The 72089-nt window shown below is 44.4% G+C and overlaps 1 protein-coding gene and 1 pseudogene across 1 annotated transcript; both read left to right on the plus strand.

Annotated features, from left to right (window-relative positions):
* Nucleotides 1-29091: 29091 nt before the first annotated feature.
* LOC124705505 (very-long-chain aldehyde decarbonylase GL1-5) lies at nucleotides 29092-33766 on the plus strand. The gene is made up of 10 exons (XM_047237211.1): nucleotides 29092-29238; nucleotides 29327-29550; nucleotides 29658-29890; nucleotides 31490-31709; nucleotides 31877-32252; nucleotides 32352-32459; nucleotides 32653-32853; nucleotides 32939-33037; nucleotides 33136-33312; nucleotides 33393-33766. Exons 1-10 carry the CDS (start codon nucleotides 29179-29181, stop codon nucleotides 33552-33554), a joined length of 1860 nt encoding a protein of 619 aa, XP_047093167.1. The 5' UTR covers nucleotides 29092-29178; the 3' UTR covers nucleotides 33555-33766.
* A 3081-nt stretch (nucleotides 33767-36847) lies between these two features.
* LOC124647471 lies at nucleotides 36848-50694 on the plus strand (annotated as a pseudogene).
* Nucleotides 50695-72089: the final 21395 nt, after the last annotated feature.

Here is a 72089-nt window from a genome sequence, read left to right on the forward strand (position 1 = left end):
GTCATTCATGACTTTTCTTGGAAACTGTCAAAGAAATCCGAAAGATATCACTTCTCAAGTCTTGGCATGGACTCGCTAGTATTAGATGAATATATTCTTAAAAGGCAATGAATGGATAGTAAAGTGTTTGGATAGCCTTGATCGATTGATGTGAGCGTAATTAAGATACTTCATTGCTTATACCTCTTTTGACATGAATTCTCATACTTAATTTGATGATAATAAACTTCCAGTGTTATTTGGCAAACTGAGAGTTAACCACTTAAGCTAGAGTGATTGTTTCCACAACTAGCTATTCATACTTATAATCTTTATTGTGATTGTCTCGAGTTACCAATGCGTGTATTATATTCTTGGCACTTCTCTAATTATGCTAAGCTTTCAAATGGAAGAAGTGATGGACTCATATGGCTACCACATGTAAGTGACTTGTCTTTCTCGTTGTTTTGGTTTAAACACCAAGTTCCTTATGGTTCTTTGTTTCTTGCTCGAGGACGATTAAGTTTAAGCTTGGGGAAGTTGATGGCTGTGAAATACGCCATATTTTCTCGTGTTTAAACACTTAGCTAAGTCAAGAAATTGACTAAGTTTACCTCTTAACTTGACACTAATGACTAAATAATGCAAAGACGTCCAATGTCTTCCATTTTTGGATGTTGTGCAGGAAATCATGTCATAATGACAAATGGACCTGCAATTACTGAAGAAAATTGGGCCAGGAGCATGGCAAAGTTGACTACGCTCGAAAAGACGGTTCCAGGTGTTTTAATGGGCATCGTTACGGGCAAGCCTTGCCTGTACCGTGTACCGCTGCATTCCCGAGGTCAAACCCTATAAGTTCCATTAAGGGACCGACGCTGAAAAGAGAGCCATTCGTCGCCAAACAGAGCCGCCATCCACTAGATCCATCTGCACCACACTGAAGGAGATCCACCACCATAATTCATCCATCCCATCTCCCATCTCCTCCATAGCCATAGCCATCACCATTGTAATAAAGATCTCCTTGAGAATTGGCGGCCATTGTAAGAATATTGTGATTTCAATCTAAGTATTTTGCACAATGATTTCTATCTTTGTATTTGACCTTGATATTATGTGTGAGTAGTCCTCACGGGCTGCGGGTTGGGGTGAATCCTCACAACATTCATGTGCATCTAGACTTATTATATGTGTAAGGATTGAATGGGAGTTTTGCAATCTTGTATCCTTATCTCTTTTCCTCGTCTAGGTGATCTGCATGTACCCATATCATTCGATTCGATCAAGGGAAGAGGTGGGATGAGTGGAGAACGGCGTGCTACCGCGAAACCTCAGTGACAGAAAGGGGAAAGTAATGGTACATGTTTAGTGATTCATTTGGGATCATGGCGCAATGATGAGGACATCCCTATTACACTACTACCTCCGTCATTGCAAGATGAAGACGATGCTGCTGTGAAGCTCAAGTCCAATGAAGTCAGGATTCGACCCATTACAAAGGCTCGTGCGAAGATACTCAAACAACATGTGAACTTGTTCCTAAATGAGACTTTGATCGATGAGAACTTTATACTTCCTAAGTTCTTTTACTTATGCATGACCAGGTACGAAGAGGGAGCAAGCATCGCACGAGGAGGAGAGGAGCAGCTAGACGTGAAGCTGGACATGGAGCTGGACATGAAACTGGACAGGAAGCTGGACATGAAACTGGACAGGAAGCTGGACATGAAGACAACCCATGGACGCGCGAGGGACGAGCGGGAGGCATGTGCGAGGGAGGAAGAAGAAGCTGTCCAGGCCGGTACCAGGCCCGGTCCGACCGGCCGCCACGCTGGCCGACCCGGTCACAGGCCCGGTCCAACCGGCCCCCACACCGGGTGAGACCGGTTCCGACCGGCTCCTGCACTAGTGCCAACCGGGGGGTGTACTGTATGTCACCTCAGCGCCCCAGTCATGACCTGGTCCCAGGCCCGGTCCAAACCAGACCGGCCGGTCTCAGGCCCGGTCGACCGCCCCCACGTCGGCCGAGTCCGAGTCTGTCTCGACCAGATTCAATATGGGTCGGTTTTCTATGTACCTTTTCGACTCCATGTCGTCCTGAACCCCTATATAAGTGCCCAGGACGCCCCCAAACTAGGTGTAGACCACGTTTAAGGTAAACCCTAGTTCATAGTTGATTGCTTTGCAACTCTATTGAATCTCTACACCAATCCACATCGATTCGGTGTTTTACTACTGAAAGTCTTGTGTGATCTGTTGTTCCATTGGGAATTAGACGGTTGCAACTTACCGCTTCGTGGTCGGCGGCTACGTGCGCAAGTGTGTGGAGTTGCGAATATCTTGCAGGGATGAGAGCTGTTGCATTGGTGACAGGGATTGAACGAGAGACTTCGTTGGTGTCATACAAGTTATCTCCACCTCCTCATCGTGTTGTTGTGTTCATTGTGTGTTCGTCACCACCACCGTTGCTTACTCTGAAGATCGGGCCACCCCTTATCATCTTGGTATCAGATTTCAGCGTTTCCTCGGTAAGCCATCCACAATTCACCCCATAGTTGAGTTGTGAGTGTTTAAAAAGCCATAAAAAGTTAGGGTTAGGGTTTGCCATAGCCTTAGATTGCACTAATTTCGAGTTTTAGTTGCTTTTCGTAGTTGTTTTGCGTATCTTTTTCTTCCTTCTAGTAGATTGTCTAGGGTTTGTGTTTCGATATCATCTAGTTTCCAGTTTTTGTTGCTCCGAGTACACATATCATACAGTTTGCTTGTTCCCAACCATAGCCATAGCCTTTCGATATAAGTGACTAGGAACTTCCCCAGAAGAGACTAGTTTTACCGCTCGATAGGCTGCTCATGAGGGTTTTGGTGCTTTGCATTATCTGTTGGCCGTATTACAAGGAGTTGTGTCATAAAATCAGAAAAAAATAGAAAAGAAGCAAAAAGAGCTACAACTGCTGCGTGTGATAAAAAGAAATTCTAAAAAGAAAAGTGAAGTGCTAGTAGAATCAAGTGAAGGCCTAAGTTTTCTTTACTGCACCTGTAGTTGAGCAATCTTGTACCTGTTCCGTTGAGATTTGCTAGCGTCTCTCGAGTGCATTGCAACCTTTTCATCCATATAGTTGCATTGCCACATTTATCGCCTTGTGTGAATATCATTGGTTGCTACGGTTAGCGCTAGAGCTTGTTATTGGTGCAAATAGGTAGCCTACCTACAGCCCCACATATATCCTGCTTTGTCATGTGATTGTTCTTATACCCTTGATATTCGCTTTGCTACATCCGTGCACTAGTTGTCACTACAAGTGGTAAGCAACACTAATTCACTTTGGAGCAGTAAGACTACCTTTTCTTATCAGTTTTGAGTGAGTTGTGAGAGTACCACCATATATTTTGTTTTAGTGCACTAACCTACTAACCATGTCTTCTAGTGATGAGAAAATTGTTAACCGGAAAAACAAGGATGCCGCTGATGTGATGACATGGAGGGAACATGAAACTCTTCGTAATGAGATGCGACGTGAATTCTGCACTCAGGACGATGAAATTAAGGGGACTGTTCAGGAGATCTCCCAGAAGCTGGATACTACTAATGAGGCCATCAATGCTATGCAAGATCAAATGACGGATATTCAGCGCAATATTCAAGCTTTGACTCTAGTTGTGGATAATTTGACCCAACAACAACAACACCATGAGGATGAAGATGCTGAGCTTCAAGATGAAGCGTGTGGTGCTGCTCGTGGTGTTGGACGTGGTAATCGTGGTCGTGGCTTTGTTGAACTCGGAGCTCGCCGTGTTCCTCCACAACGGCAAGACGATGGATTAGGTAAGCCAAAGTTCTCAATACCCAAATTTGAAGGAGGTGCTGATGTTGAAGAATACCTCACTTGGGAGCTGAAAATTGAGAAGTTATGGCGCTTACATGACTACACTGATGATAGGAAGGTTAAGCTTGCTTCCTCAGAATTTGATGGTTATGCATTGCGTTGATGGGATGGAGTTACACGTGTTCATCAGGAAGATAATGAATTGCCAATTCTTACATGGCGCGAGATGAAGGCCATTATGCAAGCTCGTTTCGTTCCCATTAATTATTTGCGATCTATATATGATAAGTTGACCCTCTTGAGACAAGGTGTTATGACAGTTGATGCTTATTACATGGAGATGGAGATGCTTATGCAGCGTGGCCGTGTCCGTGAGTCACTTGAGATGAAAATGCAACATTTCCTACATGGTTTGAAGTATAATGTCAAAGGCATTGTTCGTTATCAAAGTTACACTACTATGAATCAGTTGTTACATCATGCAAGAGAAGCTGAAGCACGGTTGGCTGATGAGACGCAAGTCAAAGGACGTGCTACCGAAGCTGGGCGCTACACGCCTAGGGCGCCCTCATCTACGGCGCCGACACCATCTTCGTGCCCTGCACCTTTTCCTACTGCATCTAGCAAGCCGGTCTCCAATGTGTCCAACACAAAGAAGCCCGAACCTGCTGCAAGTACAAGTGGTTCTAGCATGTCTACGGCGCGCAATCGCGATATGAATTGCCATACGTGTGGAGACAAGGGTCACTTCAAGAGAGATCGTCCTAACCGGAAGGTGATGATCATTCATGACCATCATGAGTATGAGACTGGAGATGATGCTGATCCATATGCTCCAGAAGATGATGATTATGATAGTGATGGTGTAGATGCTTTTTCGTCTAAAGCTCGCACTATTGTTGTGTACTCTTGTCCCTTTCAAACTTAATAGATTAGAGGATTCTAGCGATCCAAGCGGGTAAAATGAAGCAGGGGAAATAAATAGTCACACTTGATTGAATTTGATCTGCTTCCTCGAGGGGTCTCCTTAGGCTTTCCACCTAAGGTGGTTGGGGTGCCTGCCGAGGAGACTTGTCATTACAAGAACTTTGAATTACTGCTTTTTGCAAAACCCAAACACCTCAGAGATAGATATAGAGGTAGGAATTTGTTGAACGAACCACACTCCAAATAGAAAAAATTCAATCATTTCGATTTGTTCGAGGGGATAAAAAACGGGTACTATCTATCCCTAAATAGTACTCTTAAATTATCCACGAATCTCAATAGCGTGCTTTTAATGTGCAGCCGAGTGAATCTACTCAACGCTGCAATTTATTCCAAACAAAGGCACTAGTTGGTCCTGATAAAGCTTGCAAAGTCATTATTGATGGCGGGAGTTGTCGCAATCTAGCAAGCAAGGAGTTGTGTGCCAAGCTGAAACTGAAGTATCTATTGCACCCGCATCCATATTATATTCAGTGATTGAGCGATAATGGTGAGATGAAGGTAAACCACATGGTGCGTGTTGATTTGAGATTGGACCGTATAAGGATTCCATTGATTTTGATGTGGTTCCTATGACGGTGTGTCACCTACTATTGGGTCGGCCATGGCTCTATGACCGTTCTGTGCAACACAATGGTCGTGCCAATACATATCACTTGGAGTTCAAGGGCAAGAAAATCAACTTACAGCCTATGTCACCACAACAAATTGTCAATGAATCTCGTCAGAAAGCTGAAGTAAACTTGGAGGATGCACCTATAGATAGGCGAGAGAATTGTAATGACATGATTGATATAACGAAAAGTGAGCGAGTGAATTCCTTAGTGCTATTAGCCACCAAAGACGATATGAGAGAATTTAGTGAGGATCCAACAGCCATGCCTCTTGTGCTCATGTACAAGGGTGAGGTTTTGGTTTCTAACGACATGGCCCCTTTTTCTCTTGGTGTTTCTAATATTTTGCAGGAATTCAGCGACGTGTTTCCGGAGGAGGTTCCCGCAGGATTGCCACCATTGCGTGGTATTGAGCATCAAATATACTTGATTCCCGGCGCCTCGTTGCCCAATAGGGCGCCATATAGGACGAACCTCGAAGAGATGAAGGAGATACAGGGGCAAGTACAAGCGCTACTCGATAAAGGTTATATCCGCATAAACCTTAGTCCTTGTGTTGTTCCTGTTATTCTAGTTCCTAAGAAATATGGTACTTGGCGCATGTGTGTAGATTGTAGAGCGATAAACAACATTACTATTCGATATCGTCATCCTATTCCCCGCTTAGAGGATATGTTAGATGAATTGAGTTGTGCTGCTGTTTTCTCTAAAATTGATTTGCGTAGTGGTTATCATCAAATTAGGATGAAAGAGGGGGATGAATGGAAAACAGCCTTTAAAACAAAATTTGATTTATATGAGTGGTTAGTAATGTCTTTTGGTTTGACTAATGAACCTAGCACTTTCATGAGAGTGATGAACCATGTTTTGCGTGATTTTATTGGCAAATTTGTGGTTGTGTACTTTAATGACATATTAATCTACAGCCGCGATGAATCTGATCATACTATACAGATTCGACATGTTTTGCAAGTGATGCGTGATAATAAACTCTATGGTAATCTTGAGAAGTGCACATTTTGCAAAGATAAGGTCATATTTCTGGGTTATGTTGTCTCTAAGCATGGAGTAGAAGTAGATGTGTCTAAAATTGAAGCAATTCAAAATTGGCCTACTCCCATGAATGTGAGTCAAGTAAGAAGTTTTCATGGTCTTGCTGGGTTTTATCGATGTTTTGTGCCCAATTTTAGTACTATTGCTGCACCTTTGAATGAATTGACTAAAAAGGGTGTTGTTTTTGAGTGGAGCGTCGCCCAAGATCATGCTTTTGATGAACTGAAAAGATTGTTAACTTCTGCACCGTTGCTTGCAATTCCTGATTTCAATAAGCAATTTGAGATTGAATGTGATGCTAGTGGTATTGGAATTGGTGGTGTGTTGATGCAAGAGGGTCGCCCAATTGCATATTTTTCTGAGAAACTTTCTGGTGCTAAGTTGAACTATCATATCTATGATAAAGAATTGTATGCTTTAATTAGAGTTCTTGAGGTTTGGCAACATTATTTGTGGCCAAAAGAATTTATCATACATTTTGATCATGAAACTTTGAAATATCTGAAAGCTCAATCTACATTGTATAAGCGTCTTGCTAAGTGGGTTGAGTTCATTGAGTCTTTTACATACATTATTAAGCATAAGAAGGGAAAAGATAATGTTGTTGCTGATGCTCTATCTAGGAAGAATATGCTATTAACTCAACTTGATGTTAAAGTTCCTGGATTAGAAGTAATATGTGATTTGTATGCTACTGATCATGATTTTGCTGAACCATATCGCTTGTGTTCTATTGGTAAAGCATGGGAGAAATATCACACACATGATGGGTTCTTGTTTAGAGCTAACAAACTGTGTTCCAGAATCGTTTGTGCGTTTGCTCTTATTGCAGGAATCACATGTTGGAGGTCTGATGGGTCACTTTGGGCGTGAGAAGACGCTACTCATGCTCGCTGATCACTAAAAGAGGCAACAAGTCCAAGTCCAAGCTGAAGCCTCACGGTTTGTATACTCCTTTACCGGCACCTACTACACCATGGGAAGACATTAGTATGGATTTTGTGTTGGATTTTCCGCGTACTAAAAGAGGCCATGATTCTATATTTGTGGTAGTGGATAGATTTTCTAAGATGTCACACTTTATTGCCTGCCACAAGAGCGATGATGTGTCGCATATTGCTAACCTTTTTTTCAGGGAGATTGTACGTCTACATGGAGTCCCGAAGACTATTGTTTCTGATCGTGACGTGAAGTTTATGAGCTACTTCTGGAAGACACTTTGGGAAAAGCTGGGGACAAAGCTACTTTTCAGTACTACTTGTCATCACCAAAATGATGGTCAAACTGAGGCGGTGAATAGAACATTGTCACAACTGTTGAGATCCATGAGCAAGAAGAACTTGAAGGAGTGGGAAGATTGTTTGCCGCATGTGGAGTTTGCTTACAACAGGGCGGTACATTCTACCACAGAGTTGTGTCCCTTTGAGGTGGTGTATGGCTTCAAACCCATTACTCCACTTGACTTATTGCCTTTGCCCATACATGAGAGAGTCAATATGGAGGCATCAAAGAGGGCAGATTTTGTACGGAAGATACATGTGAAGACTAAAGAGTTGATAGAGAAGAAAGGCAAGAGCAATGCTGCAAGAGTGAACAAGAAGCGTAAGGAGATGTTGTTCGCCTGGTGATATGGTCTGGGTACATTTTCGCAAGGATAGGTTCCCGAAGCTGCGGAAGTCCAAGTTGCTTCCTCGTGGTGCTGGTCCTTACAAAGTGCTTGCCAAGATCAATGATAATGCATACTCTATAGAACTTCCAATTGATTAGTTTGGTCTCAGTAATTCTTTCAATGTGGCAGATTTGACACCATATGACGGAGAAGACCTTGGAGCGTCGAGGTCGACGCCTTTTGAAGGGGGGAGATGATGAGGACATCCCTATTGCACTACTACCTTCGTCATTGCAAGATGAAGACGATGCTGCTGTGAAGCTCAAGTCCAATGAAGTCAGGATTGGACCCATTACAGGGCTCGTGCGAGGCTACTCAAACAACAGGTGAACTTGTTCCTAAATGATACTTTGATCGATGAGAACTTTATGCCTAATTCCTTTTACTTATGCATGATCGGGTACGAAGAGGGAGCAAGTATCACACGAGGAGGAGAGGAGCAGCTAGACGTGAAGCTGGACATGAAGCTGGACATGAAGACAACCCATGGACGTGCGAGGGAGGAGCGGGAGGCATGCGCGAGAGAGGAAGAAGAAGTTGTCCAGGCCGGTACCAGGCCCGGTCTGACCGGCCGCCACGCCGGCCGACCCGGTCACAGGCCCGGTCCAACTAGCCCCCACGCCGGGTGAGCCCGGTTCCGAGTGGTTCCTGCACTGGTGCCAAATGGGGGGGTGTACTGTATGTCACCTCGGTGCCCCGGTCATGACCCGGTCCTAGGCCCGGTCCAAACCGGACCGGCCAGTCTCAGGCCCGGTCGACCGGCCCCCACGCCGGCCGAGTCCGAGTCTGTCTCGACCAGATTCAATCTGGGTCGGTTTTCTATGTATCTTTTCGACTCCTGGTCGTCCTGAGCCCCTATATAAGTGCCCAGGACGCCCCCAAATTAGGTTTAGACCACGTTTAATATAAACCCTAGTCCATAGTTGATTGCTTTGCAACTCTATTGAATCTCTACACCAATCCGCATCGATTCGGTGTTTTGCTACTGAAAGTCTTGTGTGATCTGTTGTTCCATTGGGAATTAAACGGTTGCAACTTACCGTTTCGTGGTCGGCGGCTACGTGCGCAAGTGTGTGGAGTTGCGAATATCTTGTAGGGTTGAGAGCTGTTGCATTGGCGACAGGGATTGATCGAGAGACTTCATCGGCGTCATACAAGTTATCTCCACCTCCTCATCGTGTTATATCCGATCTGTTCATCGTGTGTTCATCACCACCACCGTTGCTTACTGAGAAGATCGGGCCACCCCTTATCACACAATCATCTAGCTTAAGCCTTTGGTATGTATTCATTTACTTAATAACTATTGTTGCTTGCGGCTGTAAGGGCAGTGGTTAGACCATTAGGATCTCTTCACCTCTAGCTTTAGGAGCAAGAGTATTTACATGTGCTACTCACAAATCTCTTCTCTATTATATTTGTTATACATATGTGCTTCAATTATATATATGTATGTATAGCTGCAGGTGAATCCTTAATCCTGGCCTATTTCCATCATTGAACACAACTCCTTTAAAGTAAACTAGATAGGTTCGGTAACTGAAGATAAACTACACTAGCAAGTCTTGTAGATGTTTCCTTTGCACCATTTAGCAGTGCCTCCCAAGGTTCGATTAATCCAGATCGAAGATATCAGGTAGGTAGAGTTGTGTGAGGGGTGGATGCGCCAATGCCCTATTTTATACGATAGAGCCAGCCGAGGAGGCGGTGGCGCGCATTAAAACCATCACACATGGCTAGGCCTGGGTAACCTGCATCGCTTCTCGGCCATTAATTTCTTTGGCGGAAAGCGGAAGAGACGTCGCCCCGCCACTAGTGTCACGCGTGCAGAAGACGAAGGAACGAGGTCGTTGCCAAGAGGGCCTGAGACAGAAGGGAGTGGTCACGCATAGCGTCCGCCGAGACAAATGCGTCTCAGCGGACAGCCCGGTCATTATCTGTCAGAGGTATGCCTATTTTCTATTTGCGAAGATGCAAATAAATGATTTTGTTCCGTTTATGTTAGACCGCTGGCGATGGCCGGTCGGGCTGCGTCTCACATGAGGTGGCGCAGTGTTATAAATGAGGTGCCATGACAAAGAATGCGAGGAAAACACTCTTGTTCTGGAATCCTTTATCTTTGATTTGTGAAATCCTTGGGTTTAGACATTACTTCGGGAATTTCTATTCTTTTTTCTTTCAAAAGAGTAGCAACATACCCTCTTTTTCTTATTTCCTTCGATAAAGCATATCCCTCTTATATAGAAATCAAATAAGCCGGATTAATTCTGATATACTTTTAATTGAAAGAGTTTTCCCTATCTTCAAAAAGAGGACTTTCTTCTTATTTTAACCTTTCTATTTTTATATTAAGGATAGACTGACAAAGTTGGCCTAATTTATTAGTTTTCACTAACCCTAGATTATTTCCCCTGATAAAACTCAATTCTATTCCATTCATAATTATCTCGCATCCTGTGTGTAGTTGGCCAAATATCCGAAAGAAATCACAACTTTTTTAGCTTAAGCACAAAATTCTCTTTGACGACACCTAATTAATTCCCTTTCGAAAAAAATGGTGCATCTACGCTCGATCCTTCGCACTAGCTTAGAGCATCTCTAACAGAGCCCGTAAATCCCGCCGGAACTGAACTTTTCCGGCGGATTTACGGGTTCGGGCAGAAACGCGCGCAGATCAGCGCCTGAATACATGGGCCGGCCCGTAAACAAAGTTCAGGCGCCCGAGAAATCGAGCGGACGCCCCGTATTAAAAGAGTTCGCGGAGGGGAGTTCGGTTCGCAAACCCTACTCCCCTCCGCCGTTCCTCTCCCTCCGCCGCCGCTAGTCGCCAGCTCCGACGAGCAATCCACGTAGCACGAGCAACCGATCCGAAGCCCGCCGCCCCGCGATGGCTTCCCGTGGAGGATCCGGCGGCCGTGCGGGATTGGGCGGCGGCGACTCACCGCCGCATCCGCCTGTCTTCCGCACCGACGCGGAGCGGCGGAAGTGGAACAAGAGTGAGGGCGCTCGGAAGAGGAGCGCTCGCCGGTGGACGAATTGGGGGCTCACGCCCCCAAGGAAGCTCGCTCGCTACGGCCCCGCCGGCGAGGGCTCCTCCTCCGGCCAGTCGAGCCGCGCACCCCGGCTGCCCGTGGCGGAGAGCGAGGAGGAGGTCGACCTCGTCCCCGCGCGCTCGCCGACCATCTCCGCCGGGGACTACGTCCACGGCAGCGACGAGGAGGAGGCCATCCTCGCTCAGGCGAAGGCGATCAGCGACGCGGAGGCTCGGCAGCGCTTCCGCCGGGAGGAAGCCGACGCCGTCCGCCAGGTCAGGGAGTACGAGGCAGCCCGCCGGGAAGCCCGCGTCCGCCGCGTCAAGCTCGAAATAGTCGAGCTTGACAAGGACGACGCGTGAAGATCTTCCACGACGCCGACCATCTCCGCCAGCACCGGCACCGCCGCGCGCCATAGGTCATATAGGCCGCATTTTGCTTAGCTAGGTTACGCTTGCCGGTGTACCAGTAATTACGTTTTCAATTTCAAGAACTATGTACGTATGTATGCTCAATCGGAGCATCTATGTCATCTAGAACTATGATCATCGCTAAATTTTACCCGCGCCATTTCGAATTCCTGAGTTCAGTTCCATTATACGGTTTCTATTCTGCGTCACTGCGAATTTCGACAGAACTCGCGTTTTTGGTGCACTGAACTTGCCGTTTTCAGTTTGCGTTTTTTCGAGCTCTGTTCTGTTAGAGATGCTCTGTCATTCCTATTTTTTGAACTGCTACAGAAAACGCTACCACTCATGTAGGTTGATCGGTCACACTAGCTTATCATAGTTTTTTAGCTGACACGTCTCGCAACTTTGCGGCAATTACTCATGTCCAGTACAGTGTACTCGATGATTCAACATTCTCTTTGACAGCACCTACTGTAGTTAATTCCCTTTCCAAAAAAGATAAGCACCTAATTAATGCCGTGCCTGCCAAATTAGTATACTACTAGTAATTAAGTGTCAATAATTAACTAGCTACTCCGTACTACAGTATACTCGTAGCTTTGCTTACATACGCACTCAACAAGCGACACGGACGCTTCAGTAGAACTGCTCCCATAGTATACCGCAAGTTTGCAACAGGGAAACAACGACGGTTTTGTTTTTTAATAAAAGTTTTTTAAATAGAAGTTTTGATCTATTGATTGAAATAGAAGTTTTTTTTTAAAACAAGTAATGGTTCAAAAATACATCAAGGTTTCTATTCTTCTGGCACAAGATTACTCGTACGATTAGCGCCCGCAATCACCCAAAGTTTTGTCTCACGCTTGATCTTGGCAAGGAGAACTGAGGGGTCATGTTTATTTCGAAAAACACATGCATTAGGCTTATTCCAAATTTTCCAGAGGCGAGAAGAGTGATGGAGGCCAAGTAATTTTGCCTTGTCAAAATGGTCCACCATTCATGGATGAAGAGCGTCGTCCAAGCGGAAGGGTCAACAAAATGAAGCCCAAACAATTCTTTGATAATGCACCAGAGCTACTAGGGGTAAGATTGCCCGATCTTTCTATGAGAAGTACCTATCTTTCTATTCTTAATAGGTGATCCCATTTTTCTGCACATGTAAGCACTCCACCTCATCAAGCCTCCACGTCATCTAATTTTCCACATCATACTATCCCATTTGGAATTAGTTTTGATGGCACTAGGAATAAATATGCATCACTCAGATGCACTTCTTCCCGTTCAGCTACTCCTTTTGTAACTGCAGGCAAGAAAAAAATCGATACGGTGGCTGCATTTTTTTTCGAAATGGAGACTCTCGCCCCAGCCTCTGCATCGAGTGATGCATACAGCTTTTATTGATGATTATTAAGTTTAAGTGTATGTTTTACAAAAGATTACATCATGGGTCACACAGGGTTGAGACATGAATCAACCATCTAAAGACAAGAGAAAACATGTGGCGACTCTGCGCTACCATGTTAATCTAAGATCAAAACGCCGAGCTGAACTGGTTGTATATATCCCGTGCAACCTTCTCTAGCCGGTTGCACCCAATATCCAAGTCCTCGCGTTTCTCCGTTGGTTGTAGGAAGGACCACATACGGATCCAATGTGTAGCCATTGGTATTACCTGCATAAAAGAAGTTGATTTTGCATTGTTAAATATATAATCATTCCGAGTATTCCACATGGCCCATAATAAAGCACAAACACCAACTCTGATGTGCACTTTATCTTTCTTTGGTACACCCGCTAACCAATTCCCAAACAAGTTCGTAATATTTGTCGGGGGGGTAATATTAAAAGTCATATATACTACACGCCATACCATTTTTGCAAAGGGACAATCGATAAATAAATGTTGTATTGTTTCATCTTGATCACAAAAACAACATCTACGACTTCCTTGCCAGTTCCTCTTTGCTAAATTATCTTTAGTAAGCAAAACTTTCTTATGCAAGAACCACATAAAAATTCTAATTTTAAGTGGTACTTTCATCTTCCAAATGTATTTACGAAGAAACTTTGTGTGGTCATTCATGTAATCTAGATACAAAGATTTGACCGAAAAAATGCCAGACATTGTTAACTTCCAAATAAAAACATCCGGCTGTGTGGTCAAATTAACACTGACTAAGCGGCTGCACAAGTGTGTCCATCTATCCTCCCTGTTTCCCGCAAGTGCCTGTCTAAAACCTATGTTTAAAGGTACTCGTGACATAACATGAGCAACCGAAACTTGTTTGCGTTGGACAATGTTATATAGGGAGGGATATTGTTGGGAGAGAGGCGTATTCCCAAGCCATGTATCTTCCCAGAAACGAGTTTCTTCTCCATTACCTACTGTGAAGGACCCGCGTTTGAAAAAATCATCTTTCGATTTCATCAAACCGCGCCAAAAGGGGGAATCCATAGGTTTTACCTTAACTTGGGATAGCGATTTTGAATGAAGATATTTATTTTTTATAAGCTCTTGCCATACCCCCTGTTCATTTAGCAGTTTAAAAAGCCACTTGCTGAGTAAACACTTATTTTTTATCTCCAACACTTCCACACCTAGGCCACCTTGATCCTTGGGTCGGCATATGATGTTCCAACGAGTAAGTCTATACTTCTTCTTATGGCCATCACTTTGCCAAAAAAACCTTGATCTAAAAAAATCCAGTCTTTTCCTAACCCCTTTTGGTATTTCAAAGAAAGAGAGCATAAACATCGGCAGGCTAGTTAATACTGAATTAATTAGCACTAACCTATCACCATACGATAAAAGCTTTCCCACCCAACTTGCGAATTTCCTCTCGAAACGATCCTCGATGGCCTTCCATTCACTATTTTTTAGTTTGCGGTGATGAATTGGGATTCCCAAATATCTAAATGGAAAAGAACCGGCCTCACACCCGAAGAGAGTTATGTAATCCGTCTCAACTTCCTTTGCTTTGCCAAAGCAGAAAACTTCACTCTTGTGGAAGTTAATTTTCAGCCCCGACAGCTCCTCAAATATACATAAGATTAGTTTCATGTTGAGGGCTTTCTCTAAATTGTGTTCCATAAAAATGATAGTGTCATCAGCATATTGCAAAATTGAGATACCTCCATCAACTAGATGAGGTATTAGACCATCTACTTGGCCATCTGCCTTAGCGCGAGCAATCAAAATTGCTAACATGTCCGCCACGATATTGAACAAAATAGGTGATAACGGGTCACCCTGTCTCAGACCCTTCCTAGTTTGAAAGTAATGACCTATGTCATCGTTAACCTTAATACCGACACTCCCCCGACTAATGAACTGCTCAATCCATCGACACCATTTAGGGTCAAACCCCTTCATCCGCATCACTTGTTGCAAGAAAGGCCATCTGACCTTGTCATACGCCTTTTCAAAATCTAGTTTTAGTAAAACTCCATCCAATTTCTTCCTATGAAGTTCATGGATAGTTTCATGAAGAATTAACACACCTTCTAAAATATGTCTACCCGGCATAAACGCGGTTTGTGTTGGTCTGACCACATTATGCGCCACCTTAGTGACCCGATTTGTGCCAACTTTTGTGAATATTTTGAAGCTCACATTCAATAAACATATTGGTCTATATTGCTGAATCTGTATCGCATTCTCTTTTTTCGGAAGAAGGACGACTGTGCCATAGTTAAGACGAAATAGTGGTAAATCCCCGTGTTGAAAACTCTCAAACATCATCATTAGATCAGATTTAATAACGTCCCAAAAAGTTTGGTAAAATTCTGCGGGAAACCCATCAGGTCCCGGAGCCTTATTTTTTTTCATTTGCATAATAGCATCATACACCTCCTTTTCTCGCAAAGTCGGCTATGAGAATATCATTTTCCTCTTGTGAAATCTGTGTAATATCATCAACCTCCGATTCAAGTAAGGAGAAATAATTTGGAACCGGTGCTCCAAACAACTTCTTGTAAAACTCCGTAATGTAATTTTTAATGTTCTCTTGTCCTATAATTGTTCCCTCGTCTTGTTCGAGTTGATATATTTTTTTCTCCGATGTTTACCGTTAGCCACGAGATGGAAATATTTAGTGTTGTTACCCCCTTCTTGGATATGTTTAACTTTGGCCCTTTGCGCCCATTTAGACTCTTCGTCCCGACGCAACTTTCCTAACTTCTCGTTCGCCTGTTTCATCTCCTCTCTCTCACGGATCGTGAGTTGAACCGTTTCAGCTTTAATATCTAACTTATCAATAAGATCTAACAAACGTTGTTTTTCTTTCTTATAAACACTGCTTTGGTTTCGAGCCCAGCCTCTAAGAAAATTGCGAAGGTGGCGTATCTTATTTTGCCATACTTCCATCGGAGAATCACCACAAGACATGGTAGCCCACTGTTGAGCAACCATATCATAAAAGCCTTCTTGGCGCAGCCACGACAACTCAAAAGAAAATAAAACCTTGTTACCCAAGTGAGCTTGTTCACCTGAGTCCAATAAAAGCGGAGTGTGATCAGATTCTGATCTTGTTAATGCTTGTACACTAACTAAAGGATACTTTTGTTCCCAAGATACACTTGCAAGAACTCTATCGAGCTTTTCGTAAGTGGGATTGTCTCTTCTATTTGCCCAAGTAAATTGCCTTCCCGAGAGAGCTAGTTCTCTAAGGTCAAGACTCTCAATAATAGCATTAAAAATAAAAATACGGTGGCTGCATGAAAAAAATATTTGATGGGATAAAGGTAGATGTAAACCGTTCAGCATGCAAACGTCAAATTTTTCTCTTTATTTCCGATTTACCTCTGCCTTTTCATCTCCAACCAGTAGTAACCGATCCCATGATTAACCTTAGCCTTTATAGCAGCTGATCTCGATTTCCTTTTATTAGCGACCTCCCAACAGGTCCTTCTCATGCACCATGAACTCTATTGATTCGCCTCCAAAATACATGTTTCTCCGCAAGCTGCATGCTGCTCTTGCTGACCCTCTCTATCCTTTGCCATCCACAAGCTCCGGTTATGGTTCAGCTGGGGACTGAGTGCCGGTCGACACTGCAGCGGCCGCCATCTTCACAATGTCGTTTGGTGGTATGTATGCCCAGGGCATGTGTTTGTGGCCTTTCTTCTCTTAATATGGGGTGTCAACATCTGAAACAGATCAGCCTGTGCGCAAAGGCCACCTTTATCCTCCAGACAAATTCAGTTACACATGTGTGTGTGTGTGATTTGTAATTCCCGCCAGATCGCGTTTACATATAAGAATATACCATCCCAAGTTGTGTATATATGACAAGCATGTAGCTGCAGCTCCAATATGTAAGTATATCTTCCATTTGTCTTTTTGTAGTATTTTGTTACTCAATTTTCTTTTTCTATTTATGCCATTAAACATTAATCATGACATGAGCTAGCTAACTTCCTTGATTTTTACTGGTAGTTCCTTCTGTATCATACAATGTGTTCCTACTTTGATTTCAGATCAAAATCAAAGTTCACATATTCAGGTAAAAGATCGGTTTCTACAAGTTTCAATTGGTCATTTTATCCCTCATTTACAAATGTGTTCGTTTCTTTTGGCAGTTCTCTCAAAACTATGGTTTTTCAATTACTTTTTCTTATCTTGAGAAGGAAAGCGGGTAGCTGCCTTTTCATTGAAAATGTTTTACCATGATTGGCTGTGTTATTTCTCAGGTTCAGTTACGGATGGATTTCTAATCTTATTCCTTTGCGCCGAAACTATACGTTAATGGGGTGAGTAAAAAAAAGCAACATGCATCACCGATTTCGCTCGTGAGCCTTTCAGTGTTTGCTAAATGATGGGTGATGCGTGTCACTTTTAGCCTACATATCATGCTGACATATTCCGTGTTTTTTAATTTGAAATGATATAAGCAGACTCTTATTTTCACACTTTTTTTTGCAGGTGTTGGACCTTGGAGTGCTATAATGCTATTTGTACCAACGAATAACACAAGTGCGGCCATAATCGGTTCTCATACAATATTCAGGTTTTAGAGGCATAGGTTATCTTGATGTATTGAGTTGTTGTATGGAGAAACCCACTTTGGATCCTTTTCCACAAACCGCACATTTTCTCAGAGGTCCATCATTACTCTTTGGCCTTAGGAAGCTCTCACAATGTAACCACTTCTATCTGCTCTCAATTTTACAACTTTGTTTCAAGTGAATAATTATCAGGAGTCGAAAACACTTCATTCTCAGTCAGAAATCTAAACATAAATGATGGATTCTATGAGAGTATGACGCAAACCAAAAGCATGCAGGACGTTGTCATCTCTATCAGAATATGTGATACATTAATGCTTATATGTTATCTCACATAATACATATAAGAATATATGATAAAGATAAGGCGTTGAATTAATAAAATAAAAACAAATTTGTATGAATCAATGCATTATTGTTACAAATTTCTCTCCATATATCCACCATGTGTATATTTGTATACTATGTCACACTCCAAAAGTTTGCCAAAACTTCTATCATGCTTGCTTAAATTTCCGCCGCAACGCGCGGGGTATTATCTAGTTAATTTATGGTGGAGGTCGATATGATGATTCGACTACAAACGTGCGAGATGTTGCGCCTTAGCAATCGCTACACGAACCTTCGAGGCTATTGACCACGCCGGAGCTAGATCAACCTGATCACGAAGATCAATTCCTGCAAGCAATCGAAGAACTAGCAAGAATTGTAGATGCAATCAAGATATTGTGAATTTTGATGAAAACTTTATTGATGGATTCTGCAAGTGAGTAGTACAGAAGGTCTGATTGACGCTTGTGCCTATGGCGAAGATTACCAAATAGCTAAGTCTTAAACTAAACAAAATTCGAGTCTAAACGATAACCTAATGTAGGTTTATATGAAGGATTAGAGGGGTATGCGGCCAGCCTTGGAAAAGGAGGTCAAAAACCCTCTCTAGGTCTGTTTCCTCCACTTATACGGACTCTAAAAGTTCATTCATTTAATTTGGGGGAAAATTACATGCGCCCGGCCCAAACTTAAATGTAACGCATCATTATAGATGAAATTATGAAGTAGAAAACTCTATATTTCGTCCATATCTTCATCTCCCATTTTGGTGGCTTTAAAGTTCTGAAATCTCCAGTTACGGTATCCTCTTCAATCATCACACGTTTGCTGTCATCTTCTCCACGTATGATCATGCTTCAATGTTTGTTCCTCTCATCCATGATAGGTACATTATTTTTAAGAGTAACAAACACATCTGATTTAGGCATCATCATATTCGCATGTATGTGGGAAATAGTTCCAAGAAACGATAGCTAAGGATGAGTTTGGTAGGTCGGCCCAACCCAACATTCCCATCCCAACCGAGATTTCCAAGAATTTTGTTGTTTGTTAGAGCATCTCTAGCAGAGTCCTTATTATTCGGAACTGAAAAAACGAAGTTCAGTCTCCCGAAAATCAAAATGCGAGCGGTTTTAGGAGGTGGCCCAGAACAGCATCCGTATTCGGAACAAAAAAATGCAAATTCAAAATTTTCCGGTAAGCTGATCATCGCAAACAATTTATAAAAGTGAAATTCAAACGAGTAGTTGCATATTTGCATAGTTTCGATCGCAAAAGAGACTACATTTGGTCTGGTCGTCGGCGACCAGCTCCAAAACTTAGCTAATTTCGCCCATCGGCGACCTACTATACGCGCGGCGGAGGACTACGCCGTCGGTGGCCTACTCCGAGTCGAGGTCGACGACCTCCTGCTTCACGCGGCGGACGGTCGCCTCCTTCCGCGCCGCCTCGTAAGCGCGCACGGCATGGACGGCTTCCGTCTCCTCACGGTGGAAGCGCGCGCGCCTCGGGCTCCTAGATGACGGCGGCTTGTTGGATCGCTGTCGCCTCCTCCTCGTCATTGAGGACGCAGTCCCCCGAATGGAGGACGGTGTGCACCGGCGCCTCCTCCTACTCCTCACTGCTGCTGTCGGCGAGTGGCGGCGCTAGCGCATGGCCGGAGGAAGACCCCTCGCCGCTATTGGCGTAGCGGGCGAGTTTCCCCGATGGCGCCAGACCCCAGTTGGTCCAGCGCCGCGCGTTGCACTTCCGGGCGCCTTCCGACCGGTCCATTTCTGCCGCTCGGCCTCGGAGTGGAAGACGGGGGGGGGGGTGCGGCGCCGAGTTGCTCCCACCAATCCGCCCGCCTACCCTCCCGCCGCTGCCCGTGCCAGCCATGCGGTCACGGTGGAGGTGGAGGAAGTGGAGATGCGGCAGCGGCAGCTGCGCGATTGCTCGCCGGAAGTCGAAACGCGCGCGCGGCAGAGGAAGAGGACGCGGCGGCGGGAGTAGGGTTCCAACCTCCGCGGCATGTATATATACGGGGTGACGCTCGCGTTTCTCGGGCTCCCGAGAAACTTTTACGGGCCGGACCACCGATTCGGGCTCCGTTCTGCGGCGCTTTCGGCCTGAACCCGTAAATCCGCCGGAAAAAATCAGTTCCGGCGGCATTTGGGGGTTATGTTAGAGATGCTCTTAGCCTGGCTTTCCCGTCTAGGCAGTGCCCACCTCATCCAGAAAAGGCCTCTTGCCATGCCCGGTAGAGAAACTGAAAACAAACTTCACACATGGGCAGGGCTGAGCTTGCCCGAAAAATCACTCCACGCCCCCGCACCTGGCCCCAGTCCAACATGGGTCAAACGCCTCCACCCTCATCCCCCAAACGTGTGCTCTACCGCATCCTCCAAGCTGGCCTCCGCCGCCGTCTCCTCCTCCACGCCTAGACGCGTCGGCGACCTACTCCTCCTCCACCCGTGGACGTGCTGGCGACCTTCTCCTCCTCCACGCGTGGACACGTTGGCGACCTGCTCATCCTTCACGCGTGGACACGCAGGCGATCGCGGGGCGGATGGATGAGGCGCCCTTCATCGCGTCGCTGACCCGCACCCTCCGTGCCCGCACACTGTCGCAGTGCCGCATGCGTCTCTGCAGCGAACCCTGCTCCATCAACCTCGATGCATCGGGCGTCGAAATCCGAGTGCGCGACGCAGGCTAGAAGCGCCTGAACGGGATCTTCTCGTCCTCCCCGATTTTGATCGAGCAAAGGCACTGGGTGGCTCGCCTCACCAGACGCACCATGGAGCTTCCACGCCGGAGCTGCCTAGCCGGAGCTCCCTCATCGGAGCTCTAGGGACCTGATTGCATTTTTGAAGGACCAGATTGCTTTTGTTTTTTATTTGTAGGGACCCGATCGCCTTTTATTTTGTATTTATGGATCTGATCGCGTTTATTTTTTGTATGCAGGGGTATTTGTGCAAAGTTTAGACCTCCTCTGCTATTCTCACCACATACAACCCACCAAACAATAGACACACTCAGCATGTCTCCGTCGCCCGAGCCACCAAACACACGAGAAGATGTGAGCTCAACTATGCTAGGGTTAGCTTGTATGAGTGTAGATTGCAATTCTCCATTGGCCCAGGCCGCAAACACACCCTAAGTTGTTTGGCACGAGCTCTAGCGATAGGTTCTTGTATTTGTACAGCTGTAGGTACATCGGTTGTATCAATAGATGTGATGTTCTCATATAGAGTCTTATGGAGAATCTACAATGGACAAAAACATGATCAACCGACTCCGGGGCGTGGTTGCAAAGGGGACACACGCCGCACTGGGGAGCTATGTGGCGAGGATGTGCCGGCAAGGAATTATGCATTGTAAGCAGATTTTGTGGAGTATTGCCCATTTTCAGTGAGAGTCGATGTAATATAATCCATCACCACGTCAATGAGACCAACTTGCCGAAGGAAAGTCCAAAGGGTAACGTATTGGTGTAGATGGTCCATAGATAGCAAAGCATTCTTGTCAATCTTGGAGATCCACACATCATTTGTGAGAACTTTTTCGATGTTCCACTTAATCCTCAAATATATCACGAAAATAAGGTGAGCAATATCTATGGGCTTCCTACCATTGATCAAATGGGTCTCCTAAAATGTGTCTTTTCACCATTGCCCACCACAATAGAGGCGGCGGTGTAAAATAGCTCCATATCCACGTTGTTGCAAGGGTTCCCATCTCCACCCATATCTTGGTTGGATCCTTCCACTCAAACCAAGGCCACCACAAATGAAGGGCTGATGTCTACGGGTGCTTCTATTCTTGTAGACAGTGTTGGGCCTCCAAGAGCAGAGGTTTGTAGAACAACAGCAAGTTTCCCTTAAGTGGATCACCCAAGGTTTATCGAACTCAGGGAGGAAGAGGTCAAAGATATCCCTCTCATGCAACCCTGCAACCACAAAGCAAGAAGTCTCTTGTGTCCCCAACACACCTAATAGGTGCACTAGTTCGGCGAGGAGATAGTGAAATACAGGTGGTATGAATAAGTATGAGCAGTAGTAACGGCACCAGAAAAGTGCTTGCTGGCGTGCAGTTGATGGTGGTAATATTGCAGGAAGTAGAGATGCAGTAAAACAGTAAACAAGCAGCGATAGCAGTATTTAGGAACAAGGCCTAGGGATCATACTTTCACTAGTGGACACTCTCAACATTGATCACATAACAGAATAAATAGATAGATGCTAGACTCTACACTCTCTTGTTGGATGATGAACACCACTAATCGTGTAGGATTACACGAACCCTCAATGCTCGGAGTTAACAAGCTCCACAATATTCGATGTTCATGTTTAAATAACCTTAGAGTGCATGACAGATCAACATCACCAAACCAAGTACTAACATAGCATGCACACCGTCACCTTCACACTACGAAAGGAGGCATAGATCACATCAATACCATCATAGCAATAGTTAACTTCATAATCTACAAGAGATCACAATCATAGCCTACGCCAAGTACTACACGATGCACACACTGTCACCATTACACCGTGCAGGAGGAATAAACTACTTTAATAACATCACTAGAGTAGCACACAGATAAATTGTGATACAAAACACATTGCAATCATAAAGAGATTATTGTATTGAAGTACATAGGAGAGAGATGAACCACATAGCTACCGGTACAGCCCCGAGCCTCGATGGAGAACTACTCCCTCCTCATGGGAGACAGCAGCGTTGATGAAGATGGCGGTGGTGTCGATGGAGGAGCCTTCCGGGGGCACTTCCCCGTCCCGGCGGCGTGCCGGAACAGAGACTCCTGTCCCCCAGATCTTGGCTTCGCGATGGCGGCGGCTCTGGAAGGTTTTCTCTGGTTTCTTCGAACGGGGCCGAGGATTTAGGTCAGGGACGACTAAATAGGCGAAGAGGCGGAATCGGAGGGGCCACGGGGGACCCACACACTAGGGGGGCGCGCCCCCCCCTTTGGCCGCGCCGCCCTGTGGGGTGGGGCCCCCCTGGCTCCCCTCTGGCCTTTCTTCGGTGCTCTGGAAGCTTCCGGGAATTTTAAGATCTTCGGTGTTGATTTCGTCCGATTCCGAAAATATTTCCTTACTAGGATTTCTGAAACCAAAAACAGCAGAACAAAGCAACTGGCCCTTCGGCATCTCGTCAATAGGTTAGTTCCGGAAAACGCATAAATATGACATAAAGTGTGCATAAAACATGTAGATATCATCAATAATGTGGCATGGAACATAAGAAATTATTGATACGTCGGAGACGTATCAGCATCCCCAAGCTTAGTTTCTGCTCGTCCCGAGCAGGTAAACGATAACAAAGATAATTTCTGGAGTGACATGCCATCATAACCTTGATCATACTATTGTAAGCATATGTAATGAATGCAGCGATCAAAACAATGGTAAAGACATGAGTAAACAACTGAATCATAAAGCAAAGACTTTTCATGAATAGTACTTTCAAGACAAGCATCAATAAGTCTTGCATAAGAGTTAACTCATAAAGCAATAAATCAAAGTAAAGGTATTGAAGCAACACAAAGGAAGATTAAGTTTCAGCGGTTGCTTTCAACTTATAACATGTATATCTCATGGATATTGTCAATGTAAAGTAATATAACAAGTGCAATATGCAAGTATGTAGGAATCAATGCACAGTTCACACAAGCGTTTGCTTCTTGAGGTGGAGAGAAATAGGTGAACTGACTCAACATGAAAGTAAAAGAATGGCCCTTCGCAAAGGGAAGCATTGATTGCTATATTTGTGCTAGAGCTTTGGTTTTGAAAACAAGAAACAATTTTGTCAACGGTAGTAATAAAGCATATGCATCATGTAAATTATATCCTACAAGTTGCAAGTCTCATGCATAGTATACTAATAGTGCCCGCACCTTGTCCTAATTGGCTTGGATTACCGGGATTATCGCAGTACACATGTTTTAACCAAGTGTCACAAAGGGGTACCTCTATGCCGCCTGTACAAAGGTCTAAGGAGAAAGCTCGCATTTGGATTTCTTGCTTTTGATTATTCTCAACTTAGACATCCATACCGGGACAACATAGACAACAGATAATGGACTCCTCTTTAATGCATAAGCATGTAGCAACAATTAATGTTCTCATATGAGATTGAGGATATATGTCCAAAACTAAAACTTCCACCATGATTCATGGCTTTAGTTAGCGGCCCAATGTTCTTCTCTAACAATATGCATGCTCTAACCATTAAATGAGTGGTAAATCTCCCTTACTTCGAGACAAGACGGACATGCATAGCAACTCACATGATATTCAACAAAGAGTAGTTGATGGCGTCCCCGGGAACATGGTTATCGCACAACAAGCAACTTAATAAGAGATAAAGTGCATAAGTACATATTCAATACCACAATAGTTTTTAAGCTATTTGTCCCATGAGCTATATATTGCAAAGGTAAAGAATGGAAATTTTAAAGGTAGCACTCAAGCAATTTACACTAGACTCTACACTCTCTTGTTGGATGATGAACACCACTAACTGTGTAGGATTACACGAACCCTCAATGCCGGAGTTAACAAGCTCCACAATATTCGATGTTCATGTTTAAATAACCTTAGAGTGCATGACAGATCAACATAACCAAACCAAGTACTAACATAGCATGCACACTCGTCACCTTCACACTACGAAAGGAGGAATAAATCACATCAATACCATCATAGCAATAGTTAACTTCATAATCTACAAGAGATCACAATCATAGCCTACGCCAAGTACTACACGATGCACACACCTGTCACCATTACACCGTGCAGGAGGAATAAACTACTTTAATAACATCACTAGAGTAGCACACGAGATAAATTGTGATACAAAACACATTGCAATCATAAAGAGATATAAATAAGCACTTCACTATGCCATTCATAACGAGTGAATAAGTATTCACGTGAAATATAGCCTAAGAGACCCACACGGTGCACACACTCGTCACCTTTACACACGTGGGACAAGGAGTCTCCGAGAGATCACATAAGTAAAACCCACTTGACTAGCATAATGACATCTAGATTACAAGCATCATCATATGAATCTCAATCATGTAAGGCAGCTCATGAGATTATTGTATTGAAGTACATAGGAGAGAGATGAACCACATAGCTACCGGTACAGCCCCGAGCCTCGATGGAGAACTACTCCCTCCTCATGGGAGACAACAGCGTTGATGAAGATGGCGGTGGTGTCGATGGAGGAGCCTTCCGGGGGCACTTCCCGTCCCGGCGGCGTGCCGGAACAGAGACTCCTGTCCCCCAGATCTTGGCTTCGCGATGGCGGCGGCTCTGGAAGGTTTTCTCTGGTTTCGTCGAACGGGGCCGAGGATTTAGGTCAGGGACGACTAAATAGGCGAAGAGGCGGTGTCGGAGGGGCCACGGGGGACCCACACACTAGGGGGGCGCCCCCCTTTGGTCGCGCCGCCCTATGGGGTGGGGCCCCCTGGCTCCCCTCTGGCCTTTCTCCGGTGCTCTGGAAGCTTCCGAGAATTTTAAGATCTTCTGTGTTGAATTCGTCCGATTCCGAAAATATTTCCTTACTAGGATTTCTGAAACCAAAAACAGCAGAAAACAGCAACTGGCCCTTCGGCATCTCGTCAATAGGTTAGTTCCGGAAAACGCATAAATATGACATAAAGTGTGCATAAAACATGTAGGTATCATCAATAATGTGGCATGGAACATAAGAAATTATTGATACATCGGAGACGTATCAAGGGCTCTCGAAAAGAACTCAGTGTTGAGCACACCAAGGCCACTAAGGTTTTTTGGCCTACAAACCATCTCCCAATTGACTATAGATTGTTCTCTAGAGACCTTATGTGTGGCCTCCCAAAGGAAAGCTCTCCCAATCTTCTTGATGGAATGTTCTAGGAGGCATGACAAATGGTGCCAAGTGGTAGATGGATTGAGATGGGGGCCCGACTTGACAAGGGAAGTGCGACCCACCGTAGTTATGTATTGCCCATTCCAAGAAGGAATCTTGTCGGTGTCCTTTTCCTCAAGGTGTTGAAAATAGGCCATTCGAAGCCGCCATACGTAGAGCGGAAACCCAAGGTACTTAAGCAGAAACAAACTCTCCACCAGAAGGCCATCAAGGATGTCGGGAAGATCAACTTTCCATCATTTTATAGGCATGGCAGAGCTCTTTTGAAAGTTAGTGCAAAGGCCGGTCACTTCACCGAAGCCATGAAGAATGGTGGAGAGGTTTCGCATGTCATCTTTGAAAGGTGCAACAAGAAGCACCGCATCATCCGCATGGTGGGATGTCCTTAAGATTGATCCACACACGTGAATCTTGTGTAGAAGCCCATTGGAGGTTCCAATGTCAATAATTTGGGTGAGAGGGTCGATGGCGAGGATGATTACAAGTGATGATAAAGGATCTCCTTGCCAAAGGCCACATCCATGCTTTATGGTAAGCCCGTCCACCCCATTGGGAAGAACCCGGGAAGACGAGGCAATAAGCAACACAACGATCCGACCGGGACCTACTAGGGAAACCCCACTCTTGGAGAAGGTCTAAGATATAGTCCCATGTCACCGAGTTGAAGGCCTTAAGGTTGTCAAGCTTAAAAAGCAAGGCCGGCGACTTGTTCTTGTGAATACTTTTAGCGATGTTCTTTACATATAGAAAGTTGTCGTGGATGTTCCTCTTCTTTATGAAATCACTTTGGGCATTGGAGACGAGCTCGTTCATCAACAGACCAAGACGGATGGAAAGCATCTTGGTGACAATCTTGGTAATGCCATGAATGAGGTTTATGGGCCTAAAATCAGAGATGTCCTCCACACCCTCCTTAGGCAATAGCTCGATATTCGCGGAGTTTAAACCAATGAAAATTTGCCACATGGAAGTTCCCAAAAGGGTTGATCGCTCTCATAACATATTCCTTTATTGTTTTCCAACAACATTTGTAGAAGGCCCCGGCAAAGCCATTAGGATCGAGAGCTTTGACACCGGGCATTAGATTGATCGCATTCTTAAGCTCGTCCTCGCTAAAAGTGTCTCCAAGAGATTCCAAGCCCGGTTTCTGAAAGGCAAGGTCATCCCAACGTGTGTGTAGCACCCCTTCCCATAACTTGGGAGAAATGATCATTGATGATCTTTTCTATTTTCCCTTAATGTTTGCATCTCCCTTTTTGATGTTTGATATATGTGAGCATTGCTTCTTACGGGTCCTCTCGATGACTACCAAGGTGTTCACTTTGCGCTTAAGCCTTACGGTAAATCCCATCTCGAGGGGGGAGAGGATTATAGATTCTTGCGCGATATCAAGTTGAAGGATGACGAGTAGAGTGGCATGATGAAGCACCTTGGCGTTGGAGAAGAGACTGCGGCTCCAAGTCGTGAAGCGCTTACTGGTATGTTGAAGCTTGTGGAACAAGATTTGGCAAGGCTATGCTCACATGGCTCATTCCAAGCCGATTGGACAACCTCATCGAAACTGGGCACCTGCAACCAACAAATTCTTGAACTTGAACGTCCTCAAGCGCCTCGTGCCACTATGGTCGGTAAGAAGAAGAAGGCAATGGTATCCGAGACTTCCCACAATAAGAGTATCATGTGTTAAATCTGATGTCTCGCTGCAAGTAATGATAACAGAGACTTATCATAGGTAGATATTGTCTCATAAGCTTATATCATGTAGAATAAGGAAAATAAATTTAAAATAGATCTTGTACTACAATAAAATTCTAAAAATCAATAAATATAATTAAATTATGATATTGCTACATGATACCATGCATTATAGAGATAGTATCATATACATAAACATTATATTTTGTTAACCAAATCAATGGTCAAAGTTTATCTTAAACTACGTGTGTGCGCGTGTTAAACCGAGACGGATGTAGTAGTATTATATAGAGGATGCCCTACTGTATGAATATCACCAGCTGTTTGCATATATGTACTCGATCGATCAGCGACCGGTCATGTTCGTCCCCACAAGCATTTGGCTATGGCGCGACGGCAGATCGGCAGCGACGTACGCGCCGGGGCACAACATGCAATTGTCTTTCTCCTCCTATCATGGGCTCGTGAACCCAGATCGCCTTTGGACTTGGAGGCGCCTAGCTGGTTGTTGGGAGCTGGAGACTTCGAGCATGGAGTTCCCCTCGTGTCGGATCTCAATAGTCCAGTCCAGGGGTGCAGGGAAAATTGAAATACACCGGGATCACCCTGCAAATGCAATGCATGCGTACTGAAGCTCTACAGTACGTGGCAGTAACTCACCTGGCTCTCCTCCTGTAGGCATCATAAAATCTGAAAAAAATTGGAGATTTGAAAGTATGCATCTCAGATCCACAAGTCTTGTTATTTTTGTGTAGCTTAGATTGTGAAGTATTTGAAACTGATATTTTACACGTCTGTGTGATAACATTTGCTACAGACATAATTTTGAAAATATGTTTTAAAATCTCGTAAATGTGACTTTCGATTTTTTTAAAAAACTGGGTCACTGATGACCGAGAGCCAAAAAAATCTCCACTCGCAGATGGTTTTCTTCAATCTTTCAGGATCAGAATATCTAGCTTCAAACCCACCCTACAATTTAGGTTGCTGGTATTAGAATTTAGATCAGACTATCTAGCTTCAGACCCACCTTACAATTTAGGTTACTGGTATTAGAATGTAGAAACTTTGCAATCTTTTTCTACTGCATGCACCATGATGTAGAAAATTGGTTTCTATCTCTTGCTGTATACCTGTAGGCCTGGCTATACTACGGAACCAAGATAATTTTTTTGGCCTAATGCTGTACAAAAGAAGTTTTGGAAACGCAAATGAAATTCTGGAACCTTCTTCAAACAGGAGACTTCAGTTTGACCTTCCCTTGTTGGGTCGGCCGCCACTTCAGCAGTTTCACAGCCTCACTCACAGGTATTTGTTGTCATTTCTTTCTCATAGCCATGCTAGTTTGTCCTTCTTTGTCGCTCCATGGACTCAGCTCGTGAAATAACTTAGTTAATCATGTGCATCGAACCCTGGTGCAAAGGCCAAATTATTGTTCCTCTTTAAAAGAGTTTTTGTTTTTGCCGTAGCTGGAAATGACATTATTGTGTTTTAATTAGACGGCATGCCCCAGGCATATATATAGGCACACTCACGCCCCTCACCACTCACCACTCACCAGCCGAGTCTATAAATTGATGGAACTACCCACGCAGAGGCCACTGTAGAAGACATAGCTAAGCAAGCAAGAAGCTCCAAGGTCCCCAAGACGCCATGGCGACGAACCCCGGCTTGTTCACCGAGTGGCCATGGGCGAGGCTTGGGAGCTTCAAGGTACGCTACCTGGCTGTCTTGCTAGCTAATCTATCGTGTAGGACGTTCAAACTGACCAATAATCCGGCATGCGCGCGTCCGCATGCAGTACCTAGTGCTGGCGCCATGGGTGGTGCACGGCCTGCACGTGGTGGCGACCAAGGGGTGGCGCGAGGCGGACCTGGGCTACATAATCATCCTGCCGTCGATGATGCTCCGGGCGGTCCACAATCAGGTCTGGATCACCGTGTCCCGCCTCCAGAACGCGCGCGGCAAGCGCCAGATTGTCGAGCGCGGCATCGAGTTCGAGCAGGTGGACCGCGAGCGCAACTGGTAAGTTCTCGCTTCCTCTCCTACCTCCGGCCGGTGGTTTTCGAGCAGACCGGCCGGCCGGCGTGACGGCGGCGACCGACTGATGAAAGATTGGCGTGCGCATGCAGGGACGACCAGATCATCCTGAGCGCGATCCTCTTCTACCTGGGCGCCCTGCACCTTCCCGGCGGGCAGAACCTGCCGCTGTGGCGGACGGACGGCGCGGTGCTGATCGCGCTGCTGCACGCCGGCCCCGTGGAGCTGCTCTACTACTGGTTCCACCGCGCGCTCCACCACCACTTCCTCTACACGCGCTACCACTCCCACCACCACGCATCCATCGTCACCGAGCCCATCACATGTACGTATCCATCATTCCTATCACGTGATTTCGACGTTTTCCTTGTATGCCTGTATGAGATTCAACTCCAGTCGCGTACGAACAAACGTATGTGTTCGTCTACTGTATATGCTCTGGGGCAGCGTGTCTTTTACAGTGCATCAAAACGGTGATCGAGGTCGATCGCCTTGTGGTTTTGAAGACGCCAGTTTAATGTCTTTCCGAAAGGACATGGCCATGGCCTGTTCCTTTCGAACGAACGACACCTTGAATGTGATCGTTGAGTTCTCAGATCTGGACCGGCCATCGAAACGGCTTAATTAGGATCCATTATGGTAGTGTCTGACGATCGAGCAGGCAATAATTAAAAACAAAGACTAGCTTTATATATGTGTTTTTTTCAGAAAGGAGGTTGTGCCCTCAGCTTCTGCATTAAAATGACGACCGATTTTTTTTTACAGGAAACGTGAGTTTTATTAATTAGGCTCGTTTGTGATCATTTCCAACACACAGGTTGGGCCTGCATCACGTAGAACACCATTACTACTACCCTTGTGTGCATAAACTCTGATAAGTAGCTGTAAAAATTTCCAGAAGTTGCAAAGGTAGTGTCCTATAAACATGTCAAACATAAATATTTTGGAGATACTGAGAAAACAAAATATCAAAACGAGTAGCAATGTTTCACTCTTCATTTCTATTGATTTCTTATACCACGCTAAATACAATTAAATTTGGTTGCTAAATTTTACAAGTTTGCAAAAGAAAACTGCACATGCATACTCCAAAATGTTCAATGTTGGGCTCTTGATGGCTGATAGCGACCAATGAGGAAACATAGAGGACGTACGAGACATATTGCTGGAGCATTCAAAAGCTGAGTCGATACGTTCCCGATTGTACATGCTTTCTTTATGACCAAACAGAACCAAGCACTTCACTGTCACGTACCTGCTACGCTAAAGTCACAACCTTCGCATGGACCCCCTATAGATTCTTACTGATATGTCGACATGTGTAACAAGGCTTCTTCTTGCAAGGAATTTTAGCAGATGTCTTGCTATGGCTAAAAAATATACACGTGTAGGAAGGATATAGAAAAGTTGTACAGAAAAGAGAAGTCTATATAAGGGTAAGGGTAAACCTGTATAATTCCTTGGCTGCTCTGCTTCATTTTCATAGGCAGTTCCCCACGAAGAAAAGATTTTAATAAGCAGTAAAAAAAACTTGGATTTTATCTTTAAATCTTAAGAACACAGATGATTACAGAAATTTTCTAACATGTCCAAGAAAACATCATTGTATGGCCCCGCAACGTCATCAACTAGACAAAGTACAGTAGGTGCAAAATCTACAGTACTTTCCTGACCTTTTTTCATACACCAAGATGCAAAACTTACAGTACTTTCCTGACTCTGCTGTCTTCTCCACAGTAAGCATAAAGACATCAACTATTAGTTATGACAGAGTGTAAGCTTGTCACTTCCCTTGCCAACTATCTAGTTTCTGATCTGATGATACAAATCTAACTACCACTTTGTTAAAGCTCTTTTAAAAAAAATCTTTTAATTTTGCTAAGCAGATAGATGAAATGTTAATTATCTCGTTATGTTCGTGCAGCTGTCATCCATCCATTTGCGGAGCTCATGGCCTATGAACTGCTCTTCTCGATCCCGCTTATCGCCTGCGCCTTGACAGGAACTGCTTCAATCATGACATTTGAGCTCTACATGCTCTACATCGATGTCATGAACAACATGGGCCACTGCAACTTCGAGTTGGTGCCCACCTGGCTCTTCAGATGGTTCCCGCCTCTCAAGTATATCATGTACACACCATCGTAAGTATTTTCATATACACCCATCACACAACTTACAGTAGCATTCTTTTCTAACCAAGGGAAGACGACGTCGAATTGTTTTATACTACTTAACTACTTTTTCACCATGAGTCCATGATTATGTCTGTTTCTCGCTGTGTGTGATCTGAACTTTGACCATGCATTAGGTTTCATTCTCTTCACCACACCCAGTTCCGGACAAACTACTCTCTTTTCATGCCCTTCTACGACTACATATACAACACGATGGACAAGTCATCGGACAAGCTGCACGAGAATTCACTCAAGAACAAGGACGAATCGGTAGATGTGGTTCACCTTACCCATCTTACCAGCCTGCAGTCCATCTACCACATGAGGCCTGGGTTCGCCGAGTACGCATCCAAGCCGTACGCCTCCATGTGGTACATGCGCATCATGTGGCCTCTTTCGTGGCTATCCATGGTCCTCACGTGGGTGTATGGCTCTTGGTTCACTGTTGAGAGGAATGTCATGAAGAAACTCAGGATCCAGTCATGGGCCATACCAAGATACAATTTCCATGTAAGAATTTTGTTAGATCAAAAGACATGGTTAGATGCACTGGAGATATGAATTATATCAATTATAACTAACAATGAACTAACCTTTCCGTTTGTGCAGTATGGGTTGAACTGGGAGAAGGAAGCAATCAATAGCTTGATTGTAAAGGCGATATGTGAAGCTGACAAGAAAGGAGCCAAAGTTGTTAGTCTTGGACTCCTGAATCAGGTAAATTATTTCTTCAGCTGTTCAAACTATCATTCATCATCAATTCATATGCTCATGATTAAAAAATACTGATGCACTATAGCTTCTGCTGCTAAAACTACGTCTTTGTAGGCAAAACCTAGAGACTTCTATAACAGATATCACCGCTCAAATAATACTCGCTCACTACAATTTGATATCTTTAACCCAACAGGCCCAGAGCCTCAATGGAAGTGGGGAACTTTATCTGCAAAAGTACCCAAAGTTGGGGGTGAGACTGGTGGATGGCACCAGCCTAGCTGCCGCAGTGGTTGTCAATAGTATCCCCAAAGGCACAGATCAAGTTGTTCTTGCAGGAAATATTTCGAAGATGGCCCGGGCAGTGGCTGCAGCATTGTGCAAGAAAAATATCAAGGTCAGGTCTAAATAGAGATCTGTCTCATTTTGATCACATGGAGAGCTGATGGTTTTTATACTAAAAAGCAACTCCTCTTGTGCAGATCATAATGACAAACAAGCAAGACTATCATTTCCTCAAGCCCAAAATACCAGAAGATGCAGCTGATAATCTTTTATTATCAAAAACTGGCACTGCAAATGTAAGAAGATAATTGTTCAGTTCCGAGTAGGGGGGGACATCGTATAACTACAAATCATGCATTATCAGTTAAATGGAATGCCTGGTCGAATTTTGCAGGTATGGGTAATTGGAGAAGGTTTAGATGCTGCTGAACAGTTCAGAGCACCGAAAGGAACACGGTTTATCCCATACTCACAGTTCCCACCAAGAACGGTACGGAAGGACTGTTGCGCCTACTCAACAACCCCAGCAATGAGCGTACCTAAAACACTGCAGAATGTTCATTCGTGCGAGGTAATTAAGGCTCTACTTAACTGCAACTCTTCAAGAACTGCACTACATGATCTTATTAAGCTAATAAAAAAACATTTCAGAACTGGCTGCCAAGGAGGGTGATGAGTGCGTGGCGCATCGCTGGAATTGTTCATGCATTGGAGGGATGGAACGAGCATGAGTGCGGAGACATGGTGCTAGACATGGACAAAGTTTGGTCTGCTGCGATTCTGCACGGGTTCTGCCCCGTTGCTGAAGCTTGAAGCTCTGGTTGCAGGCCAACGGAATAAACAGTATGCAGATATAGATACGATATGCTCGATGAATCCATGCTAAGGAAGAAGAAGCAGACACATTGGCTAGCAGAAGTATAGCCTATAATTATGTACTTTGATATACCAAAGTTACTTGGTTAGCTGTTATCGCGCTATTCACTCCTATGATAATGAGTCCATGACTTGGTTTGATCTATTTCTATCGCTATCTGTCCTTGCATCAAGAATGCAATTAAACAAAAAACAAGAATGGGGGTTGGTCAGTGTTTACATTGACTTAAAACTAATGTGCAGTACAAGTTAATCACAATCAACAGTTAAGTAGAGGTATGTGGTTTCATGTGGTTCAACAAACCAACGTCAACCCCTGCCATACCTGAGGGATGCAAAGATTAAGAAAGCTTGACCAATTTATGTTGCTCTACCGACAGAAAACAAGTAATTCCCCGTCAAGCTCTTTGGGAATATACGTATAAGGTTGGGCGATGCTAGCAGTTATCACTGTCGTATGGATTATTGAATGAAGGACTTTCCAGTTCTGTACTTCTGTTCAAACTGTCTCACAATGCTGAGCATAATAGTATCTGTTATGCACTTTGTTTGCCAGTATGTCAATCTGAATTGATAAAATTTTGGCCTGCACTGCATTGTAAATTTTGTGTATTTTTTTTTTTTTTGAGAAAAGGCTGGTCTTCTGTGGATTCTAAAAGATAAAGCTAGCCTTCTGTGCTAGTTGCTCCTTCCTCCGGTTAAGAATCATTTTTAAAAAAAATTGAGCAAATCCAAAATGAACTTTTGCGAGTTGAGCCACCAGTATGTTTATAAACATATTTTGATTAGAGACTACTAAAAAATAGTATACATGTGAATTTATCTCCCAAAGTACATCATTTTCTTCATTCTTTTACGGGGCATTTTATTGGATTTCATAAATATACTTTCATGCTGAGCTTATAGAGGGGAATATATGGGGACTGGTTGGCGTGTTTATGCCATGCTAGTAACATCTAACTGCCTGGTGTGTTTATTTATTGCTGATAGGAGCTGTGTTTATGACATGCTAGTACACAATTACAGGTTTGCATGTGACATGGCGTTTTGGCTCATAGGTGTATCTACACCTATTAAGAAAAACAAATTTTAATTCAATTTCAAAATGTCAAAAAAATCAAATAAAATTCTTCGGTGTGCATCCGGACATCCTATGTTAGAGCACAAAAGTTTTGCAGGAAAAAAACATTTTACGTGACCTATGTAAAAAAGATAAACAGATGTCTCGTAGTAAACTTTTTCAGAGCACAAAAAATTGTATTTTTTGCACAGGCCACATAAATTAATATTTTTTCACGACCCTTTGTGTGCAGGCATAAAACATGTGAAAGTACACCCCAGTTTTTTTTTTCTGAAATTTTTCGACATTTTAAAATATGTTTTTTTGACAATAGGTGCATCTACACATATGAGCCAAAGTGGATTTCCGGTTTGCATGTGCTTTTCAAGTACTACACTTGCATACTTCCTCTAACAGGGTACTAATTACTTCCTCTAAATGGGTACTAATTAACTACTTGAGTGGTACCTTTCACTCGTAGGTAAATTCTCTATCTGCAGAAGGATATTCTTTAGCTAGTAAAATATTTACATTTTCTCTCAGAAAATTAACAGTGTTCTAACATGTAATTCCACATACATATATAGAATACCATACTCGGCACATTGAGGAAAGAAAATAGGAGTATAGTTGACAGCATCTTCCAGCAAAAAGGGGAATGACTCGCCTGCGGCTGCAGACCTGCAATGTGCCGGCCCTGTTCAGGCACCAGGGGGTCCTGGTGTAGTATAACAAAGAGGATTCAAAACAGATATTGTATAAGCACTATTATTTCCTGTTTCAGTTTCATAACCATTTTTCTATGAATAACACAAATAGTTTGTCTCTGAACGTTTGGGACGTATCACAAAAGGCAAGCTACTTGTCAAAGTCAGTACCCACTACCAAGTTAACTTTTAAAAACTATGACATGCTCTAAAGATAAACATTTTTTAAATCTCATATCAGGCTAACAACAATAACAACTAAGCCTTTTGTCCCAATCAAGTTGGAATAGGCTAGATGTGAAACCCAACAGAAACATAAAAATTAGTTGCACCCAAATGGTAGAAAATCGCATGATGCGGGCAATGCATAGTTTTCCATGGCATGGCTGTCTCCTTTGGGCATTGGAGTTTCCTATGCGGCATACCCAACAGTTGTGTCGGGGCTCTTGGGTATTGAGGGATCAGTGCGGCATGCACATCTGCAATGCTCTCCACCATGGACAATCACACGTAAAAGAGAGAGAGAATGTATTTTTCAATAAAAACCAATCTGTGCGCGCACGCACGCACACGCGCGCGCACACACACACACACAGTGGCATATGTATCTTGACGCACAGTGGCGAAGCTAGCCGACTCACCTAGCATGGGCAAAGTTTCAGTACTACTCACTTAATGTAGCTTTTGCCCAAAAAATTAGCTGAATAAATCATAAACGGTGCTATAACTTTAGGGCTCTGTTTGGATGTTTGCATTGGGAGGCTTGGCACTGTATTGGATTGAATATCAATATCCCAAGATATTGATATTGTGATTGGATGTCAATATTTCTGTTTGGGTGTTTAGGTATTTGGAACCTAGGCTTGATATTGAGGTTAATGTGAAATATTGTTTGGATGGTCAAAGTGATGAATTGCTTTCTATGCGAGTGTCTATATCGTTTCAAAATATTTTCTGTATAACATTTCAATATATATTTGAATAGTTGTATATTATATGTCACATAGCAATAATAAAAATGACAAGAAAATTGCAATATTACAACGTTTCCTCAATTTTCTGCGAGCAAAAAAATGCACGCATACCAATCAAAATTCCTCAGACTACCAAAATCTGCACATCGTCATAGCAAACATCCACAGCCTAGTGGAGTTTTGAGTGCAAAGCCCAGGCAACTGCTCAGGGTTGCCCTGCTGAACCTCCACCCCTGTTGATGCATTGGAGTGGTCCTACCGGCTCCATGTAACCAAGATTTTGTGGACACATTCTAAAGCAAGCCATATGTATCAAAACGGAGCACACAGAGCTCTCGTTCAATCATAGGCTTTGGACCAATTTGACACCTAACGCCACCCAATGAAGTACAGTTATGTTGACACTGACAGAAGATATTAGACAGTTATGTTGTCTGGGGTAGTGGTTTTGGGGCTTGGGAGAAATCCATGTTGGCTCGTCCAGCACCGATGCGGTGACGCCTGAGGGTGCCACCCTGCCTTCCTAAAGAGCGTCGGCTGTACCCCCTCCCCAATCCCCTCCATGTACCGGGGGAAACCATAGGATTATTCCGGGCAGCGGCGGCGGCGGCGTTCTCTTTGTTGACCGAGGCATCGAATTCGACCAGGTCGACTGAGAGCGGAACTGGTATGCATACAAATATAAAACGTGGATTTGTACCCTAAGGCCCTGTTTGATACAGGAGTATTAGCCAGGTTTCCAGTGTATTATCCCGGCGCAATATTATTACACGTGAAATCATGATTTGGCCGTTTGGCGGGCCAGTTTACGCGGGGCTCAACTCCAGAAAACTCCCTGATACACGCCGGATTGACGTGTATTCGAGACGCTCCCGGTCCCTCGCGTTTTTCTGCTTTGGCGACGCTGACGCTCGGAGCGACGCCCCATCTGCATCCGTGAAGACCTCCACTCCGGCCCATCTGCAACCTGGAAGGCCACCGCCGGATTCTAGCTGCTCCGTCCCATCAACCATGGTCAATCGATTCTACTGTATCTTGTACTTGATCTGGACTTTCTTAGCTAGTACTGATTCGAGTTCTACTTTTCAATCGAATGAGTCACACTTTGAACTAGTACTCGAAAATTGTTTCTTTGTTTAGCTGATTCTTTGTCAACTTTGATTTCTGAATGTATCAAGTACTAGTGATTGCTCTTGGAGCATAAACTTCTAAGTCGAAGAGATTTCACTTCGTAACTTGTCTGAACTGTGAAAAAAAGTCTGCTGAAATTCAAGTTCGTATCCCTGCCTTCCAAATAGAAAATCAATGAAGAGTATTGACGAGTGAGGGAATTTTGGTGTAACAAAGTGTTTTTGGTGATAGGGGTGTTTTCACCCAATCCCCTCCAAAAAATACTCTCAAATACTTTGTAAAACACTTTTGCCAAACAAGGCCTAAGAAGATGCACAACAAGTGAGTAAAATGCAATTTACTTTCCTATTGAAAAAGTTGTGAAAAAACTATTTTGATAAATATCATAGACAGGCATCGCGTTACACGATGCCAAAATTATGACAAATAGATTGCACAAAATTAAGCTAGGAAGCCACGGGCTTGAAACATGAATCCCTATTCAAGTTGAACCATTTTTTTCCTTTTTTTTGTTACAAAAATATAGGGTCATGTATACACTGGCGGAGCTATGAAGGGGCCGAACCGGGCCATGGCCCGCCCAGGTTTTTGGCCAAAAAAAAATCAACTAGTACTCGTTGTCCAGCCCAACTGCCTCGATGACTCACTCGACCACGACCGAAATAATGGAGGCGCCTGGGCGGAGCTAGGCTGGGGAAATCGGAAGGGGAAAACGGGGAGAAAGAGGGGAGGCGGAGCTAGGCAGCACAGCAGCACCAGCGCCGGACCTCTTCGCCCCTTCCCGCAGCCAGGGACCGCCTCCCGCAGCCAGGGACGGCCCAGCCGCACGCTGCACACACACGGTGCTGGCCGGACCGCCGGCGCCGGAGGTCCAGCAGCCAGACCCGTCACCGCGACCAGGTATGGAGTCAAGCCTGTAACCTTGTATAGTCGTATTGTATTGAATCAAGGTCCAGCCCTTAATTTCTCTGTACTAGTACTTTTCCCCAAATGGCCAAAATGTTGATCTCTGTATTCTGTAACCAGCGATTTTGCTCTGATCAAAATGGCCCAAAGGTCAAGCCTGTAACCACTGTTCTCTGAATTTATTTTCAGCTTTACAAAATTCAACATTCATGGGAAAGGCAACTCAGATAAGAATTGATATTGTTTTGAAAAGAAAACGAGATGAAGTTGACGAAGATCCTCCAACACCAGCATCTGATTGTTTGCCCTTGCTTTTGCTTGAATTGGAAGAACAACAACACAACCACCATGCCGAAGGACAATCAAATGAACCTGTTACTTTTCGAGGTGTCGAGTTCTTACAGCAAGACCCTGGATTGCGCCCTCAAATCTGGCAATATCCACCGGAGCAAAGAGATATTGTGAGGAGAGCATATTTGTCGCTAGGCCCTATGCAACCCCACCTTCAAAATTACAAGCTTTCAGGTGAACAAGGGCATCGACGTCGCTTCCAGTATAGTTGGATTGGTCTCTTTCCATCATGGTTGGAATACTCGGAGGACAAACAGTCTGCATATTGCCTCTTTTGCTTTGTGTCCAGCAATAAGGAAAACACACGAGGTGGTTCTCATGTCTTCACAGTGGATGGATTTAATAGTTGGAAGAGGGTTAATTGTGGGAAACATTGTGCATTCTTGACTCACATAGGTTCTGGACCATGCACTCCACACAACAATGCAGCCACCAATTGTCGCGACTTGATGCATCAACCATGTCACATAGAAAATGTTACAGCGGCAAAGGACAAGGAGAAGGTTGAAAGAAACCGTTTGCGGCTAAGAGTCTCAATTGCCACTGTCAAATGGCTTGCATTGCAAGCTTGTGCTTTTAGAGGGCATGATGAGACGCCTCAATCCAAAAATAAAGGAAACTTTCTTGAAATGAGAGACCTTCTTGCTGAATTCAACCCTGACATTGCCAAAGTTGTGGGGGGCAATGCTCCATACAATGCGAAATACACATCACCTGAGATTCAAAAGGAGCTCTTGGGTATGTTTGCTAGCAAAATCAGGAGGCATATCCGTGATGAAATTGGGGATTCTAAATTCTCTATTTTAGTAGATGAAACATGTGATGTTGCAAAGAGAGAGCAAATGGCATTGGTTCTTAGATTTGTTGATAAAGGTGGTATTTTGCAAGAGAGATTCTTTGACTTGGTACATGTGGTGAACACAAAGTCTTTGACACTTCAGAAATTGATCTTTGTCATAAACACTGTTGATTCATCTTCAAAGCGTCATGATGAGCTTCATCACACCCAAGTAGTTGAACTAGAAAATGGCATATCTAATGCTAGCATTGAGACGGGTCAAGGGGCAAATCAAATCCGTGCACTTAAGAGACCGGGAGACACAAGGTGGGGTTCTCATTTTGCTGCAGTTTACAGCCTTATGAAGATGTTTGGTGTTGTTTATTCTGTTATCCAAGATATGGCTGCCGATGGATCACTTGGGAGAATTTTCTATGCAACACTGGACACTCAACTATTTGAGTTAAACCGAAGGTTCAATGAGAAGGTAATGGATCTTCTATCTACTAGTGCCACTTTGATTCCTAGAAACAAATTCAAAGGATTCAAAGCTACTGATATATGTGAGATGGTGAAGAAGTATTACCCAGCAGATTTCCCCAAAGATGTGTATGCATTACAACAACAACTAAACCATTTTGTTGTGGATGCTTCCAAAGATGAAGAGTTAAAAAATATATCAACATTAATTGATCTTTGTCGATGCCTTGTGGAGACAGGAAGACATACTATGTACAATCTGATTGAAAGGTTGCTCCGGTTGCTCATTACTCATCCGGTTTCTAGGGCAAGTGCGGAACGTGCATTTTCTAGTATGAAAATCATTAAAACGAGGCTGCGCAATAAAATGGAGGATGATTATCTTGCCAACAATCTGTTAGTCAACATAGAGGGTGAAATTTTGGAGACATACAACTACGAAGAAATCATTGCAGATTTTAGTGGCAAAAAAGATCGGAAAGCTGACTTGTAGTATAAGTATGTATGCCTGAACATCTCTGGTCTAGCTCCTTAGGTAGCATCTTTTGGTAGCTTGTTTTGTTTGCACTAATCTTAACTATCTTAACTAGTAAATTGCAATGAGACCGGTAGGTCGTACGTCTCGGCCGTAGGTCTCGCGGAAGGAAAAAACAGCGATAGGAAAAACCGTGATTAGCGGGTAGCGGGGAAGAAAAAAACTGATATAGAGAAAAACGTGATACTGCAGCTTATGATAGCGCGGGAGGTGGTGCTGAGGTTGGACATTGCCATGGAATCCCGACTGCTCACCCCCGATGAGCGACGACTCCGGGCGCACCTCAAGCAAACCTACTTGGGGCTGGCATCGCTTGAGCGGACGATGGCTCGCCAGCGGGCAAAGTTAGCATGGTTGAGGGAGGGGGACGCCAACACGGCCTTCTTCCACCAGCATGCGGCCTACAGGCCAGAAGAATGTGATCCATAGCTTAAGGGTGGATGATGTCGTTGTCTCCGACCACGCGGCCATGGCTGAAGCTACCTTTGCGCACTTCGAGGGCCTGCTGGGCACTTCGGTGGCTAGGGCGTACTCGCTGGATTTGGACTTCCTGGGTACCACACCAGAGGACCTCTCCGAGCTCGAGATAGCGTTCACCGAGGAGGAGGTTTGGGATGTGATCAGACACTTGCCACCGGGCAAGGCTCCTGGCCCCGATAGGTTCACGGCAGAGTTCCTTCAGAAATGTTGGGGGGTGGTCAAAGCTGACTTCATGGCGGCCTTTGGCAAGCTTTACACGATGTGTGGGCACGGACTCCAAGGCCTTAACCAGGCCCTCTTGGTCCTGCTGCCCAAGCGCCCGGATGCCATGGCGCTAGGTGATTATAGGCCGATAAGTCTAATTCACATCTTTGCCAAGCTGGTGGCGAAAATTTTGGCTACTATGCTGGCACCACGGATGGAGTCGCTGGTGGATCGCAACCAATGCGCCTTCATTCGCAAAAGGTGCATCCACGACAACTTCATGTTGGTTCAGACAGCTCGTTTCCTGCATAGAGGGAAAGAGCCGAGGGTGATGCTGAAGTTGGACATTGCTCGGGCCTTCGACTCAGTATCCTGGGGTTTCCTCATGGAGGTTCTCCAGAAGTTGGGGTTTGGGCCGAGGTTCCGAGAGATTGTCTCTCTACTACTAGCCACGGCCAGTACTCGGGTGATGCTCAATGGCGAGCCAGGCCCCCCGATCTGGCATCGGAGGGGACTGAGACCCCCTGTCACCATCGCTGTTTGTCCTAGTGATGAACTCGCTCAACAAGGTGCTCGCCAAGGCAGCCGAGCTGGGTATGCTGCGACGGTTGGCGCGGCGGGAACTGGTGACCTCCGTGTCGCTATACGCGGATGATGTGGTGATCTTCTGTCACCCGGACGAGGCAGAGCTGGGTGCGGTCCGCGGTATCCTGGAGCTTTTTCGGACAGGCTTCTGGCCTACGCACCAACTTCGCTAAGTGTTCGGTGTCCCCTATTGCATGTTCGGATGAGGTTGCTGTGGCTGCTGCAGAGCACATGGAGTGCCAGCTAGCGCCCTTCCCGGTGAAGTACCTGGGTATTCCCCTATCAGTTAGGCGTCTGTCGGCCGAGACCTTCCAGCCGCTGTTGGATAGGCTGGCTGACAAATTGCCAACATGGCGGGCATCCATGATGCCGCAAGCCGGACGTTTGGCGCTGATTCGAGCTGTGCTCGCGGCAATCCCGCTGCACCAGCTAATGGTTCTGGCCTTGAACAAAAAGACCCTCAAGCATATCAACAAGATCCTGCGAGGGTTCCTCTGGGTGGGCCGGGCAGAGGCAAATGGAGGTCACTGCCACGTGAATTGGGCAAGGGTGTGCCGGCCGCTTAACCTAGGGGGTTGGGGATCCCCGACCTTGCACGGATGGCCATAAGCCTTAGGGTACGTTGGCTGTGGAGGATGCGCACGGACCCCCGGCGACCATGGCGCGGGCTCGACATGCAGTTCTCAAAGGCGGAGCTGGACATCTTTGCGGCCTCCACCTCGATGGTGGTGGGAAACGGAGAGTCCGCCCTCTTCTGGGAGGACCGTTGGCTGGACGGCAAGTCCATCAAGGAGATGGCGCCAGAGGTGTTCGCGTTGGTTCCTAAACGGCGCAGAAGGGTGCGTACGGTGCGTCAAGCACTGGTTGACCGCACTTGGATTCCCGACATAGCTGGAGCACCGAGTCCCCTTGCTCTATGGCAATATGTGCAACTTTGGGTCAGACTGAGGGAGGTCCAGCTTTCGGGGGAGCAAGACACGTTGACCTGGTTGTGGACGACGGACGGCCAGTATACTTCTCATTCTTGCTATGAGGTCCTCTTCCAGGGGGGATCACCTCAGCATCATGGGAGTTGAACTGGAGGTCTTGGGCGCCTCCTAGGGTGAAATTCTTTATATGGCTGGCCTATCTGGACAGATGTTGGACGGGTGAGAGGCTGGCGCGTCGTGGTCTACCACATGCACCCAGATGCCCGCTGTGTGACCAATCCGAGGAGACTATGACGCATCTACTCACTGGATGCTCATTCTCCAGGACGATCTGGTTCGAGGTCCTCTCGTGGATCCGATCCACCTCGGGGCCTCCGGCTTCGGAAGGGGACTTCGTGGAGTGGTGGTCGCAAGTGGTACGGACCGCTCCCCGCCAGTTGCGCAAGGGTACTTCGTCGATAATCATGCTCACGGCGTGGTGGATCTGGAAGCACCGGAATGCTGCGATCTTTGACAACGCGCAACCTTCGGTGCCTTCTCTGCTCAACGACATCAAGACCGAGGCGCAACAGTGGGCTAGCGCAGGAGCCCGGGGTGTCCGCCAGATCCTCCCCTAGACTAGGTCTCCTTTCTTGGGTCGAGTTGTAGTGCGGGGTGTTGGTTCCTTTGTGGACATGTACATATAACCTTTTTCTACCTATCAATGCATCGAAACGCAAGTCTTTGCGTGTTCGCTATAAAAAAAAAACGTGAATACTCCTACAACGCACGCACGCGGCTTCCGTCTGGCTGAACCACGCGATGCAGGAAAACTGTGGTGCCCGCTGTGTCACGCGCCGCCTGGAGACTCCCGTGCGGCCGCCTTGCTTCCCGGCGGTGCGGGACGCCCTGGATCCCCACCTCCTCCCTGCTTTTCCATTCGCTGCACGGGCGCCCGCCATCGTTCCAATTCGTTTCACCGTCTAGCCCGTGCTCACAGGATGCGCATCTCCTCTCTCTCCCATCTCTCTGTTTCTCTCACTAGAGAACCGCGTGGGGCCATTGCACATGTTATCAACGAGATGATTCATGGTCCTAATTCTTTTACCTGTGCAATCTCGAACGTTCAATTTTTGTTGTAAAATAATAGCCGCTAAAGCAGCCCAGCTAAGTTGAAGTAGAAGAAGAGCGGAGCTGGCGGAAGAAGCTCAGGTCAACTACGGCGTTGGTGACTTCTGGAGAACCGGGACGCGGGCGAGGGTTCGCTAGAAGGATAACCTCACAGTGATGCAAGATCTGGCAAAGTTGGCGCCGAAAGATGACCGGAGGGCCGCCGGCGACAGCTACCTGCGGCGGAGAAGGGGGTCAAAATGGGTAGAACATCTGAGAAGATGAGAAAGAACGAGGAGGGGTCGGCCACGGCCCCGAGATCGCTATAGTCGAGCTAGGAGGCTGGCGCATGAACCGATCATCATCTCTACCGCGTCCGTGCAGCAGCCACTACAGAGACCGCTGCGTAGCGAGAAAAGATAACAACGGTAACAGGTACATGAAGTCAACCCCGTTTAGACTTAGGGCATCTCCAACGAAGACGCAGCATTTCGAACGCCGAAAATATCCGCGCGCATCCATTTGCGTCGGTTTAAATGGTCGAAATTGACGACGCGTCCGTTTGCTTTGCGTCGGGTGGCTCCAGTGGTACGACGCATTTTTCGGTTTTTATATTTTTTAAACATAAAAATATAATTTACATAGTAAAAGAAAGGAAAATAAAAACCCTAAGAACGTCTGCACCTACTGGTTCTCGTCGTCGCGTCGATCACGACCAACTCCGGTACCGGCCACGGCCAGTTGGGAAGCGGCGGAACATACGCTGGTGCCGGTGGTGGTGGTGGAGGTCGAGCAGCCCAGGCCGGTGGTGGAACTAGAGCAGCCCACTATGGTGGTGGAGGTTGAGCAGCCCACACAAGTGGTGGAGGTGGAGGCCCCCATGGGTTGTATGGCGGAGGTGGAGGCGGCGGTTGAACCGGTTGCGTAGCCGAGTCCTCGAACGCCGGTCGTAGGGCCTCTTCCTCCGTGAGGCCCGGCGGCATGATGCGGGTGGCGTACCGGGGCAGCGGCGGCTGCACCGGTCGTGCCATCTCCGAGACAAGGATGTCGAGCCTCGCGATCTCGTCGTCCGTCATCGTCTTCGGGTACTCGAACTCCCGGCCCTCGGTCATGGCCAACTGCCATTCCTGGAAAATGCAAGCGACGTAGTCGTCGCTGTCGTCTTTGGCCTCCTTGTTGTGGTAGGCCAGCCTCGATGTAGTCCTCGTCGTCGTCAGGCGCGGGCGGCTGCTGTGTTCGACGCGATGGATGGTCAAACGGGAAGTCTCTGTCACCGAGGAAGCCCGCCCTCCCCCTCGGATCCTTCTCGGTCTCACGCCAGGTGCGCCAGGTGTCGGAGTCGATGGCGTAGGCGGGATCGGCACGGAGGTCCGGTGGCTGGTACCGCCGGGATCTCGGCGCTCCTATATGGCTCGCGCGCAGGCACGGGCGGGACGGGCACCCGGAGGTAGCTCAGCCGCCAGCCTCTAGGCATGTGCACATCCCCCAGCTGTCGCACGGCGTCCAGTTCGAGTGCATGAGCCGCGCCACGTTGGCGGGCAGCGGCACCCTGTGCGTCCGCTCTGCCTTCTTGGTGCCGCTGTCGGACGCATCGGAAACGTTCTTCTTCTTCCACATGGTGTTGCGGCGGCGCGCGGCGGTGGTAGGAGTGGAGGTGTCCGTGCTATGGTCGATGCCAGGAACGCTGTCGGTCGACTTTTAAGGCCGGCCGCGCGTGGGACACGATGCTATTGAAGGCGGTGTAGAAGCCCAGCCGCCGTCCGGCAGTGCGCGCGCAGAAGAGGCAGCGGTGACATTGATGGCGAAGGCTGTGGCGCAGACGCGGAAGCAATGCCCTCGATATAGGCTCGCTGCCAGGCGGGACCGGTGGAAAAGCGAGCGGTCACTTGCGGCGTCGCAGCATCCACCGCGACGCATCGCAGACGCGAATATGCGCCGCGTTTGCATCGCTGCGGACGGCCTAATCACTATGCATCGTCCCACTAAAGCGTGTTCGTATTTTTGGCCCGCGCAAACGCAAACGATCGCTCAGTATCCATTTGCATCGGAGATGCCCTTATATCTACATTACACTGGCATAATTCAGCCCACCATCCTAGATACGCATTGTAATCACATGTAAATAATTAGGGAATGTTGCTACAAGTCTTATGAAGCCTTCAATTCTTATATCACGTAAATAATTAGGGAATGTCGCTACAAATCATATGAAGCCTTCAATTCTTATATCGTCTAAATAATTAGGGAATGTCGCTACAAGTTTTATTGTTGTCGTACCGTAGAAGCACGGGCAATGTGCTAGTAGTATATATGTACGTATCGGCTGATCTGTAACCAATGCACTTATGTTTAGTAAAGTGGTATGTTTGAAAACAAATTTTCTATGCTTTTTTTCTAGCTGGCCCGCCCATAATTTTCTTCGTAGCTCGGCCACTGCATGTATACACCACATTTTGCAGTTTTAGAGCATCTCCAGCCGCGTCCCCCAAAGCGTCCCTCAAACCGCGCCGGATTGAGCGTTTGGGGGACGTGGTTTGTTCGTGCCACGTTTGGGGGACGTCGCTCCCCAGCCGCGTCCCCCAAACGCCGCCCCCAAACATTTAAAATAATTTTTTTAACACATAAACCATTTATATCAAATGTAGCATAGGAATAAAAATGTTTGCGAGGATTGTTTTCAAATTAAATTACAACAAACAATAAAACAAGTAATCAAATATAATAAATAGGGCTAGATGCTACATCAAGGTGCCACGGTATTTCCTTTGATCCTCCACAAATGCTCAACGAGATCAGCTTGAAGTTGCTCATGCACATTGCTGTCACGGATCTCGCGTGCATGGCGAGAAAATCAGCAAAATCTGCAGGCAACTCATGATCAACCTCCGCGAGAGGGCCTTGACACTCATAGGGACCAACATGTGACCTAACATGATTCTTGCGGTCATCCTCGATGATCATGTTGTGCATGATCACACAAGCCTGCATCACCTCCCACATTTGGTCGTGAGACCAGCTTAGAGCAGGTACCGGACAATGGCAAATTATGCTTGAAGCACACCAAATGCCCGCTCGACATCCTTCCTGCAAGCCTCCTGTCGTGTAGCAAAGTGAGAATTCTTCAGACCTGATGGATTCGAGATTGTTTTGACAAAAGTGGCCCATTTTGGATATATACCATCGGCTAGATAATAGCCTTTGGTATATTGGTGGCCATTGATCTCATAGTTGCATGGTGGAGCATGCCCTTCCACTAGTCTGCTGGACACCGGAGACCGCTGCAACACGTTGATGTCATTGTGTGATCCCGCCATGCCAAAGAAAGAATGTCAAATCCACAGGTCATAATCTGCCACAGCTTCAAGCACCACACTGCAATATCCATGACGCCCTTTGTATATACCTTACCAAGCAAACGGGCAGTTCTTCCATGCCCAGTGCATGCAATCGATGCTTCCAAGCATTCCAGAAATCCTCGGCAGCATTTTGTGCCATGATCCTTGCAGTCTCTTCCTCGAGTTGGCCCTCTCAAGTAGTATTTGCCAAACTTTCCCACCACAGCTCGGCAAAACTTGTACATGCACTCAATGGCAGTAGACTCACTCATGCGAAGGTAGTCGTCCTGTGTATCGGCAGATGCTCCGTATGCAAGCATCCTCATGGCGGCGGTGCACTTCTGAATGGACGAGAACCCGAGAACGCCTACAGCGTCGAACTTGAGTTTGAAGTAGGGGTCGAACTCTCGAACGCCGTGGAGGATATTCATGAACAGGCCCTTGCTATTGTCGGCATGTGTTGCCCCGTCGGCGAAGTAGTCGTTGTGCAGCATGGCATGCCCCTCCATCCTCTGCCGGGGCTTCGACTTCCTTCTTCCCGGCCTTGATCCTCCGCGGCGCAGCCTCTTCCTCTTCTCCGCCTCAGTGTCAAGCATGTCCTGGAGGGACGCGATGATCAGCAAATGCTCCCGCAGGTCGTCGTTGAACGCTTGCTCGTCCTCCAGCAGCAAGGCAACCATCTCATCGTCGCTGTCCATGGCTAAAGCAAAATCAATGGTTAAAATTGCGCCGAGGCAGACGACGCAACAAACAGCGGCCAATCGCGCCTACCTGGCAAGTCGTCGAGCACCTTCCGTGCGCGGAGGTGGGGCGGATTTGACGGCGCGTTCCGGGACGCGCGCGGCGACGCGAGGCGGCGGCACGACCGGCGGGAGCCCCGGGCACGACAACGGTGCCGACTCTCGGCAGAGATCGGACGCCCAAACGGCCGGGAAATCCGGCGGCGGCGGTGGGGTGGGAGGCGCGGGAAGGAAGGAGCGACGAGAAAAAGGCGCAAACCAACGGTTTATGCAAATAGTCGCCGACATGTGGGAGCCCGCCTCGCTTTCGTTGTGTCCGGCGTCCCCGGAGCGTCCCCTGTGGGACGGGGACGGGCTCGGGGCGCCGGACACCGTATAGGGGCGCGCCGGACAAAAAAGGGCTTTGGGGGACGCGGCTGGAACGCATTTTTCGTCCGGCGCGCCCCAAATCTCTTTGGGGGACGCTTTGGCGACGCGACTGGAGATGCTCTTATGCTCAATTTTTTGGTACATTTTAAGAAAGGGCTTTCTGTGGCATCCTATTCCTGGTTGTTTAGATGACTACTGTGTGTTGCATGGCAGGGATGACCAGATCATCCTGAGCGCCATCCTGCTACTCCTCGGCGCAGTGTACATGCCGGGCGAGCAGCACCTGCCGCTGTGGAGGACAGACGGTGCGGTGCTGTTGGTGCTGCTCCATGCTGGCCCCGCCGAGTTCCTCTACTACTGGTTCCACCGCACGCTGCACCACCACTTCCTCTACACACGTTACCACCACGCATCCATCGTCACCGAGCCCATGACATGTATGTCCCCCTCAAACCCTCGCTTACCATGCTTACTTAATTAGCAGCTGAGCTATCACATGGTTTAGTCCCAGCCAACCCGTACATGTACTATGCTCTTGGGAAACCAACTCCTAAATATTGGTAACTGTTCATCAAATTCCCAACCTGCTACATGTATATTTAAACAAATTTAAAGCGTTCAAGGGCGACCCAACAGTACCGAAATAGGGAGGAGAAGGACAATCATTGGCAAAGAGAGCAGCCAGCGCATGAGAATTCACTCAAGAACAAGGACGAATCAGTAGATGTAGTTCACCTTACCCATCTTACCAGCCTGCAGTCAATCTATCATATAAGGACTGGGTTCGCCCAATATGCATCCAAGCCGTACAATTCCATGTGGCAACTGCGGATCATGTGGCATGTGACATGGTTGTTCATGGTGCTGACATGGGCGTATGGTTCTTGGTTCACAGTTGAGAGGAACGTCATGAAGAAACTCAGGATGCAGTCATGGGCTATACCAAGATACAGTTTCAATGTAAGAATCATGTTTGAATTGATTTCAAGAAAGTTAGTACATTTACTGTGAAAATTAATAGTAACATTTTTCATTCTGCAGTATGGACTGAACCAGCAGAAGGAAGCAATCAATTACCTGATTGAGAAGGCAATATATGAAGCTGATAAGAAAGGAGCTAAAGTTGTTAGCCTTGGACTCCTGAACCAGGTACGCCATTTCTTTCATTGTTCAAAGCATAGAAGTTGAAAACTTGAAAGAGACCTTATGTAGTTCAAATGATAACTATGACCATATGTAATATCAAACTGAAGTCCCCATGTATACTTCTGCAAAAGGAAAAGGTTGTCATGTAGATGAAAAGTACAAAAATAGAAAATGGCCTCTCGCATAGTACAAGTTGTAGCTGACAACAATATCTTCAACATCAGGCACATAGCCTCAATGGAAGTGGGGAACTTTATCTTCAGAAATACCCAAAATTGGGGGTAAGACTTGTGGATGTCACCAGCTTAGCTGCTGCAGTGGTTATCAACAGTATTCCCCAGGGCACAAATAAATTTATCCTTGCAGGAAAGGTTACAAAGGTGGCTTGTACTGTTGCTTCAGCGTTGTGCAAGAAAAATGTCGAAGTAATAACCAAATACCCATATATTATCTACCTCCACTTCAATCAATACAAATGATTTTTTGTTCTAAAATGTAACAAGCAACTCATCTTGGGCAGGTCACAATGATAAACAATCAGGATTACGATATCCTGAAGGACTATATACCAGAAAATGCAACCAGCAATCTTTTAATATCAACGACTGGCACTGCAGAGATGAGGAGAAGAAAAGATAAACTGTTCTCCTAAGAGATTAATAGGTTGCACCATATAAGATAGCAAAATTCCTAATTAACAAACCACATCACTAGTTGTCCCCAAATTTTCCAGGTGTGGCTAATTGGAGAAGGTCTGGATGCTACTGAACACTCCAGGGCACAGAAAGGAACACAATTTATCCCATACTCGCAGTTCCCGCCCAGAATGCAACGGAAGGACTGTTGCACCTATTCGATGACTCCTGCAATGAGTGTACCTAAAGAAATGCAAAACGTGCACTCGTGCGAGGTAACTTGGTCGTCGCGCTGAACTGTAACTGTGGAATAACTTCAGTACATGATTTTTCTACTTAATGATTTGGGTTGTTTTCAGAATTGGCTGCCAAGGAGGGTGATGAGCGCATGGCGCATTGCTGGAATTGTTCATGCGTTGGAAGGATGGACTGAAGACGAGTGCGGAGAGACAGTGCTAGACATGGAGAGAGTATGGTCTGCAGCAATGATGCATGGTTTCCACCCTGTTGCTCAAGTTTGATGGGTCGATTGCAAGTCAGTGGAATAATTTGTAGATAGCTATGCCATGATTAAAGAATTTTATGTGGGGAAACAGACATTATATTGGACGGCACAAATGTACTGCTTTAGTAGTTTGAGACAAGAAAGTTGGCTATTTATTACACTTCATCTTATATGATCAGAGAACGACAGTGAAGGAATTCTGTCCTACTATTTATTCCATCGATAATGTAAGTTGACAAACAAACAATCATTGGCCATTCTTGTGCATTCTACAAATGTGTAGTTTTCATACGGTTTAACTTGATCATAACCATACAGAAACATGTAAATACAGGATAGCAGACAGTGGCCCTATATTTTCTTATTAGCTCAACCAAGTTATGATCTCCTAAAAGAAGACTATGGTAACTTCTGAAAATCTCTGCTGAAACTTCAGGAATCTTATAGACACGAAACTATGTTTTGATTACTTGATACCGTGGTGCCTATGCATTTATTTGCCAATATATCCATCTAAACTGATGTTCTTTTGGGAAATGTTAGTTCAGGTCCGCACAGTACCAACTGTCTAATAAGTTATTATTGATGGGTCATTTCACATTCCTGTCAGTGAATTTCATCATGAAAAGATATTTTTGCCACGGGAAACATGTACAGTTCAGATCGTTCCTAAATTTCGTAATCGATGTGTAGGGTGAGCATACGAGCATGTAGGCATCTGAATCCTACGGATACTCCCTACTGAGAGTGAGATTAAGAAAACGTATGAAGCAGTCTAAATAGAATAGAAATAGATAAAAGGAAATAAGGAATCCCGGAACGAAAATACTCACGGAGGAGGGGCAAACACGGCAGGCAGCAGTGGGAGGCGTTACCGAGGCATGCGTCGGCCGGAATAGGGAAACCAACGTCGGCCTAGAGAGGCACGCTTGCTTGCTCCGCCACGCAATGGTAGGGCCTACGCGGCCGTCGCGCGGCGGAAATCTTCTCCGGCGGCCGGCACGGAAGACCACTCGTGGTGGCCGTTAGGAGTGGCAAGTGTGCGAAAGAAAGGCTTTAAGAGCAATTCCAATAGTATAGCCAACTGTTGGCTATAACAAGATGTCATATCATTTGTAATCATCATATAGCTAACATGTACAATAGTTGGCTATAAGAATGTAGTACTTTACTAATATATGGCCCACCTTTCACTCTACAAGGTGCTTAGAAGCACGTGCATGAGCTATTATGTGCATAGTAGCCCACCTCCCTTCTCTCTCCTCTTCTCTCTCCTCCAACTCATCTAAAATATATTATTTAATGTCTTATAGTCAGCTGACTGGACTCTATTGTACTTGCTCTAAGACGGGCTTGTAGTGGGCAAAGTATATGGTAAATACTATACTACGGAGCCCGATGGGAGCTCTTTCGTCGGACCTCTCCGTGGTCGTCGATTTGGATTCCCATCGAACGGTTCGCTTCAGTTTTTTTACACGCAAGCAATCACGGTTTGCTGAAAAAAATCCCCAAATTGTTGGCACTTAATGTCTGCAGTTACTCACCTGCCACCCGTAAGAGCAAGTACAATAGAGTCCAGTCAGCTGACTATAAGACATTAAATAATATATTTTAGATGAGTTGGAGGAGAGAGAAGAGGAGAGAGAAGGGAGGTGGGCTACTATGCAATAGCCAGCTCTTGCACGTGCTCCTAGGCACCTTGTGAGAGTGAAAAGTGGACCATATATTAGTAAAGTACTACATTCTTATAGCCAACTATTGTACATGTTAGCTATATGATGACTACAAATGATATGACATCTTGTTATAGCCAACAGTTGGCTATACTATTGGAATTGCTCTAACGCCTCCAGTAATTGCGTTTTGCGAGCGAACTCATCCCACTGCCGCTCCCCGCCGTGTGCCGCCGCTTCGCCGACCTCCTCGCGTCCCACGCCTTCCTACAGCTCCGCCGCGCGCGCGGCCTGCTCCAGCCGTCCCTACTCGCCCTCTCCGTCCCCGACCACGGCGGCGGCGCCTTCGCCCAGGCCCTGCTCCACTTCCGCCCACGCCAGCCGCAGCAGGCCCAGGTCTCCGCGCTGCCGCTCCCGCCGGTCCTGCTGCACTGCGGCGGGTCCGTGACCCTCCCATCCTCGTCGAACTGCTCCCCTTCAGCAGCTACGCGACCTGGGAAGAAGGTAATGTCACCTACGCCTCTCCTTTTTTAACATTTACGACTTCTGCTTCTGACTGTTTAATTGAAAGCATCGGGGAATATAAAACAATGCTTCAATGTGTTTTACAGTCATATTCTCATCTACACTCAGATATAAAACACACAGGTTCTGAAGCTGCTTATATAGAATCGTTTAAATCCTATATTCCAGTATATCAATGAAATATCATAGCTTCATAACTTCATAAGTTTCATCAAGCAGCTTCTACTTTTTCCAAAAGAATGCTTCATTATTTCAAATCTGACAGTAGCTCAAAATCAAATATTCTAGTACATATATCACAAAATTCGCAAAGATAGTCTCAAAGATACCACTGCATCATACAGTAGCTTCTACTTTCATCAAACAGAGCTTCCGTGTTCTAAAGGTTTTATCTAACACACAGAATGATTCAGACAATTAATATTATAAGCTTCGATGACTACAAAATAAAGCTTCCAGGACTACAAAACAAAGCTTCCGTACTATATCATTTTACCCTATACAACACCAGCCACACGGATCCAACTAACCAAATACACAGGCTTCGAACGGACAGGGGGATCAAGCCACAACATGCATAAGAAATCATATGGATCAATCTAACTGTACCTCTCCACCTCCATGGTTGACAATAGGGGGATTCCCGACATCTTGAGTACTGACAGCGTTTCCATCTGTTGCAGCTGCACCCAACTTCTCCCTCAGTTGAGGATCGATCACGCATGAAGCACGCCGAAAAAAGGGATTTGTATACGGCGGATACTCGATGTTCTCCGTCAGGTGCGCCATCTTTTTCTGCAAGGACGAGGCTGGAAGCAATTGACGGCAGCCTCTCTCTACCAGAAGTGCACGTACGTATACGTATCAGGAGGAGAGCGACATGAGCGGCCGCGCCATTTTTGCAGAGATGGAATCACGGCCGAATTAAATAAGGTAGCTACACATCCGTGCCTTATTACATGCGTGGGCCTATAGCTTCCAAACAAACGGTCTAGATCAAACAAATCGAACGGCAAAATATTGGTCCGACAGGAAGCAACAATCGGGATCCGATCGCTAGTGGTTCCCTTATGTTTCGGCCTCATGCCATCCAGAAATAATGGTCTTCCGGTTCATGTCCCTGCACCTGCTCGTTGGAGGCGTTGCTGACGTCAGCGAGAGGCTTGTGGAGTTCAAGCTATTGGAGTGGCTTTGATCTGGCGCTACACCATGTCGTGGCGGTAGAGATGGGCTACTCTTGGAGTGTGGCGATCCTAACTGTTACGTGCTGAAAAATGGCCATGTTAAACGCAGGAAAGTAGAGTGATGTGTCATATAGCTATGTATTTTAATTTCAGTTTTAGTTTGTTGTTGTATCTAAAAATTATATTAGTAACATCCTAGTTTCAATCGTATTCATGGTTTAATAATTTCATTATAGCAGATATTTTAACATGTGATTAAGGCTTTTTTAAAATAATTACTCCTATTTTTTTACAAAAATGACAAATTAATTCATAAGTAATAATATTATATATTATAAAACAAAATATTAAAAGATATCATATATACATACCTCAATTTGTAGATATATGTTCTTCCAAAAATAATTTACGCGCCACAATATTCAAAGTAATAACAGTCAGAGAGCACGTGTATGCTTGAATTCACCTAAAATACACATTCAAAAATATAGTTACAACATGTTTCCAACATACGCAATCATTAGTTCAACAAATTGCCCATCTGAAAGTGCATAGAGTCTCCATGTGTGATTTTGGTAATTAGTGATAATCCCTATGGACTAATATTTGCATTGAGTTATATGTGTAGGAGTTGCTCATAGGCAATGCTTGAACCGTATGTTGGCTTCAAGGTTGCAATAAGAAGAAATGAGGTGCAAGTTCAAGATGAGCCAACTCGGAGAGATCATATCCTTGAAGCTTTCCATTTATGTAGTGTTCATGGATATGTGAATATGCACCAAAGAAGAGCTCCCGTAGTGGAGTGTGGGGAGCAATCCACAAGACTTCATCAAGCAAGCACAATCGAGAACGGTGTTTCATCTTGTTGCGGCCAAGCTCGTCATCATCGATCTCAAGTGAAATTTGCAAGGTAAATATTTTATCTTTATAGTGTTTCTTTCTTACCGGTCTCGTGGCTTAGTTGGGAGATCGGGTTATAGGTTAGTTGCCGCTCTATCAAGGGGCTCTCGAGTGAGTAACTTGATCGTATCGTTCGGAGAGAGTTCAAACCTTTGCATCCTTGCATCATATTTCTTGGTTGTTATTTGGATCTTATCCATATGGTGTTTTAGAGCTTGTACTTATTCTCATGGCAATCTCTAGTTCATCGAAAACGGATTCCACATAAAATACTTGTTGTGTTTTCGATATCGGAGTTTTTCCCGGTTCTTCGTTTTAAGAGGTTTCACCTCTAAATGCATGGAAAAATCTACCCCACTTATTCTTTATATTTTCACTTTTTATGGGGTAGAGCTTGTCATCCTATTTCCAACTAAATTGGTTTCACCTAAATCCAAGTTTTCTAACTCAAGTTGTTGCAATTTCCTTATTGGAGGTGTTACCGGTTTAGCTCTTATAGATAGGTTAAAAATTTACCATTTTAATCTTATACTCCGTGGTTGTACTATTATGTACCTGCATAATCTTGTAGATCTTTTTGTTGTGATTCCAACGAGTCCAAGATCATCAAATTTGGAGTCCCGATGTGAAAATGACGACGTTTTTGGTGTGCGGTGCATGCGCTGCCAGCCGAAGTGGTCCGGCCACGTGCCGGAAGGTCCGGCGAAACGGTCCCGGCTCTCAGATTAGTCACCCGAATGGGTCCGGGGCCTGCCGGACAAGTCCGGCCAGGCCCGGAAGGTCCGGCGGGGTGCGAAAATGGAGCCCTTTTCTCCAAACGGCTAGTGCTCCTTCCCCCTTATAAAAAGGGGTCTTCTTGCCCATTGAGTTGTTTTGCTTCTTCTACTCTCTCTACTCCATTGTTGACTTTGAGAAGCTTCCTCTCCCTCTAATCCCTCCATGATTCTTGCTCATATTTGAGAAAAAGATTGAGGAGATCTACATCTACATCTTGACCAAACAAATCCCTCTCTTTGTGAGGGGAATCCACTAGATCTAGATCTTGGAGAAATTTGGTGTTCCTCTTCCTATTTTTTCTTCCTCTCTTATTCCTCCAATAGCTTATGTAGATTTGTTGGAATTTGAGAGAGAAGGACTTGAGCATCTTTGTGGTGTTCTTGCCATTGCATTTGGTGCATCGGTTTGTCTTCTCCGCGGTGATACATGGAGGTGAAAGTTCGTGAGATATTCTCTTCGGGAGCTTGTTCCTCTTGGGCCTTTGGACCCTAGATGGCTTAGTGGTCTTTGTAGTGTTCTTGGGGTCTCCAATTAAGTTGTGGAGATTGCCTCAAGTTTGTAGCTTTGTGGCTTAGTGGTGTTCTTGGGGCCTCCAATTAAGTTGTGGAGATTTCTCAAGTGCAAGGCCTTTGTGGCGGAATATTGGAAGCCTCCAATTAAGTTGTGGAGTTAGCCCCAAGCTTTGTGTGGGTTCGGTGACCACCCTAAGGTTCCATAGTGGATCAAGGTCTTCCCCTTTTGTGGGAAGGTTCGAGGAGAATACGGTGGACCTTCGTGTCGTTTGGAGTGACTTGTCCTCCACACTACTCCAACGGAGAGCAGTAGTCGCAAGAGTGTGAACTTCGGGATACATCGTTGTTTCCACGTCACCTCGGTTATTCCTATACCCGAGTTATTTACTTATGCCCTTTACTTTTTGATAGCCTTCGTGCTTGCAGTTATATATCTTGCTACCACATAGTTGCTTGTCTTGCTTAGCATAAGTTACTGGTGCACATAGGTGAACCCTAGTTATATAGGTTTTGTGCTGGACAAATTAAACGCTAGTTTTATTCCGCATTAAACCGCCTATTCACCCCCCCCTCTAGGCGGCATCTATGTCCTTTCAATTGGTATCAGAGCCCGGTCTCTCACTATAAGTTTTACCTCCTTAGAGTAAAGATGTCGGCTAGAGATTTAGTGCATGATCACACTTTTATATTTGATGGCACAAATTATGATGTTTGGAAAATTAGCATGCTTAGTCATTTTCGGGCCATTGACCCTCATATGGAGCGAATTCTAGATAAAGGTTTTTCTCCTCCGATGGATTCCCAAGATCTATCTTAGAGGATGAGAAAAATTTATATCTCAATGCTCAAGCTTCAAACATGTTTGTTCATGCTTTGAGCAATGTAGATATTCTTGCAATCTTGCCTTTCCGGAGCGCTCATGGTTTATGGACAAAGCTTCAAGAAAAATATGATGTGTCCAACATTATTGAGGATGATTGCATTCCCTCCACTTCCGATCGTGATGAACTTTCATCCACTTCACCATTGTGTTGCAAGACACAAGGAAATTCCAATGTGAGTGATGATGACCATTGCAATGTCGAGGGTGATCCTATTCTTGATGATCCTTCATATCTATCTCATTGCAATGCTTCATATTTGGACTTAAACACATCTAGCATTATAAATGATCCACATGCTTGTGTTGATAGTCCTTGCATACCATGTGTTAAATGCTCATCTAAATACCATGGTGATATGCTTGCTATTTCTTGTCGCCATAATATAAATGCTTCTATTTCCTCTAGTTGTTGTGTGTCTAACAATGTAGAGGAACCCGAAGAATCCATTAGCAATGACAAGATCTTGAATGGATCTTCAAGTAGCTCTTCTTCTCCATCATCTCAAGTTTCTCATATATGCCTTATGGCTAAAGCTTCTACGGTATCTCATACCTCGGAAGCTAATCTTTCTCATAATGATGAAGATGAAGTACATGAAGAAGAAGAGGAATTGATTGCCTCTTTACATGACAAGGGTGAGGTTTTTCATCGTGCTCTTTGCAAAAATAAAATTGCTTGCTCTAAATTTGTTGAATCTTAGTTTTTTTCTATTGAGAGCCAAAAACTTATTGAGATGCATGAGAACACCATATTAAAAATGGGTGCTCTTGAACGTGAGTATGCCGATGAAATAGGTTCTCTAAAGGATGAACTTGAAGAAGAACAAACCACCAAAGAATCTCTTGAGGAGACCTTTTCTCTAGAATTGTCTAGAATAAAGGAAAACCATGATAGAGATCTTGAAGTGGAAAATGATCTAAAGCTAAAAAATGATAAGCTTTTGTTTTTTAATGCTAAACTCCTTGAGGATTTTGGGCAACTCAAAAATGGCTCTAGGGTCATTGAGAGTGCGCTCACCAAACTCACCGAGTCACATGAGCAACTTAAAGCTTCATATCTAAAAGAGCATGCCAACTTGCCTTCTCCTATTGATATTAATGATGATGCTTGTGCTACTAACTCTACATCTTGTGAAGCATCCATTTTGACGGAGAATGTTGAGCTAAGGGCTCAATTTGAATTTCTAACTAGAAAGTATGGGGTTTTGGAAGAAAGTCATGGAAAGTTCTCTAGCTCCCATGATGAACTTCTAGTGTCCCATGAGAAGCAAAAGTTATCTCATGAGGCTATCATGTCAAAGGTAACATATTGTGAGCCTCATGTGGATACGAGCACTAATTATCAACATGCTATATTGCCATGTGTTAGTCCTATTAATTCATCTACTCATAGTATTGCAAAACCTTGTGATGAATTATCCTCCTTGCCTTGTTGCTCTAACAATGAAGTTTCTACTTCCTCTAGTATTTGTGTTGTTACTAACCATCTAGATGAAATCAAAGAGCTTAAGGCTCAAGTCACTTCCTTGAAGAAAGACTTGAAAAAGGGTCATGAAGGGAAAATCAAACTTGACAAGATGTTGAGTGTACAACAATCCTCCAAGACAAGAGCGGACTTGGATTTATCTCCAACAACAAGAAGAAGTCCAAAAGCTCCAAGAACAAGAAGAGCCAATTACAAGTCAAAGACCCGGCCAAGATTACTTGCTTCAAGTGCAAAATTGAAGGGCATCATGTTAGATCTTGCCCATTGAAGAAGAATCCTCTTAGTGAGAAGCGAGAAGGGAAGCGGCCTCAAATTCAAGGCCATGCCCAACCTCGGGTTGAAGAAAGGTTACTTCCCAAGAAGAGTCAAGCTAATACTCCCATTGTGGAGAAATCAAGTGAGAAGAAGGAGATGAGAAGAACTTGCTACATATGTCGTGAGAAGGGCCACATCTCCTCTTTTTGCACTATTGGTACCTCATCCAACTCTATCATAACTAATGATGTTTATTCTCTTTGCAAGGATGAGGTTGGCAATGTTTTTGCCAAATATGTTAGCGCTCAAAGTGGTGTCAAAGAACCATTTGGGTTGCCAAGCCTATTGTGACTAACCTCTTAGGACCCAACTTGGTTGGGGACCAACAAGCTAAAACTTGATCAATAGGTGATGTTGGAGGGCATTGGAGACTTGGCTACATCATGAAGAATTAAAGGACCTTCATAATTTAGATTCTGTCAAGCCAAGTCATTTGGATTATCTCATTCATATCATATATCCATTGTTCCTCCTTGCGGTAACATGTACTCAACTTGTTTACATTGAAAGTTACTCACCCATTTTGCATGTGTTGGTTTTGTATCTTGCATATGCTTGTATATGTTGTGCTTCCTACTTAACTTATCTTGAGAAACCAAGTCTATATATGTTAGGTTGCACACGGTGTATTTGTGTGTGTGTGTATGTGTGTGTGTGTGTGTGTGTTGGAGCTTATTTGCATCTTGTTTATATCTTACATGGCTCTTGTGAGTGATTAATGCACTATCCCATTTTGGGGGAGTGATATGCCATTGGGAATGTCACAACCCTAAAAATGTGTGTACATGAGGAATACCACTTAGAATTAATACTGCAAGTTTATCTAGTCTATATGTGGTATGTCATCCTCATGATAAATTCTAATTCTATAATGTCCATTAATTATTTCTTGTTGGTTCTTTGTTGACTCTTGTGAAAATAAATTCTATATCACATTATGGGGGAGTATTATGCTTTGTGCATATTACAAGCCATGAAAATGTGTACATTTGAGGTTGTGTCACATAGTATTGATATTGTAAATTATCTCGTTCCTATGTGGCATGTGTTGCTCAAACAAGTCCAAATTTTCTTAAATGGCTTATATGATAACATCTTTGTGGATATTGTTTGTGAGAGCTTTTGTTGGCATGGTTTTCCACAATGTGTGTTTCATATCCTTTTTGGGAAATCATGTGCTTCAAGTTATGCTATTCATTGCTTTGCATGATGGTGTAATTAATTGAAGCTATCAAGAAACTCTCGGTGCATGATGGTTAACTCGTATCTTTTACCATATGCTTTCTTTGATATGAAGATGATCTTGGATATACTTGGAAACTACCACCGGGAAATATTTCCGTCCTAGGACAACTGGTAATCTATTATGAGGTAGACATTTATTGATCATCTTTACATAGGCTCTTGTGTTTAATTGCTTCATTTCTTTCCATGAAATGGTTTTGCCTTTGACTCACATATGTCTTTCTTGCATCTTATGGATATAATTTGGTTACTTGAACTTTCTTGGCGTTTCATTAAATATTGGTAGAATAATGATCCCACTTTTGTGCATTTTGTATTCAAATGAAAAATCCGAAACAATGCACTAATCTTGGGGGAGCTCTCCTATTTGTGTTAGAATGCCACCTTTATGAACCTATCATTTCGTTACTTGATCTTTATTAAGTACTTTATTTTGGAAGACAAACCTTTTCTTTTCGGTACTTGTACCATCATGAAAAGTGTGAGGGTTTGGTTTATTTGTTGGAACCTTGCTCTCTTGGGAGTTGGTTATCTCATTGCTTGTTTTGGGTTTAATTAGCTTCTTGTAATGAGATAAGTCTTTGGAATCAATATTGTGTTCATTTGATTCTTTGATATAATTTGGAAAACTATTGTTCTTGATTAATTGGTGTCTTGTCCAAATTGTATTTCCGTTTGGTTCTTGAGAGTCTCATGCATGCATATTTACTATATGTATATTCTATGGCATACTTTGCTTTATTTGTTCCAATATATAGGGTAAACTCCAACAAATCCTAAATGGGCTAAGATGTGCATGAAATTCAATTTCATATCAATATGCACATATTTATGTGGAGTTTGTCCTATATGTTGTAGTGTCTAACTACTTTGGATCCAATTAGTTTGGGGACCATTTTGTACTTAAATTTGTTTTAGGTACATGAAGATGCATTGGATGCTTGCCAAATTCATAAGGAATAAGTGCATACTAAATGATTATTTGAGGCAAGCTAGGATGATCAACGAACTCATATCTACTACATCCACACCAATGCTATCTTGGTAACAAGTATCTTCTCATGCATACTTTTCTTGTATCCAACCTCGTGGTTGCATCTTGGCATGAATCTCTCTATTTGAAAATGTCTTAATGAAACCTCCTTATTGCAAATTGAGTTCTTTATTTTGGTATCCTTTAGTTGTGATAATTTTTGCTTTTCTCAAAGCATCCCAACTATCTTATTTCCCTTGTTAATATTTGTGATGTCTTTGATGTGTTTTTGGTTCAAGTCCATTAATGTACAATAAGATGAAATCGGGCCTTGGCAATACTATCGAGCAAAGATCTTATTGGTATATTGCATGACTTCGTGTTGGATATCATGTTCTAATTCTTGTGTATCTACTTTGTGTGTACATGTTTCTTTGTGGATAAATATCTTCGTGATATTGTCTACTTAGAGGAACTTATATACATGAGAGTGGATACATCTCCATTTGATATTTTTAATTGTTATGTGTTGATTGGTCATGCTAAGAAAACTCATTCTTTGAAGACTATGATGATGCTATTTTCTCATCCTTGTATTAGTCTTATAATATGCTTTGTCATGACTTCAAGTGTCAAACTTAATGTCTTATCTATAGTCTACTGCAATTGTTTGTGTTTTAAATGATAATGAAGGAGTGAGGATTCCATGTTATGCATATTGTATTCAAATACAACAATCTAATTTATTCATGTACCTTGGGAAGCTAACTCATTTTATTTAAAGCACTATTTTGCGGTAATCATAATATTTTATTTCACTTTGTATCGTTTGCTTTGAATGATATTATGGGAGTGATGATTCCATGTTTGTGCACCTATACTCCAATGTAAATTTTCTATCTTTGTGCACAAACCTTGGGGAGCTTCCCTATATTATTTAGAGTGAAATAAAATATTATGGGAGTGATGATTCCATGTTTGTGCACCTATACTTCAATGTAAATTTTCTATCTTTGTGCACAAACCTTGGTGAGCTTCCCTATATTATTTAGAGTACTCTGCTTGATCTGATCATAATATCTATCTTTCATTTGGTTCCATGTTTGGGTTCATTGGATTGCTTGCTTCATGTGTTGAAGTTTCTTGACTTTATTATCCTTTTGCAATCTTTGATCCTAGATATAGTTTGAATCCCTCCGAGTATTCATCATTGGATACGTGCATTTGATTCCACTCACAATATGAGAAATGCACACCTTATAGAGGAATTCTCACTATATTGACCTCTCTAGATTTTTCGCCCATTTCGGCAATGGATGCCAATGGGGGAGAAGTTTCGAGGGTTTAAGGGAATTGGGATTTTATGCTTCTTTCTTTGTGCCAAAGTATTTGCCTTTCATGTTTTGCATCTTTTTGCCTTGCTTGGTTGAATATTGAGAGGAAACTCCACTAGGCTTTGATTGCCAATATATGCAATGAAATTCAAGTTCATTCACACGTGCATATATTATGGGGGAGTTTGCTCTATGTATTCAACTTGTTTGTTACTTAAATTCCTTATATAACCCTCTCAAAGAGATTGTCATCAACTACCAAAATGGGGGAGATTGAAAGTGCATAGAGTCCTCATGTGTGGTTTTGGTAATTAATGACAATGGACTAATGTTTGCATTGAGTCATATGTCTAGGAGTTGTCCGTGGGCAATGCTTGAACCATATGTTGCTTCAAGGTTGCAATAAGAAAAAATGAGGTCCAAGTTCAAGATGAGCCAACTCGAAGAGATCATATGCTTAAAACTTTCCATTTATGTGGTGTTAATGGATATGTGAATATGCACCAAAGAAGATCTCCCGTAGTGGAGTGTGGGGAGCAATCCACAAGACTTCATCAAGCAAGCACAATCGAGAACGGCTGACATGGGTATACCCTTCGGGTACCCATTGTTAGTATATCTGGCTCGACTCGGCCCAATATGGAGAAGGCCCAACAAAGCAACCCGAAGAAGTAGTCGACTAGAACTCTTGTAAAACCCTAGGCTGGTTGCATATATAAAGCCAGCCAGGGCACCCGATAGAGGAGAGGACAACGGATAGACAACATAGCTCCGCTACGGCGGCACCATGTAAACATACTTATGCTCATATACTAGATTGCTAGAAGCACGAGGGATCCTCCACCGAGGGACCCGAAGCTGGGTACATCGTGTGCCTAATCTCGCTCCCGGAATCTCCATCGTCGCTCTCTCCCGAAACCCAAGTCCACAATCTGTAGGCATTGACGAGGTGTTCCCTCGTCAATTGGCGCCGTCTGTGAAAATCGCGGCAACTGAAATTTGTTATCCGGGCGAGATCCATCGAGTTCATCATCAACATCATCTGCAAGATCGAAGGCGAGATAGAGAAGCAGATTGGTTCCTAATCTGTAAACGTACAGTATGAGACTACAGCGCGGGTGCGCGTGGATGCATAGCAGTCCAACGCAATTGATCTTGGAAGATTCTCCTACCTAATCGACTAAGGCAGCCACATGCAAGGACGCACTCTTCCAAACAAGAGCATCATGCGACAGCCGCGCGGGCTGCACAAAGCACAGACTACACGATGTCTTGCTAGAAGATACTTCCAGGTGCTATTCTTCTAATATTTGCTCCTAGAAATTGATTCCTTCGAATTCCGTACTCCACATACTACCATGGTTTCGTATGCAAAACTTGGCTACTATGGCGCGGTCGAATTCAATTCAATCTTCGCCTTGATTTCATCTGGTACAAAGATTATCAGGTGCTATATTTCCAATTAATTACTACTTTGCAAAATTTATTTAGCCAAATATTTGCGGCACGTGCTATTTTTTGCGCGTAGTTTTTTGCACTTCAATATAACCGCAGATCGGGAATAAGTTTCAACTACTTTGTTGTGTCGACTCCGTTCGCCATCATGTGTCTTGTCTTCTAGCCACGCAATTACTTCGACTGCGTCATCTTCATCGACCACGCCGGATAGGCGTCGCACGAGTACATCAACCATGTCGGCCAGGCGCTGCGCGACTATATCAACTACTCCCAGCCAGACGCCGCGCGCCTACATCGACTATGTCCATTGCACGAACTACTTAAGCGACAACTCCGTCACACCCGATAAAAAGCTAAGTGTTCCTCATCCGAGAGTCAATTATTATTTATTTTCGCCACACCTGAATACTCGGGGGCTGTGCCATTACAAATGTTACAGCAAATACACCCGGCACTCGGGGCTGCGCAAATACACCAGATTACTCGTGAATTTATTTTCTTCGGCTCTGGATATATCTTCTCTGGCTCGGTGAATTTATTTTATTCATCTTAGTGGATATATCTTCTTCGGTTTACTGGATTTATCTTCTTCGGATCAATATATTCTTCGGCTTAGTGGATTTATATACCCGGTTCAATGGGTTCATCTATATGGCTATCATTGGTTTCTTCTTATATAAACTACCCGATGTACTTCCGGATGAGTGGATTCATCTTATAAGTGAATTTATCTTCTATGGATATTACTGGAATTATTTTTTCGGTTCAATGGATTCATCCTCTATGATATCGGTGGATTCATCTTCAATATGTGCTTCATATTCAATGACATAATCTTCAATGTGGATTCATCTCAAATACTTCATCTTGGATTCATCTTCAGTACTTCATTTTTAATGGTGTAATCTTCAATGGTTTAACTTCAAACGATTTCATCTCGAATGGTGTAAATTTTCCGTGGATTCATATTATATTATTGTCAATGGCTTCATCCTAAATGGATTCACCTTATATGACGCCGCGACTCCGTCAACTTCTTCCGACGTCACGGCTAACAATCGGGGGCTCGACAACAACTTCGCCCTGAGCATAGTTACAACATAATATTCCAGGCGACCACTACTTTGGTACAACATTTTCAGCAACGCTCGGGGGCTTGAAAACAACATTGCCCCGGGTCACAACTGCGGCACCGCGTCTAACGAACAATCATGACATCACCACAACAGTGCTCGGGGGCTCGGTTATTTCTTTATCAACAATTTGGCGGCATCTACTTTTGTTATTTGGTGGTTTTTATTTCGGCTCGATTTCTTCTCTGCACTCGAAGACATTATTGCGCGTCGACTCCATCGTATCTAACAAGCTAAGTGTCTCCTTTTAATTTACATAAAGTTGATTATCATTTACTTTTGCCGCATACGAGACTCGGGGGTTGTGCGGCATAAATTCACTTTACATATCATCGAATCCGAGCATCTAACACCGCATGCGAAAAAGAGAGTCAAGGAAAAGATAGAAAAAATTTGTTTATTTCTGCAGGAGAAAGCAAATTTCAAAGTATACAAGTTCTTGAGCCTATGTCCGGATGTGCGCACCCGACCATAGCCTCGGGGCTACTCCCATCGGGAGCGCTGGCCGCGCACCCGACGAAATTTTCTTCAAAAGAGAACTCGACGAAATTGTATTCAAAAGAGAACTCGACGAAATCTTCTTAGGGAGGAACTCGACGAAATCTTCTTCAGGGAGGAACCCGACGAAATCTTGAGAGAACCCGACAAAATCTTCTTCAGGGAGGAACTCGATGAAATCTTCTTCAGGGAGGAACCCGACGAAATCTTCTTCAGGGAGGAACCCGACGAAATCTTCTTTAGAGAGGAACCCGACGAAATCTTGAGAGAACCCGATGAAATTATCTTCAGGGAGGAACCCGACGAAATCTTGAGAGAACCCGACGAAATTGTCTTCAGGGAGAACCCGACGAAATTGTCTTCAAGAGAGGACAGGACCCGACGAAATTTTCCTCAAGGAGGACCCGAAGAATTGTCCTCAAGGAGGAACCGAAGAAATTTTCCTCAAGGAGGAAGCCGAAGAATTTTCCTCAAGGAGTAACCGAAGAATTGTCCTCAGGGAGGACCCGAAGAATTGTCATCAGGGAGGACCCGAAGAATTGTCCTCAAGGAGGACTCGAAGAAATTTTCTTCAAGGAGGAACTCGACGAAATTTTCATCAAGGAGGAACCCAAAAAAAAAAGAGGGTGGAAAAATCTTCGGGTTCATTAACTCGTCATTTATTCCGAACAAAAGCATCGGCGAGGTACCTGACGACAATATAGAAGAACCCAATATATTCGGCTATCCAATCACGCCGCGAAAAATATAAAAGAGCCCTAAAAATGGGTCATTACATCAGTCGAACAAGGCGCTAGACAACATATTCTCGGAGCGCGTCCGCCGCGGTAAAAACTCTGAATGCCGTGACTCGTAAAAAGGTCACGACGGTAAGACCCCAGGATCCGTCCTGTGTGGCATGGCATCGCACCCGAATGCGCTCTGCCACTTTTTCCACATCAACAGATGTGAAGAAAAATCCCGGCGGACGCGCTATGGACCCAATAATTTTGCTGGAATTCAGTTTCGGTAAGTCCTAAAGCGACACGTTCTGAATTACGCCAGTATCCCAAATTCGTGTCTGTGGACGCGAGTTTGAAGTAGGTTTATCCGGATTTGCCACTAGAGCAATTAACTGGTACCTGATCCGTCAGATGAACCAGCCGCATTTACCAATATCCCTGTACAATATATTTGACGAAGAAAATATAGTATCTCTTTGGTCTCGAAGAATTTGAAAAATAGAAAAAGCATGGAAATTTCATTCGATTATGTAAATATATAAAGGTTAGTAGACTCAACTCGACTCTGCGACTCGATTGGAGCCTACTCCCATCGGGAGCGCTGGATTTCATTAAGTCCTCCAACAGGAGTCGATAAAAAGAGAGGTTGCGCCCAGAAATATAGTCAAGTTCTTCATCGAGTAGTACAACTTGAGTCTATGCCCAAGTGCAAGCACTTACCCATAGACTCGGGGGCTACTCCCATCGGGAGCGCTGCCGCGCACCCAATAGAAAAATAATTTTGAGAATCATCAACATCATCTACGCTACACATGATCTACGACATGGACATTGCCTTGTATTTCTTCGACTTCGGAGATGGTTATGCTTGGAGTCTTGATACGTCCCAAACGTATCTATAATTTCTTATGTTCCATGCTACTTTTATGATGATACTCACATGTTTTATACACTTTATATGTCATTATTATGAATTTTCCGGCACTAACCTATTGACGAGATGCCGAAGAGCTGATACGTCTCCGACGTATCGATAATTTCTTATGTTCCATGCCACATTATTGATGATATCTACATGCATACTTTATGTCATATTTATGCGTTTTCCGGAACTAACCTATTGACGAGATGTCGAAGAGCCAGTTGATGTTTTCTGCTGTTTTTGGTTCCAGAAATCCTAGTAAGGAAATATTCTCGGAATCAGACGAAATCAAGGCCCAGCATCCTATTTTTCCACGAAGCTTCCAGAACACCCGAGAGTCGCCAGAGGGGGGCCACTGGGCCCCCAGATGACGGCGGCGCGGCCTAGGGGGGGGGGCCCTATTGTGTCGTCGCCTCGTCGCCCCTCCGACTCCGCCTCTTCGCCTATATAAAGGTCCCTGACCTAAAACTTCGACACGAAAAAGCCACGGTACGAGAAACCTTCCAGAGCCGCCGCCATCGCGAAGCCAAGATCTGGGGGACAGGAGTCTCTGTTCCGCGCACGCCGCCGGGAGGGGAAGTGCCCCCGAAGGCTCCTCCATCAACACCACCGCCATCTTCATCAACGCTGTTGTCTCCCATGAGGAGGGAGTAGTTCTCCATCGAGGTTCGGGGCTGTACCGGTAGCTATGTGGTTCATCTCTCTCCTATGTACTTCAATACAATAATCTCATGAGCTGCCTTACATGATTGAGATTCATATGATGATGCTTGTAATCTAGATGTCATTATGCTAGTCAAGTGGGTTTTACTTATGTGATCTCCGGAGACTCCTTGTCCCACGTGTGTAAAGGTGACAAGTGTGTGCACCGTGTGGGTCTCTTAGGCTATATTTCACGTAATACTTATTCACCGTTATGAATGGCATAGTGAAGTGCTTATTTATATCTCTTTATGATTGCAATGTGTTTTGTATCACAATATATCCGTGTGCTACTCTAGTGATGTTATTAAAGTAGTTTATTCCTCCTGCACGGTGTAATGGTGACAGTGTGTGCATCGTGTAGTACTTGGCGTAGGCTATGATTGTGATCTCTTGTAGATTATGAAGTTAACTATTGCTATGATAGTATTGATGTGATCTATTCCTCCTTCGTAGTGTGAAGGGGACAGTGTGCATGCTATGTTAGTACTTGGTTTGGTTATGTTGATCTGTTATGCACTCTAAGGTTATTTAAACATGAACATTGAATATTGTGGAGCTTGTTAACTCCGGCATTGAGGGTTCGTGTAATCCTACACAGCTTAGTGGTGTTCATCATCCAACAAGAGGGTGTAGAGTCTAGCATCTATCTATTTATTCTGTTATGTGATCAATGTTGAGAGTGTCCACTAGTGAAAGTATGATCCCTAGGCCTTGTTCCTAAATACCGCTACCGTCGCTTGTTTATCTGTTTTATCGCATCTCGTACTTCCTGCAATATTACCACCATCAACCACACGCCAACAAGCACTTTTCTCGGCGCCGTTACTATCGCTTATACTTATTCATACCACCTGTATTTCACTATCTCTTCGCCGAACTAGTGCACCTATTAGGTGTGTTGGGGACACAAGAGACTTCTTGCTTTGTGGTTGCAGGGTTGCATGAGAGGGATATCTTTGACCTCTTCCTCCCCGAGTTCGATAAACCTTGGGTGATCCACTTAAGGGAAGCTTGCCGCTGTTCTACAAACCTCTCGCTCTTGGAGGCCCAACACTCGTCTACAAGAATAGAAGCACCCGTAGACATCAAGTACTTTTCTGGCGCCGTTGCCGGGGAGGAAAGGTAAAAGGCACTCATACTCCGGTCCCAGGTAAAGTACTTTTCGGTTGCCGTTGTGTGTGCGCTCGAAGCTATTTCCTTTAGATCCTGCAATTGCATCTTTTTGTTTCTTGTTTACACTAGTTTGGCATAATGGACAACAATGAGCTTCTTATTCTATTTCCTGATTTAAGACATGGATGGTTTGATGCGAAAATTAAAAAACCTATGGAACATATTAGTATGAACGCTTTGAACACCATTGTTGCTAATGATATGGAAAATTCTAAGCTTGGGGAAGCTGGCTTTGATGAGCATGATATTTTTAGTCCCCCAAGCATTGAGGAGAAAATTTACTTTGATGATACTTTGCCTCCTATTTATGATGATTATAATGATATTGGTCTTTTAGTACCGCCTGTTATGGAGGATAAATTTGATTATGATTACAATATGCCTCCTATATTTGATGATGAGAATAATAATGATAGCTACTTTGTTGAATTTGCTCCCACTACAACTAATAAAATTGATTATGCCTATGTGGAGAGTAATAATTTTATGCATGAGACTCATGATAAGAATGCTTTATGTGATAGTTATATTGTTGAGTTTGCTCATGTTGCTACTGAAAGTTATTATGAGAGAGGAAAATATGGTTGTAGAAGTTTTCATGTTACTAAAACACCTCTCTACATGCTGAAATTTTTGAAGTTACACTTGTTTTATCTTTCTATGCTTGTTGCATTATGCTTCATGAATTTGTTTAGTTACAAGATTCCTATGCATAGGAAGCATGTTAGGCTTAAATTTGTTTTGAATTTGCTTCTTGATGCTCTCTTTTGCTTCAACTACTATTTCTTGCGAGTGCATCATTAAAACTGCTGAGCCCATCTTAATGGCTATAAAGAAAGCACTTCTTGGGAGGTAACCCATGTGTTTATTTTGTTACAGTACTTTTATTTTGTATTTGTGTCTTGGAAGTTGTTACTACTGTAGCAACCTCTCCTTATCTTAGTTTTGTTGCATTGTTGTGCCAAGTAAAGTCGTTGATAGTAAGGTTCATACTAGATTTGGATTACTGCGCGTAAACAGCATTTCTTTGTCGTCACGAATTTCGACCTGCCTCTCTGTAGGTAGCTCAGAAAAATATGTCAATTTACGTGCGTGATCCTCAGATATGTACGCAACTTTCATTCAACTTGGGCATTTTCATTTGAGCAAGTCTGGTGCCTCGATAAAATCCATCTTTACGGACTGTTCTGTTTTGACAGATTCTGCCTTTTATTTCGCATTGCCTCTTTTGCTATGTTGGATGAATTTCTTTGATCCATTAATGTAGCTTTATGCAATGTCCAGAAGTGTTAAGAATGATTGTGTCACCTCTGAACATGTTAATTTTTATTGTGCACTAACCCTCTAATGAGTTGTTTCGAGTTTGGTGTGGAGGAAGTTTTCAAGGATCAAGAGAGGGAAATGATGCAATATGATCAAGGAGAGTGAAAGCTCTAAGCTTGGGGATGCCCCGGTGGCTCACCCCTGCATATTCTAAGAAGACTCAAGCGTCTAAGCTTGGGGATGCCCAAGGCATCCCCTTCTTCATCGACAACATTATCAGGTTCCTCCCCGAAACTATATTTTTATTTCATCACATCTTATGTGCTTTACTTGGAGCGTCGGTTTGTTTTTGTTTTTGTTTTTGTTTGAATAAAATGGATCCTAGCATTCATTGTGTGGGAGAGAGACACGCTCCGCTGTTGCATATGGACAAATATGTCCTTAGGCTTTACTCATAGTATTCATGGCGAAGGTTGAATCTTCTTCGTTAAATTGTTATATGGTTGGAATCGGGAAATGCTACATGTAGTAATTCTAAACTGTCTTGAATAATTTGATACTTGGCAATTGTTGTGCTCATGTTTAAGCTCTTGCATCATATACTTTGCACCCATTAATGAAGAAATACATAGAGCTTGCTAAAATTTGGTTTGCATAATTGGTCTCTCTAAAGTCTAGATAATTTCTAGTATTGGTTTGAACAACAAGGAAGACGGTGTAGAGTCTTATAATGTTTACAACATGTCTTTTATGTGAGTTTTGCTGCACCGGTTCATCCTTGTGTTTGTTTCAAATAACCTTGCTAGCCTAAAACTTGTATCGAGAGGGAATACTTCTCATGCATCCAAAATCCTTGAGCCAACCACTATGCCATTTGTGTCCACCATACCTACCTACTACATGGTATTTCTCCGCCATTCCAAAGTAAATTGCTTGAGTGCTACCTTTAAAATTTCCATTCTTTACCTTTGCAATATATAGCTCATGGGACAAATAGCCTAAAAACTATTGTGGTACTGAATATGTACTTATGCACTTTATCTCTTATTAAGTTGCTTGTTGTGCGATAACCATGCTTCGGGGACGCCATCAACTACTCTTTGTTGAATATCATGTGAGTTGCTATGCATGTCCGTCTTGTCCGAAGTAAGGGAGATCTACCACTTTATTGGTTAGAGCATGCATATTGTTAGAGAAGAACATTGGGCCGCTAACTAAAGCCATGAATCATGGTGGAAGTTTCAGTTTTGGACATATATCCTCAATCTCATATGAGAACACTAATTGTTGCTACATGCTTATGCATTAAAGAGGAGTCCATTATCTGTTGTCTATGTTGTCCCGGTATGGATGTCTAAGTTGAGAATAATCAAAAGCGAGAAATCCAAAATGCGAGCTTTCTCCTTAGACCTTTGTACAGAGCGGCATAGAGGTACCCCTTTGTGACACTTGGTTAAAACATGTGTATTGCGATGATCTCGGTAGTCCAAGCTAATTAGGACAAGGTGCGGGCACTATTAGTATACTATGCATGAGGCTTGCAACTTGTAAGATATAACTTACATAATACATATGCTTTATTACTACCGTTGACAAAATTGTTTCATGTTTTCAAAACCAAAGCTCTAGCACAAATATAGCAATCGATGCTTTCCTCTTTGAAGGACCATTCTTTTACTTTTAATGTTGAGTCAGTTCACCTATTTCTCTCCACCTCAAGAAGCAAACACTTGTGTGAACCGTGCATTGATTCCTACATACTTGCATATTGCATTTGTTATATTACTCTATGTTGACAATTATCCATGAGATATACATGTTACAAGTTGAAAGCAACCGCTGAAACTTAATC

This window comes from Lolium rigidum, chromosome 4 (assembly GCF_022539505.1).
Source record: "Lolium rigidum isolate FL_2022 chromosome 4, APGP_CSIRO_Lrig_0.1, whole genome shotgun sequence".
NCBI lineage: Eukaryota > Viridiplantae > Streptophyta > Magnoliopsida > Poales > Poaceae > Lolium > Lolium rigidum.

Excerpts from the sequence above, each read along its gene's own strand:
- LOC124705505 (XM_047237211.1), top strand. The coding sequence starts at position 29,179 with ATGGCGACGAACCCCGGCTTGTTCACCGAGTGGCCATGGGCGAGGCTT. Across the intron at positions 29,239-29,326 it reads CGAGGCTTGGGAGCTTCAAG|TACCTAGTGCTGGCGCCATG; the intron begins GTACGCTACCTG and ends GTCCGCATGCAG. Across the intron at positions 31,710-31,876 it reads TATATCATGTACACACCATC|GTTTCATTCTCTTCACCACA; the intron begins GTAAGTATTTTC and ends ACCATGCATTAG.